This window comes from Lactuca saligna, chromosome 9 (assembly GCF_052625555.1).
Source record: "Lactuca saligna cultivar CGN05327 chromosome 9, ASM5262555v1, whole genome shotgun sequence".
NCBI lineage: Eukaryota > Viridiplantae > Streptophyta > Magnoliopsida > Asterales > Asteraceae > Lactuca > Lactuca saligna.
Genome location: NC_136425.1, coordinates 34,207,473 through 34,279,561, shown reverse-complemented (window position 1 = coordinate 34,279,561; position 72,089 = coordinate 34,207,473). Strand labels below are relative to the sequence as shown.

General features: G+C 33.8%; 2 protein-coding genes across 2 annotated transcripts; one reads left to right on the top strand and one right to left on the bottom strand.

The window, feature by feature from the left end:
* Positions 1-13,144: 13,144 nt before the first annotated feature.
* LOC145015835 (protein S-acyltransferase 8-like) lies at positions 13,145-16,801 on the top strand. Its single transcript, XM_078974308.1, has 5 exons — positions 13,145-13,566; positions 14,625-14,810; positions 14,915-15,220; positions 15,660-15,893; positions 16,081-16,801. The coding sequence occupies exons 1-5, from the start codon at positions 13,528-13,530 to the stop codon at positions 16,579-16,581; spliced, it is 1,266 nt and encodes a 421-aa protein (XP_078830434.1). The 5' UTR covers positions 13,145-13,527; the 3' UTR covers positions 16,582-16,801.
* Positions 16,802-50,615: 33,814 nt separating this feature from the next.
* On the bottom strand, positions 50,616-52,340 carry LOC145015546 (uncharacterized). The gene is made up of 2 exons (XM_078974023.1): positions 51,575-52,340; positions 50,616-51,499 (listed from the first exon to the last, which is right to left on the bottom strand). The coding sequence occupies exons 1-2, from the start codon at positions 52,110-52,112 to the stop codon at positions 50,772-50,774; spliced, it is 1,266 nt and encodes a 421-aa protein (XP_078830149.1). The 5' UTR covers positions 52,113-52,340; the 3' UTR covers positions 50,616-50,771.
* Positions 52,341-72,089: the final 19,749 nt, after the last annotated feature.

Genomic DNA, 72,089 nt, shown 5'->3' with positions numbered 1-72,089 from the left:
GGGTATAACATGGGTAGGTGAAATAAGTTGATGTGTGATAAAATGATGAGATAAATGATGAGCGATGATATGTGATTGGTAAAATATGGTGAGAAAAGTTGAACCAAATGATGAGCCAAGTGATGACCCAAGCGATGGCCCCGTTATCTAGCAAATAAGTGATGACAACCATGGACTATTCTAGACGGTCCATGGAACACTGGCAGGTTCGCAACCTGTAGGTGTGTGAACTATATGTTCATCAGATGTACTCTAAAAACCCACTAACATGTTTTGTAGGTAGATTCCTATGAATAATATTGTAGATAAATGAGAGCTATGGATTTATCACATGTTGTAATAACCCTGGAAGCTATGGACTTAGTGTCTGTTGTATAAACCCTCGCGACGACGTAACTTTGTGCCTATTCCTTAGGATAATCCTTAGGAATGAATGAGTGAAGGATAAATGACTATTAAGATTTTTAGGAATAGAGAAGATAATGGGGATGGGTAATTGGATTGATTGTTCGATGAATGAATATAATAATTGTATTACTATGGTTTGAAAACCCTATATGCTCACCAGGCTCCCAAGCCTGACCCACTCAGTTTTCTTTGTATTATAGGCTGTGGCACAAGAGCATTAGTTGGCTGACATAATGAGAGATTTTGGATTATAGGCCAATAGTTATACATAACTGTTGTAAGGTCAATTTTGTATGGTTTATGCTTTTGGTCTGTATCAGAACATCACATCCCGATATTTTGTTACATAATGCAAAATACATTTCTTTAAGAAAAGCTTTGATAAATTATTATCATATTTTGTTTTGGGAAAAACATTCCGCAACAGTTTTATTTAAACGATTACTCTGATTTTAAAAACAAAGCATAAACAAATCGATCGTTTCTGGCCGTGAAATTGGGGATGTAACAGCAGGTCCGGAGTCTGCAAAATGGAAAGTGGTGATGAACAACAAGATTCAGTCCATGTATGACAATCAAGTTTGAACTTGGTTGACAATGTACTAGGTCGTAAGACGGTCCGGTGCAAGTGGATCGAAGAAGATCGATATGTATGTGAAAGTGCATATGTTCAAGGCACGATTGGTTGCGAAGGGTTTTACTCAAACCCCTGGGGTTGACTATGATGAGAACTTCTCACCGGTGGTCAAGATCAAGTCTATAAGGGTTATGCTTTCCATAGTTACGTTTCATGATACTGAAATATGGTGGATGGATGTCAAAACCGCTTTCCTTAATGGAAAGATGGCTGAGGATGTTTACATGAATCAGCCAGAGGGTTTTGTGGATGCAAAGTACCCGAATAGAGTGTGAAAGCTTGAGAAATCCATCTATTGATTGAAACAAGCATCTCACAGATGGAATCTTTGTTTCAATGAGAAAGTCAAAGATTTTGGTTTTTCGAGAAGCGAGGATGAGTCCTGCGTATATGTCAAAGCTAGTGGGAGTATAGTTAGCTTCTTGGTATTATATGTGGATGACATACTACTCATAGGAAACGACGTACCAACCTTGCAGGAGGTTAAATCCTGGCTTGGGAAGTGTTTCGCAATGAAGGACCTCGGAGAGGCTGCTTACATTCTAGGGATAAGGATATTGAGAAATAGGGGTAAGAGACTAATAGGACTTAGTCAAAGTACTTACTTGGATAAAATGTTGAAATGTTTTAGCATGGAGAATTCCAAGAAAGGGGAGTTACCGATCTAGAGCATTACCAAATTGAGTAAGACTAAAAGCTCGAGTATCAATGCTGAGATAGCATAAATGAGTCGAATTGCACATGCTTCCGTCGTTGGCTTGATCATGTACGCTATGACATGTACTCGCCCTGATGTGGCTTTTGTTTTGAGCATGGTCAACCAATATCAAGGGAACCCTAGTAGAACTCACTCGATAGAGGTAAAGAACATTCTTAAGTATCTACGAAGGATGAAGGACTGGTTCCTTGTACTTGGTGGAAGTGAAGACTTGATAGTGACAAGTTATAGTGATGCTAGTTTTTAGACCGATAGAGATAACTTCCGCTCTCAGTCGGGCTGGGTATTTACCCTGAATAGAGGAGAAGTGACTTGGAAAAGTTCCAAGCAGGAAACTGTAGTTGATTTAACGTGTGAATCAGAGTACATAGCAGCGAGCAAAGCATCAAAGGAGGCAATATGGTTGAAGAAATTCATCGGAGACCTTGGGGTTGTACCAACCATAAAGGAGCCTATGGAGATTTTCTGCGATAACGAAGGAGTGGTTTCCTTGACTAAGGAACCAAGGGATCATGGGAGATCCAGGTACATCGACATAAAATATTACTTCATCAGACATCAGGTAGAAGAGGGTCTCCTCGTAGTAGAGAGGGTATCATCATAGGAGAACCAAGAAGATCCACTCACAAAGGGTTTGAGTAAGGTTAAGCACTTACAGGATGCGAGGAGCATTGGTATGAAGGATGATATTAGTTTTAGTGATTAGATAGTTACTCAGAAACTTGTAATAGATAAATTATAATTGACATTTGATTGAATAAATGAGTTTTATTTATGAGTAAAGTTACTATCTTGTTTCAATTGTTTACTATTGTTTCACTTTTGCATTTTTTTGACTTCCGGAATAATAGGATTATTCGAATTATCCACAGTCGATCATACTTTGGAAGTAGGCTATGAGGTTAGACTGTCATGAATTGGTTTGTAGATTGTCTAAGTGTTTTGACATAGCAAAAGTTTGCTGCAACGTTCACGAGTGCTCTTGAAATAAGATTTGAATATTGGATTAAACCCACGATCATATGAACCACTTCATGGAATTTATCACAAGTGATTGTGAAACGATAATATCGTATAGTCTTTAAACCGAGATATATGAGTTGTTGTTTACACGTTGGTTGTGCATTGATAATGTGTAAACGCATCAATAACGTGATGTTATAAAACATATTGTTGTGTACGATTTAATAAGTAAATAGCACAGACATATAAGTCAAAGTTTAGCTGTTCCTTTTATCCTAAGAGTATTAAAAGTGATATCTTGGGCCCCTCGATGATTTTGTGTTGAGTTATGTGCCAGGCACGGTCAGGACTGAATTGATGTGTTTATTTAAGTTCTATGTCAAACAAATTAGAAATCGGGAAATAAACTATTGGACAATGAGTATGACTTTATTCCATGTCTTTGTCTACACGATATCTTGAGAACGGAGGACTACATGATCTCTTATCTAAAGGACGCGTTATTGACTAGGTCGGAGTTCGACAACAGCTTTTGAGAGCTATAATTGCTAATCAGATTTTAAAGTCATACTAGCAATAATAATTATTAGACTTATCCAAGTGGGAGACTGTTGTATTAGGTGTCTAAGTTCATAACTATAATTGGTATGTACTTGACCCGATAGTAGCATGCTCCTTTTGGTTTGCCTTCACCATAGCAACTTGACTGGATGAATGACGGAGAAAGGGGTTAATTGTGATTTATTAATATATTATAAGGATAATATATTAATTAAGAAATCATATTATTTAATTAGTATTGATCAGAAATTAATTTGGTGATCAAAGGAGACTAATTGAATTAAGGGGACTGGTATTGCAATTATCTAATAGTTGCAAAGTTAGGCTTGTGGATCCTTAAGAATGGATGGATGGAATCTATGTGTAGCCCACATAGAATTCATCCTTTAGGGGATTCTGGAAAGATCTAATGGGTTGCTTAAGGCCTAAGCAGAGAATTAGAGTTCCAGTTAGAAACCTTAGCAACTAAGCTATATAAGAACCCTTGGACTCCCAAAATTGGCCACTTGCTTCCAAGAGAATATCCTAGCCGATTTTGAGCCTTTTAACCTCTCTCATAATCCTCCATTGCTACTTGGTGTTTGTGATCCATTTGAGGTGCAACATTTGAGGCACTGAGCTGTTGAAGGTCAAGATTAATCAAGCTACAAGAAAAGGTATTCATCTAACTTTATATTAGTTCTCAATTTCGAAAATTGTATGCCAGTCAGGGTTCATGCTTTGGATGATTAGTATTACATGTACAATTTGAGAAAAACCTAGATCTAAAGCGTTAGGGTTGCATGCAAACCATAGGATTGTTGTAGTGCTCAAAACCCATCACTTTCCTAGCATAAAGGTGCAAAGTTTATGGCTATTGAAGCACCATGTAAGCTTTAGGATGTCATTTTGTCCATTTAAGCTCCAAAAGGCCATGCCTGGAGAGAAATCCAGAGACTTTACATGTTCATGTAGTGTCTACGGTCTAGATCTCAGTTTGTACGCCTTATCTTGAAGAATTAATGGCTTTTGGATCAAGATCTAGGTCTTAAAGAGTTAGGGTTTGATCTAAACCCATTCGAGAATGGTATTTACGGGTAAAGTTGGAAAATTTACCATTAAAATGACATTTTTAGTATGTATATGAAGTATGGAGCTTAGATCTGAAGGATATGAGCTTAATCTATTAAGATAGCTTATCATATTGAAGAAATCAACAAGTTCATAAAGGAGCTCGACGAGTTGGGTTGAAATGCCCCGACCCCGTAGAAGGAAAAAATCGACGAGTTCAGGACATACTCAATGAGTGGAGTTGGAAAGTCTTAAATATTCTGATAGGAGAAACTCGATGAGTTGGATTGTGGTTTCAGGGTTTTTGATTTATGGAACTCGGCGAGTTAAGTCAACCTAGAATATTAACTTTGACCAGAATGTTGACTTTGACTAGGGGTAAAATGGTCATTTTACCCTAAGAAGGATTATTGGATTTTGACTAAGTGTTATTGTTATAATGATAGTCGAGGTGTCAGTGGAGTAACCGTTAGAGATTCCTTACCGCGAGATTTCACCGTCAGCTTTACGAGGTGAGTTTCCTCCTGGTTTGAACGGGTTGAAGGCACCAAGGTCGGCCTGTATATATTATATGTATTGATTAGTAGCTGAGTGTGGGCGAGGACCGTATCTCATAGATAGTTGAGTATGGGAGAGGCCCATATCTCATAAGCATTATTTGAGTATGGATATAGGACTGATTGATAGATTTGATTATACTTATTGTTTGTGCGTTACTTGTATGTATGCTTAATAGTCGAGTGTGGGCGGGGGAAGTATCTCATAGTTAGCTGAGTGTGGGTGGGGGTCGTGTCTCGCAGTCAGCAGAGTGTGGGCTAGACACGTATCTCCATGAGTGTGGGCGGGGCCCGTATCTCCTAGTATCATGATTATGTGTATGGTATGTGGTAGTTTGGAGAGACTCACTAAGCTTTATGCTTATAATTTTTCAGTTTTGGTTTCATGTACTTCTGGTAGCAAGGGGAAGAGCTCGGGATGACTGCAGTGCATACACCATGATTTCAGCCTGGGATGTTTTTACTCTGATGTGTTTTGACAGATGTTTATGATGTTTTGAGAAACGATAACTTATGATTTTCATGTGATGTTTGATATCAATGGTTTTATTAATAATTAAAAATAAAATTTTTGGACTGTATTTTTGGGATGTTTCAGAGGACAACCAACCTTAACATGGCATGGTTGACTGCAAAAGAGACATACCTTTGGTGACACCCTCTGACTACAGTGTTGGCTGTAGTGTCCCTCCTGATCACAGTTGAAACATCTAGAAACTAGCGTACAACAGCTACCCCAATGAGTCCGACTACACTTGTTGTAAAAATTGCGAGTCCCTTGATCTCCTGACTGATAATAAATCGTCTTGGAGTTTTTGCCTACTACTGATGATGCGTGAACCCGAACTTGCTTCCTCTTCTATTGTTAGGTCTCCAATGCCATCTCTCTCTCCTCGGTTGCCTCCACCAAATTGAATAGAATCTTATGACCCGAGATACTTATGCAGTCCCAAATTTCTGTCCTCAACATGTCATGGTAGTGAGTCATCTTCATCCTTTCAAAGACGCATACTAAGGGCAAACAAATGCTCTCTCTCTCTCTCTCTCTAAACTAGACAATGATCTCATCCACCGTCTCTGTAGTCTGCTCATGTGCCAGATATTCCTGAATCAACTGCTGAACTTCAATTGTTGGTACAAACTCTCTCTTGAATCTAGTGACAAAATCCTCCGATGACATGGAATCGACCGCGTATGGTTCGAGGCCTTAAACAATCTCGCACCATTAATCTCTAACTTCGTCGTGTAGATACATGTCGCAAATCTGACCTTGCCCTCCACCAGACAGAAGTTGACAAGAAAGGAACTCTCCACATCGGCAACCCAACACATACTGATGATTGGCTCCTTACTCCCAAATAAATAAGGGGGTCCATAAGAATCAAACTCCTGAAGGAAACCTAGATCTGAGAAGACCGGCCTCCAAATCAACCCAAAGAACCCTAAGTTGCTCATCCATCACTGAAATCAACTTATCCTTGAGTGAGCTGATCAAACCAAGCAAATATTCCCTCATGAATCTCGAAATATCCACATCTATGATGTTGAAAACAACCTCCTCACTCACCTCTGAATCACCAACACAAAAGATCTCCATCTGAATTTGAAAGATAACAGAAGAACATCAAATCAATCCGTAGTGAAAAAACACACTATGCATGCCCACATACAAGTTTCTTAATAATCCTGAAACACTCCCTGACCCAAGTACGAATCATGTGATTTTAGTAGTACGGGTCCAATACTACCTTCCACGCTTATCCATACCTGTTCCAAGGATGATTCCAAGAATCCTAAGTCACTTCACACCCCTATGCTATACCCATGACACACATGTATACAACTAAAAAAATGCATAATACTTCACTTCTTAGATTCTCTTGCTAGGATCCTACCATTCCCAATTACTCATGCATTTCTAGAAATATCTAGATTGGCGGTTGCCTCGTGCATGCAAGTTATACACAATACAAGATCAAATAGACTATTGAATAAGTGATTCTACCCTAAGCTTACAACCAAAAAAGGAGCATTTAGATTGGTATATACAAACCCACAAAGAATATGTTATGTTATTCCTATAAATGTTGAGTTAGTAAAAAGCGAGATTCTAATGACAAGCAAGTAGGAGGCACATGGAACTGGAAGAAGCTCAAGAACCATAGCCCTATGTATCAATTATTGGCACTAATTTCAATAAGGAATTGTTGAACTTGAATACTAGCTATTCACAAACACAAATTGTTCACATTAATGGTATAAATCATTATTGACTTGAGAAATGTGGAATCTCTCATTGATAAGTTCTTATTGATGGTTTCTAGAAATTCCATAAACTACCTAAATGCTATATCAAATATTGAATTTGATAAATGACTTAAAGTCATGAACATTGAGATGTAATTCATGTATAATAATCAAGTATGGGCTTGATTAATATTATTGTCTACAACAAGGCTACAAGGAGTAAGATATGATTTTATAAATACTACATACATGGATATCATTCACATTTAACAAGGCTTGTTATAGAAGTATTTTATCATACTCATGTCATTGACTATAGTCCTTATCATACTCATGCCATTGACTATGATCAAACCTTTTTCACAAGTAGCTATGATTATATCAACATGGATATTATTTTCTATAACTTCATATTCTTAAATGTGAGATATAACAAATAGATTTCAAGAAAGACCACCTTTCTTATTTGACATCTATATAGCTTAGTTTGGAGGTCTAACAAAATGCATAATGCTTAAGATCCACTTGTGGATATAATGCAAACATCTCAAGGTTGTAATCGTCACTTTAATATATAAATACAAGGTGTAATTTTATATCAAAATAAAGATGACATGTAACATCCCGAGATTCGGTTACTTCTAAATTCATACTTATGGTTTTAACATATGGCATTTTAGTTCTTAAGTCTGTGAGAATGAGCCTTGAAGCCCTAGTGGCAATATGATAACTATGGGGTAGTAGGAGTACGCTAAGCGTACTAGGGAGCACCCTAGTACGCTAGGCGTACATATATGTATGCTGGGCGTACTCATGTTCGAGAGAATCCCTAAGTTTTAGGGTTTGAGGGGTATTTAAGCACCTTTATGGCTCATTTACCCCCATCTTTTCAGCTTCTAAAGCCCTTGAGTTGTTTTTGGCAAACTTTATTCTTTTAAGAGTGTTTTTGAGCTAAAAGTGTGTTCTTGGTGTGCTTAAGGAAGAAGGAGTTGCATCAAGGAGCTTAGAAGTTGAAGCAAGCTTGTGGATATTAGGTCATTACCTTCTTGGGAAGCTCTAGAAGGTAAAAAGTCTTCACCTTGATGCTTTGTTTGCTTGGATCTCATTTTGGTAGCTTTATGTTATTCTTCTTGTCTCAAAAGTCCTTTTTCTATGCATGTTTGGTTTTGGACGTTTTGGGGATGTCCTTTTAGACCCTAGAAAGGTTCCTAAGCCATAAAAATGAGGCCCGTTAGTTGGTTTGGCTCCATGCTTCTTGTATAAGGTCTTAATGGGTTAAGACCTTGCATTAAGGACTTTATGACCCTAGTATGCCTCTGGACCTTGGATATAAAGTATGAGCTTAAATGCTAAAGCCATTAAGAATTTAACAAAGAAGTTGGATCTATGAGGGTACGCCCCGCGTAGCTTGGTGTATGCCCCGCATACCCAGTTAGCCACCCCGATGGTGGTTCTCTATGAAGCCTCATGTACGCTGATCGTACCCCCGAACTACGCCCCGCGTACTAGCTTAGGTCAACCCATGTTGAGTTAACTCGGCTGGGTTGACTCAGTGGATTTATTGACATTGACCAGTTAACTTTAAGTTTGACCATGTTTGACTTTGAGGGTATTTTGGGATTTTGATGGAAATTGGTCACTTTGTGGATGTAGACATTGAGTAGAGAGCTGAGATTTACAGTCGGGCCTTATCGGTTCTGTGCAGCTTGTGATATGAATTTTCCTCATTGTACTTTTGGGTCGAAGGCACCAAGGACGAACCATTGGTTTAATAACCGGATATTATTGTTATGATGAGTGTGGAATAGATATGCATGCTAGTCTTAATATGCTAGTCTGGTAGATCTGTAGGATTACCTATGATACTGTCTGTTTATTTATATATGATATTATTTGTTATATATCGACATATTGTGTAGGTTGGGTTGAGGTTGTACTACTCTGTGATGTAGCCAACAAACCGTGGAGCAAACCAGATATGAGCTGAGGGTTGGGAAGGGCACACCAGACTCATACTAAGGGCTCACGAGCATTTCATATACGAGCTGAGGTTCGGGAAGGGCATGCCAGACTCGTACTAAGGGCTTAGTGATATTCAGTTCGAGGACTGATCAGGCTGGGGAGCAAACCATACATAATTTGTGGGCCCTGAGGGCAAGCCAAACTTATGATGTGGGCTCATGGGTAATCTAGTCTGTTAGCTATGGACCCATTACATGTTGTTATTGTATATGTGCTATTTATATGTGTATTGGTATTTTGGGGGAACCCACTAATCTTTGGGCTTACAGTTTTGGATTATGTTTCAGGTACCTCAAAGGATCGCGGAAAGGCGAAGGCGTGATCATGCACCTCCTCAAGTTTTGATTTTATGATTTTGAGGAAACTTTGATGTTAAACCCGTTTTGAAAACTATTTGTAAACAATGATAAGTTATGGGTTGTTTTAAAAATTTTAATTTTTCATGAATTTTATGGTCGTTACATGACATTTGTGTTTACTAAGACCTAGTGGGAGCATAGTGATATTCCTAATCTTGTATTCTATTTAATTGGCAAATGAATCCATAATTTATGTCATATTATGCACAAGATTGGGTAAATGATTATGCTATGAACATATCATAAGATACTAATTGAATACATGGTTAAGTCACTAGATGACTATATGAATGTTCTAGGAGTACTTAAGAAGAACTAAGAGAATGTACACGAGATAATCATTTTAGAAGAATATCTTTATGTAAAGAGCTACATAAAATGTTGACTTCAAAAGGATATGCATAATTATTAATTATAATACGATTATGACTTAATTATGGAATGAAGAGTAAGTTTTGTTTGAATAAGGATATGTATAATTATTAATTACAAGTATCAACAAGAAAATATGAGTTGTAAAAAACTACAAGTTTTAGTAATTCTTTTTGCTAAAAATAGCTTTTCTAGTAAAAGTGGTCATATTTTTAGTCATCACTGTTTTGGTGGGTTAAAACCCAAGAATATTATGTTTTAACAACATATATTATGACTAGACCAAGATTTAAACTCGATATTTATATAAAGTTTATATATATAGTTTACACAAAACGACATACAAGGCTAACTATAAATGGTATTAGTTTGAGTGTCATATAACACATGTCATAAATTTCCAATAAAGTAACTAATCTATTATACAAGAAAAAAAGGAGTCGTAGTTCACGTAAATCCGTCAATGCTCTAGTGAGATATTATCTTCACCGTACCTACCTAGCATACACTCTAAGTCCTGCATTATAACCAGAGTCTCATGGAGGGAGAGTAAGATAGTTGTGTATAGATCTATATGAGATTGACAACCCCACACCTGAGCTGTTCTCTACAGCTAGACGGGTCAGTCTAGGGTGACAAATATCTTACCTATTCCGACGCCTGAAGAACGTCGTACAGGCAGGACAGTCACATCAAGCATGGTTATAATATCTCATTTAGGGCTTAACAATGCTATCTTGGTTTATGCGAAGCTCACACTTCACCAGTTTTATAGAAAATAAAACTACATACTATTTTCAGTACATTATCGCTACACTTCTGGTCTTAGGGTTTTAAGACTATAGTTTTCATACATAAGAAAATATCAGATTTTATGGGAACACACATTTTCATACTTACAAGAGAAAGATACAAAGGACACACATACATTTTCTTTTTAGTCTTGGTTATTAGATTAACAAACTATTTCATAGAAAATATTGGATTTTCTGGAACATACAAAATCATTTTAAACAAAGTAGTTACAAACCTTTTTCATACAAAAATGTTTAAGAACTCACCAACATTATTGTTGACGCTTTTCACATTCACTTGTATTCTTAGGAAACCAGTAACAGGTATTCAACTCTTTTTGAGATCAAGTGATGCTGCACTATGGAATTTTACTTTTCTGTCACTTTTGTATAACTTATGAACAAATACAATGTGTAAACTATGTAAGTTTGTATTCTCAATGTATGCTGTTTGGTTGCTATGTTTCATTTATATTCAACTGTTATGATACTATACAGTGACGTCATCTACTCCCGGACGTTTCCGCCGTCTTGGTTCGGGGGTGTGCCATGTGTTCTAGGGAACTCACTAAGCATTATCTTACATTTTGTTGATTTGTTTTAGGTACTTCAAAGCCTAAGGGCAATGGCAATGTTTGATGGCGCGACATGCACTCTCCAACATTTTATATGGGGACACTTTAATATTTGAAATAAAATATTGATGTTATGGGTTTTGAAAATAGTTGTTATTGAGATTTCATATTTTATAGGAATGTTTTGATTAATTAAAAATGAAAAATTTTATTTGGAAATTTGGGTCATTACAATTAACATGAAGAAAGGGAGGCTTCAAATTCATGGTTAGGACATGGAAGGATCAAAGATGCATATTATGGTTTCTTACATACACTTGGTAATAATCTTACCTTCCCTTTCTTGTATACTTGAATGTTTTATAGAAAGTCTTTCAAGCCATTAATAAAGTAACTCCAAACCAATTTAACTAAATATTACTAATTACAATTTTTCGTTGCATTTATAAAAATTTAGATTTAAAGTATAAAACTTTTCAAATCGATTGAAATTATGGAATATATTTGCTAGAATTACTAGGTTATTACAAGTTGCAGATGTATGAAATTAAAGTATATCCACACCTATAATGAGTTGATGCTATTACAAACGTTGTTTGAACCTATTGGATTACATATAATGGGTCAATGTTACTACCAACGTTACATGAACCCAAGAACCAAAAATCATTATAGGATGAGACTAGACCAAGTTGATAAGTAATGTGGTCCATACCCTTATGAATGGAAATCTAACACAATATGTGTCAGACCTAGCCAATCTCGCCCTCTTACACCCTAAAGATTGGTATTTAATCATATCGTTGTACCATTCATACTCTATTTCTCTTACATGAAATTTAAAGCAAACCTAGGGTTTTAGAGAGCTTTCGAGGCACTTTACTCTGTCTTGTGAGACATATAAGATCTCTGAACTAAAATAACATTACATGATGACTATTTTGGCTTCTTGATTTTCATGTTATTGAACCTGAAAGTGTTATCGAATATAAGTAATTCATATGGTGGGATATCTAGCTTATTTTGGTTCAATCGTTAATATGTTGGATGGCCGGTCTGATTTACTAATCATTATGATTGTCCAAAACCATACACTACACAGTGGCGGAGCTAGACGAGTCGTTGGGGGTACAACTGTACCATCAAAATAAATTTTTTATATATTAAACTATAAATATTAATTTTCTATATGTAAGTAAGATTAACTACCTTGCACCCCTACATAGAAACATTAAATTTTGCTACCTTTTTTTTTTTTTTGGTCATGAATCGAAGTGATTGCTATCGAGAGCTTAGAGACAATAGCAAGATCGATATTCCACCATTCATTCATAAACTTTTGTTAAAAAATACAATTTCAAGAGTCTTCATGTTTTCACCATTATTCAAATGTTATTTTAAATTTTGATTATGTTTGTACCCCGTATTAAAATTACTGACTCCGCCGCTAACACTATATTCCACCACAGCATATTAACAACTACAATGAACTTCTTTCCACAAAATACATTGCACTAATGTCATTAATATGTAGCTCCTAAGCCCAAAGATTAAACCATAATTTCGTAAATTCAAAATATTTCATAAAGTGTTTTGAGAAACTGAACTATAATGAAAACTTATCGGAATGATCACAAACCAACATCGTAAATTAAACTAATTACCAAAATAAATGACTTATCATATGACACTTCTTCATGTCGATGATTTAATAAATAATCGGATGAGAAAAAGACAATTAATTGATTAAGCAAAACATTGAAAAGGACAAAATTGTCATTTAAACCATTACAAAGGACAAATTAGACATTTTGAAGCCGTCCTTGATTTGTTTTGATTTGCAGATTGAATGCGACGTATGAGAGATGGATTTTCTTTGTAAAAAGGTTAAGCTTCTGTAAGCTTTGACACAGACTGTTGTTGATGTGCACACAAAACAAACAAACAGCTTCCTTCCTTTATTTCTTTTCTTTCCCCAATACAATACATTCCCCAATTTAAAAACCGCCATCTCTCTCTCTCTCTCTCTCTCTCTCTCTCAGATCCTAAACGACGACCTCCAAAAACCCTTTTGGTTTTTACCCTCTAATTCCATCTCTAGCCTCTTCAATCTACTTTCTTAATTTCTTTAATATATTTACACAGATTTGTCTCCTTGTGAGTCCTTCGGGAAATAGGATATTATGAGCTGTAATAAGCTCCTGATATTCGACTGTATACCCGCTTAATTGTCTTCTTCTGCCAATTGGGGTTTCCATTCTTACATGGCGAAGAGGGTCTACGAAGTCTGGAAAGGAAGAAATGTAAGATGTCTAACTTCTACTTCCCTTGCCTTGTATCATCTGGGTAAACTTTAGATTTGCAGCATATAATTACTCTCATACACTTGTTTCGTTGATTCATTTACTTAGCCTCTTTCGTTTATTGTCATATTCCCTTAATTTGACCCTCTCTGTAGCATTGTCATGCTACTTCCCATGTGTTATTGATTGTAGCACCTTGTTTAACTCAATTGTCTTTCAGTTGGACATATTAGGATGAAATGCTGATGAATATGTTAGTTTGTAAGAAAACTCATTGGAGATATAGTTGGAGCATGGAGGTAGCAAGACCTAATTTCTTGATAATAAAGAACTTGCACATTAAAACCTACTAATAATGGCTTGTAATAATCATAGCCCAATCCATGTATTCTTATGTTCTTGCCATAATCTAAAGCCTAGGAAGCCATTACACCTCTTTGTCTTCCTGTAACCATAAGCCAGGGTTTCTACTATAAACAGTCAGATGATGATGTCACTAGGCCCACAACTAAAACTTGCCTTTTATAACTTCCTTCATTAAGACACGTAGAATTAGAAATACCATTGCCAATGTCAACATACTGATTACCAATTTACCACTAAATGCATGTTATAAGTCTTTTTCTGATACTTGGTTGACCAAATTACCCTTCATGCTGTCACATCAAACACATTCTTAACATACTCACTATCTGCAAATTACTCTTCATCTTAATCTGCAAAAGATCTTTCTTTATGCACATATGATTGGTCCACACTCTGTCTGTATGATCATTCTAGAATCAGTTGGAGTAAGAAACACAAACACTCAGTCCTTAATAGAGCATATTAGTAGTAACTTGAAACATACTAAAGCAGTAAAGCTGCCTTTTAAGTAGTCATAGGCAAACCCATGGTTTTCTAAGTTCATGACATAACATGATGATCAGGAAAATCATGGTGTAGCCCTAAAATATAATAACAAAATGTGTAGCTCTACTTACTTCTTGAATTATAATTAATGATAAAAACCTATATCACAAATCAATTAACCTTTATTGAAACCAAACTTTTTTCAGAAATTCTTTCTTGGAGGGAGGTTGATATTTGGTCCAGATGCCAGGTCACTACCTGCTACAGTATTGCTGATTATTGTTCCAGTTATAACATTTTGTATATTTGTTGGAAGACATCTTCGCCATCAGTTTCCATCATACAATGCAGGATCCACAATCATTGTTGCAGCAATCCTTTTCACCATCTTTGTAATTACTCCCCTCCCCTTTACTCTTTACTCTTTACCCTTCACAATTACATATTTACATTTACATCAAAAACATTTTAAAAAAAAAAAAATATATTTCTTTAGGTATTGGCCCTTCTCCTTCTTACATCAGCCCGGGACCCGGGAATCGTCCCCCGCAACTCACATCCACCAGAAGAAGAATTACGCTATGACAACTCAGCAGCACACGAAATTGGTGGAAGACAAACACCCAGTTTACAATTCCCTCGAACCAAAGAAGTTATGGTCAACGGGATTTCTGTTAGGGTCAAATACTGTGACACTTGCATGCTTTACCGGCCCCCACGCTGCTCTCACTGTTCCGTTTGTAACAATTGCGTCGAACGCTTTGACCATCACTGCCCTTGGGTCGGTCAATGCATCGGAATGGTAAAATCTCAAAAACCCAAATACGTATTTTATGTCATTTCTTAGCAACCAACTATTTCATATGTCATCATTTAGCCATTTTAGTCAATTTAATGTCTGTTAGGGCAACTGACTATTAATGTCATTTGAAATCCACCGTTATGACCTGTTATAGTAGGTTTTAGTTTTACAGGTTCTGAGTGATGATTTAATGTTGTCCACGTGGACAAAGTATATGCCAAATCATCACCCAAAACCGGTAAAACTAAAACCTACTATAACAGGTCATAATGGTGGATTTCAAATAACATTAATAGTTGGTTGCCCTAACAGACATTAAATTGACTAAAATGACTAAATGAGAACATATGAAATAGTTGGTTGCTAAGTTATGACATAAGCACTTTCTCATTTTAAAGATGTTTTGAAGTGTTGACAACTGTACTTTTTTTTTTTGCAGAGGAATTATCGGTTCTTTTTTTTGTTTGTGTTGTCTGCAACGATTCTTTGCGTATACGTATTCGCCATGTCAGCGTATTACATGAAGGTTTTAATGGATGATTACCAGAGTTCGGTTTGGAGGGCAATGAAAGAGTCTCCCGCATCTGTGGCTCTCATGGCGTATTGTTTTATTTCACTGTGGTTTGTTGGTGGGCTCACGGGGTTCCATCTTTACCTTATAAGTTCAAATCAGGTAACAATTGAATTTTGGTTCTTGTAATGATTTTGGTCCCTATACCAAGTAAAATGACTACTTTTGGTATCTGAGAAGTTTTTGGGACCAAAATTGCAAAAGTTAACTATACTCAGGGACCAAAAGTGTAATTTACTCAATTTTAAATCTAATTATTTGTAAAAAGTTGTAGTTTTCTTGTTTTCAGACGACATATGAAAACTTCCGGTATAGGGCGGACAACAGGTACAACGTTTATAACCGGGGATGTGTAAACAACTTTCTAGAAGTTTTCTGCACGAAAATAAAACCCTCCCGGAATAAGTTCCGGGCGGTGGTGCAAGAGGAAGTGCAGCGGCCGCCGCCTCCGGCCACCACCCGGGAGGTCACCGGAGAGGAGCCAGGGCCGGAGGAGCGGCGGATGAAAGTGGAGGATGATCTTGATATTGGAGGAGATTTATTAAAGATTTCTCAACGCCATAACATTGAAGATATTGAATCAGCAGATATAAGAAGTAGAGGAAGCGATAATAATATTAATAGTAATAATAACAATAATAATAACGATAATAATAATAATAATTGTTCAGAAGTTGAAATGGGGAGGCGTGGGCATGCTTCTTCTTCGCCACCTGGAACTGGAAGACATTCGAGTTGGGATTTATCACCGGAAGTTGTTGCCATGAATTCAAAGGAACGCCACCAATGATGATTGATGACGATGACTCTCACACATTAGTAGGGCTACTTTAGGATTTTATTTTTTTGGTGGATTTGGATGAATTTGTGTGATGATGATTACGTGATTGGATGATTTGGTTGGCTCCATTCTTTGTGTAAATAAGTACTTTTCAAGACTGTTTTTGATACTTTTGGGTTATGGTGTGTTATTATTGTTGAAGGCTTATTTGAATTTCTTTACAACCAAATCAGCTTTTTATGTGGTGTGTATGTTGGTTGCAATGTGTAGCCTGTAGGGCGTGGGCGTGTAGGCAACAATTAACATTAGAAATTCAGCAGACCATGAGATGATTGTTTCTAGTTGCCAGCCCATTAAAGTGAATTCAAAGTGGCCCAATAGTAGACCTGTCAATTTGTGAATTCGTGTTATGAAAATATGTAAGTCACGAATTTGATACAATATGGTTACACGATGAGAAATAAGCTTTATTTTAATTTTCAAGATGTATTTATGTCGTGTATTCGTGTCATATCGTGTCTCTCACAGATTCGTATATTAATGTTTTGAATTGCGTGTATTCATGTTTTGAATTGCTGAGTCTATCCAAGAGGTGGTTACTTTTAAGTTTTAATATTAAGGAGGAATCAAGAAACTTTTGTTATCTCTTTTTTGTAAATTTTTTCTTTTCGTGTAGTTAATCTCTTTAATCATAATATCGTATTTTATAATTTATATCAATTTTTTTGGTTTGAATGTGAGGTGATTTGTATGGTTTTAGAATTATTTTGTGTTTGTGCAATCCTTGAATTTAAAGATTTTAATGTTTTATGTATTTGTTATGATTGATCATCTTTACAATGTTTAGGGATTTGTATATGGTAGTAAATAGCTTGTTGAGTCCCTTTTGATTTCATTCTAAGCTAGTATGATCCTATGATCCAAACCACATGATTTATATGTATGAGTTTGTGGATTAGAATCGAAAATTCATTTGTTTTTAATGCTAGTTGTAAATTGGTTCTAAGAGCTTCTTTAGAATCATTTGCGATTAAGATGTAATTCAAGACCTTATTAGATTTATATATAATTAAGAATGATTAGGTTATTAGAGCTTGTTAATATAACACCTAATTCAGGTAATCAATTCCTTTATACTTTTGGTTCGATTATAAATGTAAAACCATAAATTTTAAGATGATCACGACGTGAGGAAGGAAGCCTCACGACGTGACCATCGATGGAGAAACGCATATCCAACTTTATGAGTCACGACGTGAGAGTATGTAGTCATGACGTGACGGACATATGGGGGTTAACCCTAATTCTATGTTTTGTGCCCTATAAAAGGGAAGTGAGGGGTTAGAGTTTGCACATCGTCAGCCTTCATCACCTCCATCTCCGCCCTAAACGAACCTAGCCTCCATTGTTGATCTTGAGAGTTCTTTTGGTGGTTTTCAGCTCTTTGTTGAAGAAGAAGGTTCCTTTGGTGCACTGTTTCAGCAATCAAGCCTCCTCACAACCTTGTGTTATTTCTGACCTTTGTAAGTCATCGAGTCCTAGCCTTTCTCATTTAAGCAAGATCTAGGTTTTACTCACTTTTTTCCATGAATTGGTTGAGTTGAATGCACAAAATCCATAAAATTGGCAACTTTATGGATCTTTGAGGTCCTTTGGTGGTGGATTGGACTCCATGCATGATTTTTGGTCTCATTTCCCCTTTATTTTGACCTAGTTGGTGTTCAAGACATGCATACCTAAAAAGCTACAATTTTTATGGTCCTTTAAGTTGGAGAAAGCCTTCAGGAAGGTTTAGCTTGAAGGATTAAGAGCTTAATGCTTTTAGCTGTCCAGATCAGGTCTCATGACGTGACGAGTTACGTGTTACGTTGTGACGATGAGCGTTTCCACGACTGTTTTGTCCTAACTCCGTCATGACATGACCCATGGGTGGCCACGTTGTGATAACCGACTGGGGCTGACTTTATCATTGACTCTTGACCATGGTTGACTTTTGGTCAAACTAGGGATTTAGGGCGTAGACTGAGAGGGTACTTTTTTTTTTTTTTTTAATTTTTTAATTTTTTTATTGTTGTTAGGTGTCACATTGTGTCTGTCTACCCTGTGTGTGAGCTGTTGTGTTTTAGCTGCTATTCGTGAGGTGAGTTTTCTCACAATATTTACTTGTGTGGTAGTTATATGTGCTGATCTGCTAGGTCCTAATTGTTGATTGTTATTATATGTGAAATTAAATTGCTGATAGCTTCTAGATTACCGTGAATCCACGGGATTGCTGAAAATCCCCATGTTTGCTGATAACCCCTGAAACGTGTTGTTAATCCACAGGGCATGCTGTCGGCTTACTGGGATTGATGATAATCTCCAAGGTTGTTGATAACCCATAGTTGTTTATTATGTTGTGATGAGTGTGATATTTTGGAAAACTCACTAAGCTTCGTGCTTACAGTTGTGAATTAAATATGTTTCATGTACTTTTGATGATCACGGGTAGACGAAGGCTTGACGGTACACTCTGACTTGTAGATTTTTATGCTTTCCACATTTTGATACTATGATTTGGGATGATTGTATTTAATACACCTGAGATTTTATTCACATGATTTTTATAATACTTGAGGTTTTTCCTATATTAAAAAATGAAACATTTTGTGGTAAAAATGAAGATGTTAAAGTTAATGACTGTAGTCAGTTTGGAAAATGATTTATAAACTATTGCACGACAAATATTGATGATCATGGAACCAAATTAAATCTAAGAAAAAACTTAATATTAGAACTTTCTATTTCACACTTTACATCTTTGCACTTTAGTTGTTTATGATAAATTAGTTTTTATTTATTTTTAGCATTGTCGCATTCAAACCTATTTATAATTTTTTTTGGTTTGTATAAATAAATGCATATAGTTGATACTACAATTCATTTTTGTTTTGCATTCTTTTTAGTTTGGTGGTTTCCGCCACCATGTTAAAAAAGCTTTAACCTATTGGAGGCTATGAAACCCTAACTAATTAGGGTTTTAATCAAGAAAAGGATAATACTGTGTAAGTTATTTCTTTTGGTTCAAGAGTTTCCAATAAAGGGCAGTCCCTTTTATAAGCACATAAACCCTAATTTAGACCCTTATAAGACCCCATACTTGTCTCTCCCACCATCTTCCTCCTCATCCTCCTCTTTCTGAATCCTTTAAGATTTCAGTCCATTTAAACTTGGAACATTGTAGTATACAAGCGTACTTAATTCCATGGTTAACCAGTCCCTTGTCTTATATCACTGAGATCCTTTAGGTTCATGTCGTAAGGCTATAAAATTTAATTACTTGTTATAAGTAGTTAGTATAATGTATGTTTGAATTACGGTTGTAAGGTGCTTATTAGTTTATTATAAATTGAAACCACTAAGTGTTTTGGAGTGCACAACATAGCTTTTGCTTATTGAATTAAACAAACAGATATAACAAAATCTTTTATTTTAACTTAATAATTTATCGCAGTTTAGTATCAATAGTAATAAGTATGTTAGTTACATGTTTGGGGTTGGGGGAGATACATGTTTTCCAAATTAAAACCCTAAATTACATAGTAATCAAATATATGGATTATAGGTAATTTCTCATTACAATAACGTAAAATTTGAACAATTAGAAGACATGAATAGATTGATGATGATAAAAAGTGAAGAACATACTTATATAAGAAGATTTGTAACCCTTCTTGCAACACATAAAATATTTCGAACATGGATTACCTGGTTTTAGAAGAAGAAGTATGTCAATATATACATGTTTGGATGTGATTCATGGATTGGTGGATGATTCAATTCTCTACACAAGGTGAATTAGGTTGTTTATTGCTCGAGCCACATTATTGAATAACATTTAATTATTTTGGTAGTTTTTGTTCTTTTCATCTGGAGAATAAGAAAAGAATAACCAAATGCTCATTTAACATAAAAGAAATAAATCATTAATCTTTAACTTTAAACTTTACAATGCATGCATCAAGAATATCGTTTGATATTATGAATTGAATGGGTGTTTGTCATAAAGGAGGCGCTCACAATGGTTTCCAATGAATGTGTTATTTTTTTAAGTTTTAAATGAGGCAGACATGATGGATGGATTTTATGTGGTTTTGTTTTTGTGTGCTTTAGGGTACCATGTGCATCTAGTCGATGTGGAAATTACCTTTGTTTCACGACTTATGCAACCATTTACACATAAGAGGCACAAGTAATTCATGACAATCTTAAAAGTTTTTGAAATTAAATCATGTGAGTGCAAATGTAATTCTTATCATTTCATTCATTATTATTTTGTATCATGGACAATCTATGAATTTCAATGTCTTATTGTCTCATGACATTTAGACAATTGTATATATAACTTGTTCTCGATTTTGGAGCAGTAATGATCAATATACGAATGTTGATATCAATGAGGTTTGTGAACATTGAGACTATATTGTCAAAACTTTATTTATTGGTGAAATTTTGTATTTGAAAAATAATATTTTTTTGTAATTTTGAAATTTGTACTTTGTATTATGACATTGAATGTATCATTTAATTTAAATAAAATAAAAAAATTGACATACAATGTTCAGTGATAAATGTATAACAAAAAATGTCATCATTTTATTTATGATGTGATTTTTAATAAAAAAAACTTGGGCTTTGCCCCGAGTTGGTATTTTTTAAACCTTTTTCCAATTATGGCATTGTACTTTGAAATGTTTATTTTTACCTATAGTAGCAACGTTCTTACATATTGCTGCATACTTTATTTGAAATCAATTACTATCATTGGTCATTAAATATATGTGTTGTTATTTGAGGAAAATAAGACCATATAGTAGAATACCGAAGGTTAGTGGACCAAAAGCGGCAACTCCACAAACTAATGTGAGGAAAACTTAAGGTGTCACATTTGGTATATGTCAGGGACCAAAAGTGGGTAACTCTTGAACCCTTTGTGGCTAGGAGTAGAGAATATCGAAGCTGGGGGACCAAAATTGTCAACTCCACAAACTAATGTAGAGGGACCAAAAGTGGCAAAATGTTGAAATTTTATGAAAAAAAACTTTTTATATGTGTTGTTGTTTGAGGAAAATAAGACCCTATAGTAGAATATTAAAGGTAGAGGGATCAATAATGACAACCCCACTAACTAATGTGACAAAAACTTGAGGTGTCACATTTGGTAAATGCTAGGGACCAAAAGTAGGAAGCTCTTGAACCCTTTATGGCTAGCAGTAGAGAATATCTAAGCTGGTGGACCAAATGTAACACTGTATGAATCTAAATTGCAAATGTTTAATGCTTTTTGGGTAGCCACGACGTGGTGGAGTTCCACCACGACGTGACAATTCTTTTTGGGCCGCGGGTTTTTGATGGACCACTATAGCGTGGTAGCCGCTATTGGAGAAAAATACTAAATTTTAGGGTTTTCACCCTATTTAAACATCATTAACCCCAATACCTTTTACCCTCATCAGCCTCCATTGTCCACTCCATTCCTTTCAAACCCTAATCTCCATTGGTGGTGTTTTGAGTCCATTTTGGTGATTGGTGTCCATTTTAGAGGGGAAGGAAGCCATTGGAAAGCAATAAGAGAGCTCCAAGCTTGGTAGATTTGACTTGTACACTTCGTAAACAACCCCCACGAGGTATAAAGTTTTGAACTTGATGATTAACTCTCTAGATCTTGCTAATGTTAGAAGTTATGTGTTTTTGGTCCCATAATTTTGGTCTATATGAGTATAGACTACTCAAGACCAAATGAGTTTCCTTTTTGGACGTTTTGGGGTGTTTAGAGTTATAAAAATATAATCCTGACCCTTTACTTTCCTCCATGCATGCATTTGGTGGCTTGTAGTCGTGACAACCCGATACTTTTTAGTCAACACAAGTCAATTCCATTAAATAAAATTTCAAATTTTATTTATTCCATTAAGTTCGTAAGGGTTAGATATGCGTTCAGTCAACGAAGGTTTATTCCGTTAAACAAAAGTCACTGGAAAAATCAGGTTTCCCCTCGAAAAACAGCAAAAACTCATTCAACTATGCGTTTTTGGCCGAAAACCCTCAAGCTGAAAACCGATTTCGGCCGAGAACCCATCTTCGGCCGAAAACCCAACCGTATATATTCGTTTCATTCGAAAACATAGTTATTTTCCCACTATTTCACTCAAAACACTCCCAGATCTCTCCCAAGGATAATCCAAGAACACTTAGATCTTCAAGTGGAAACCTTCAAATCTTCATATTTTTCCTCAAGAACACCAAGAACAACCTTCATATCTTCAAAGGGCCGAAAACACCAGCAGGACTGAACAACTGATTTCGGCCGAAAACCAGTTCTCGACCGAAAACCAGTTCCGACCGAAAACTCACCAGACCGGGAATCTAGTTTTCAGATTTAAATTTGAACGAAAACCCACCCTTTCACTTTAAACACTCTCGGTAATTATTCCTAACACAAAACAAGTGTTTCTAACACTTCAAAATAATGATTCCGCTAATCTTAAATACAATTATGTGTTTAATTATCATTAGGAATCCATTAATTCTGTACACATTAACTCGAGGGTCATCTTTCCAGTCTCGCTAACCAACACGTGCACAAATAACTGTGAGTTTATACCACTACATTTGTACTGTTTTTAATGTTTTCATGTGCGCGTGCGAGGGGGGGGGGGGGGGGGGAGGGGGGAATACAAGTAAAACACATGGATTTTTGTGTTTTTATGCAAACGATTTCAAACAGATTTAAAACTTTTCCAATTGATACAAACCGAGAAACCACTACAATTTATGAAAATGTTTAGATATTTTTAATCTCTTTTGTAACATCCTGAGCATAAGAGTAGTTTTCAACATACAACTATAATTGCAAAGTTTTCAGGTTCCTCCCCCTTCCGCTGATATAGCCAATGTGGCTGCAGCGACAGCCGTCTCCGCAAGGGATGTGTATCTCTCATCGAAGTACTCCATCATACCGGTCTTGATAGACCCAAACAACTCAGGAATCTAACCCCGGATAATCTCAACCACCTCTTCATGGATGATCTCCCTAACTCGATCCTTTGTCAACACAGGCCCCTCCTGATTGATAACCTCAAGCGCTACTGGGCCCTCCTGATCGCCCTGACCTGATCCCAATCCGGATCCAGACAAAAAACACCTCGTAACCACCATACTGAAAATATAACAAGAAGATATCAGATAATCCGCATAAATAACTGGGGACCAACTTTCAGCTAAACCCTAGGGGTTGTGACTTCCTTGCTACACGTATGGGTCCTGTGCTTTCAGTAGTACACGCCCATACTACCTTCCACACCCACTCATATTTATCTTAAGTATCATCACAACACCCTAACACTATACATGCTAACATGCATATGGTGGTCGGTCGACCTCACTCATTCATGAGACCTTTGACTAGTGTATGCTAACCATACATAACGTTGGACCCTATAGACTTTTGAATATCGGATCCTACCCTAAGCCCTAATCAATAAGAACAGAACATAAGGCCAAATCAAACATTCTCAGGCTATAAGATCTTAATTATGTACAACCGTAATACATACACAAGCAACTACAGTAATGATGTCAATCCCATCTAAGGAAAACCCTAGGCTAGCAGACATCATATAATCAGACGATTCTATCATGCAATTCCTGAGAATCCCTAGCCTAGTACTAGCATGTTGTTCTAAAATATCGCATAATCAAATAACTGTATGGTATTTTGGGGTTTACTTACTGGCTTCGGCTGATCGTACACCCTGCATCCTCCTTTACTTATTTTGAAAACCATTTAAAAATCATTTTGAAAATCTTTACTCGATTTGAGACTGGATTCACAAGAATGTTCCTCCAATTCACTCAAACAAAGGCTTTGATACCAACTTGTAACTCCCATAAAATCATGCCAAAATTAAAACATTTTCGACACACTTAAAAACCATTTAACCATTACATAATTTGTTTTCAAAATAATAATTATCAGAGTATCCTAGTTTCCAATCATAAAACATAGCAGCATGAGGAGCGGTATGATCAGGCCTTCGCCTTCCCTCGATCAACAGAAGTACCTGAAACAACAAACTGAAACTGTAAGCTGAAAGCTTGTGAGCTACCCCAAAATACCAACGCCATACAAATATAACCATATCATATAATAAATACAGAACACATGCATAATGAGCCTTCAACCTGAATGGACCGCCTCGCAGGGCCTACAACCTATCTGGACCACTCCCGAGCCTTCGGCATGACTGGACCGCCTCGCAGGGCCTATAGCCTATCCGGACCACTCACCGGGTATGTTGGCCTACAACACAAAGCAGGACCCTCGACCCCCAATCAAACAAACATGTGAACATAAATATCATACGCTAGCTCATATCATATAACAGTCAAACCGATCTAATAGATCACCAATCATAGCAACATCCCAAAATCTGGGATACAGACCTAACCGGTCACTAACATAGCATCATTCTATAATCAGGACATTGACCCAACCATGTCACTAACATAAGTATATCACCATCCTAACTACCAAGATGTAAGCCAATACACATATCATGCCATAATCTGGATACAATCATAAAGGGCCGACCTTGGTGCCTTAAACACTACTGATATAGTGAGGGTAACTCACCTCGCAACTGTCGACTCGTTAGATAAGCTCAAACTCTCAGAACTCCACCACGTATATTCATTGTAAAACCATACTTGTAAATTTCCAACCTCCCAAAACGTCCCAAGAAGCCCACTGGTCAACTCTTAGTCAAAGTCAAAGTCAACTGCCAAGGTCAATAGTCCAAGTCGACCTCAACTCGGCGCGTACCCTTAGCTACTCGCTGAGTTCCATGCATAACTCACCAACTCGCCGAGTCACTAGAGTGACTCATCGAGTTCCTAAGGTTTGCGGCCGTAAACTCCTTGTCCGACTCACCGAGTTTCCCTTGCAACTCGCCAAGTTCATATATGTCCAAAAGTTGGGAAAACCGCATCCGACTCGCCGAGTCACTCATCTGAATCACCGAGCCCATGGCAATCTTCATCGGACTCGCCGAGTTGACCATGCCACTCGCCGATTCCCTTTAGTCCTTCATCCATACAGATGATTTTTAAGCCATGCAAAGGCTCCATATTACAAATCCAGCTTCCCAAGGCATTCTTATCATGTAAACTTGCAAACTTTATGTGCATGCAAAGCTCTAAAGCCTTAAAATGACAAAACTAAGCTTGCAAAGAAGTCTTACACTTGAGGGGAGGTTCATACTTGCCAAAGCTAGCCAATTTCTGGACTAAGAGACCAAAAAGAGTTGATCTAAAGTTGCAACTTTAGATCTTATCTCAAACAAAGAAAAGCTTTCTAAAAACCATCCAAAAGAGATCTAGGAAGAAATGTGCCAAGGTAACAACTTAATACCTTCAAAAAGGGTGCCAAATGAAGTAGATCTCCTAGAGTTAGAATAGGCCTACCATGGTTGTGGCGAAACCGGGCATTACAAGAGGAATTTGCCTAAGGTAACAGCTGCTGGCAAAGTACTAGCAATGGGCCAAGAAGAGGCAGTTGCTGATCCCATCGTAGTCACGGGTACGTTCCTCCTCGGCAACTCTTATGCATGGATTCTATTTGATAGTGGTGCGGAGAGGAGTTTTTTCAGTCATGCATTTAAACATCTACTTAAACACAAATCCCAACCTCTAACTGAAACATTCACCATCGATATGGCTAATGGAAAGAAAGAGAGCACTAACGATGTATTCATAGGATGCACTCTCACACTAAACGATTATTCCTTTCCAATCGACCTTATGTTGGTCTCCACAAAAAGCTTCAATGTCATCATTGGCATGGATTGGTTGAGACCCAATCTATCTGATATTCTTTGTTACCAAAAATCCATTCACCTCAATCTTCCAAACGGCGAAGCCCTCATTATCTATGGTGACAGACTCAACACGAACCTTTGCATCATTTCGTGCATCAAAGATCAAAAATATTTGTGAAAGGAGTGTCACGCATTCATGGAGCATGTAGTCAATGAAAAGCAAGAAGTTAAAGACCTCGAGAGCATCCCTGAAGTTTGCAACTTTCCTGATATCGTCCCCGAAGATCTTCCAGGAGTTCCTCCTGAACGTCAAGTCGAAGATCTTGCAGGAATTATCAAACCAGCTGAACGATATGGTCAACAAGGGATTCATTAGACCAAGCTTCTCACCCTGGGGAGCAACGATCTTGTTCGTGAAGAAGAAGGATGGATATTTCCGGATGTGCATAGACTATCGTGAGCTCAACAAACTCACCATTAAGAATCGCTACCCTCTACCCAGAATCGACGACCTCTTCGATCAACTTCAAGGATCCAACCACTTTTTAAACATAAACCTGTGATCATGGTACCATCAACTACAATTCCAGGAGAGTGATGTTCCTAAGACAACATTTCGGACTCGGTATGGTCACTACAAGTTTGTAGTGATGCCCTTTGGTCGAACCAACACACCCGCCGTATTCATGGACTTCATGAATCTGGTGTTCCGTCCCTTCCTAGAAAAATTCGTGATATTGTTCATAGATTATATACTCGTGTATTCACGAAGTGAGGAAGAACATAGACATCACTTGAGACAAGTGCTAGGAACATTGAGGACAAAGAAACTATACGTGAAATTCTCTAAGTGCGAGTTTTGGATCAGGAAGGTAAATTTCCTAGGTCACATGGTCAGCGTAGAAGGCATACACGTGGACCCATCCAAGATAAAGACAATTGAGAATTGGTCAACATCGAGAACACCCACAAAAATACATCAATTCTTGGATCTTGCTGGCTACTATCATAGATTTATACATAATTTCTCCAGAATTGCTAAACCGCTTACCACCCGGACTCAAAATGGTGTGAATTTCAGTTGGGTAGAAAGACAAGAAATTGTGTTCCGTACACTAAAACAGGCCCTTGCAGTTCACCCATCTTAAAGTATACGAAGTCAGCTATACAACTCACGATCTTGAGTTGGGAGCAATGGTCTTTGCCCTTAAAAATCTAGAGACATTACCTCTATGGTACCAAGTGCACTATCTTCACCGACCATAAAAGCCTTCAACACATCTTTGATAAGAAGGAGCTCAACATGAGGCAACAACGATAAGTGGAGCTTCTAAATGATTACGAGTGCGAAATTCGCTATCATCCGGGTAAAGTGAATGTAGTAGCTGATGCCCTCAGCCGGAAAGAGTACTCAGGTCGTAGAGTGAAGGCACTAACCATGACGATCCATTCCCACCTGTTCACCCAGATCAAAGAAGATCAACTGGAATATTTAAATCCTGAAAATGTGGCAAGTGAAACTCTACGAGGAATGGAGAAGAACTTTGAGATCAAGGGAGACAGAGTTCGTTATTTCATGAACCATATCTGGACCACAAAGTTCGGTGGTTACAGGGAGATTGTCATGAATGATGCCCACAAAACTCGATACTCCGTTCACCCAGGTTCAGACAAGATGTATCTAGATCTCAAGAAACTTTATTAGTGGCCAAACATGAAAGCTGAGATTGCTCCCTATGTGGGCAAGTGCCTAACTTGCACCAAGGTCAAGGTAGAATATCAGAAGCCCTTAGGTTTACTACAACAACCAGAAATGCCTGAGTGGAAGTGGGAAAGAATAACAATGAACTTCATCACCAAATTACCTAAGGCCCCGAGTGGACACGACACTATTTTGGTAATCGTTGACAGACTGACTAAGTTCGCCCACTTCCTGCCAATCAAAGAAACATACAAAATGGAGAGACTGACTAGAACCTACATCCAAGAGATAGTAAGACTGCATAGTGTGCTCGTATCTATTATCTCGGAGAGAGATAGTAGATTCACCTCACGATTTTAGCAGTCACTTCAGAAGGCTCTTAGAACTAAGCTGGACATGAGTACAACTTATCATCCAACTAATTTAAAGAAAAATATTTTCCCTAGCATTTTTAGATAACTTGATTTCTCTCTCTCTCTCTCTATATATATATATATATATATATATATATATATATATATATATATATATATATAAAGAGAAAAAAACACTTTAATCTTTATAATTCAATTTTTTTTCTTACTTTTCTTATAAATTCAAACTTCTCAAATATTTTGAATTTTATATTTAATTTTTTTTAAATGAACCCATGTAATACATGAGTCTCACACCTAGTTGGAATAATATATAACCTCTTTTTTATTCTTTAAACTATGATTAATCAGAAGCAAGACTATAAGTGTGTAGTAATTAGTTGGTCAATGACAATAATCAATTATAAATCATATATAATTTGTGTGAATTGACTTAATATTTTAGTCATTAACTGGAAGCAAAATTATAAGTTTGTAGTGATTCACATATAAATCATATATGAATTATATGTGATCATATATGAATTACATGCGATTCACATGTGAATCACATGTAATTCACATATGAATGACATGTAATTCACGTAAATCACAAGTGCATCGCATATGAATTGCATATGATTCACATATGAATCACATGTAAATCACAATTAATTCACATATGAATCACGTGTAAATCACATTTAATTCATATATAAATAAAAAATGTATCACATATGAATTACATGTGATTCACATGTAAATCACATATGAATCACATGTAATCCACATGAAAATAAGAAATTAGTCACATATGAATTACATGTGGTTCACATGTAAATCACAAGCGAATCACATATGAATTACGTATATATGCACACATTTATTTTATACGACTTTTCTTTGTTAATTATTTTTTTTAAATTTTTTCTTGTAAATTTCGCATTTGAATCTTAAAAGATACAATCACATGTGAATATTACATTATATAATCGCATGTGAATTTTATATGATATAATCACATATGAATCTTACATGATATATACACATAAGTTTTGTGTATGTTCTTGTAGATTTTGAAGAATTTGTGGAAATATTGAAACTGTGAAAAGTGATAAATTGAAGAAAACATGAAAATCTTGACACGAAGACATGAAAACACTTTAAAATTTTATAGCATTTTTTGTTTTTTTATATTTTATTTTATATCGAATAAAACTTTTACTATTGTGTTTATAGATTAGTAAATAAAAATGAGTTTTTTATGATTACTTACAGTTATTATGGTATAACAAATATGCATATATACACCTAAAACATTGTTTTTTTTTGTTATAAAAGTTATAGTTTTTATTGTTATTATTATTATTATTATTTTTTATTTTTTTATTTTTAAATATTCCATTTTTTTTCTAAGGTTTATTGGTTTTTAAATTAAAAAATTGCAGTTTTTTAAAAAATATATTTTTTAAATTCTTTTAAAAAAAGTTCATGTTTTCTAAAAAAAGTTTAAAATTTTGCATTTAATAAAACAAAAAATATTATTAAAAAAATCCAAAATTTTGATTTATTATGTTAATTTTTAGACATTTCTATTCATATTTTCAATAACACAAAAAAATTAAACATTAAAATGAGATTGATAAGATGATGATTATACCCTTAATGAGTTAATTTTGATCTAACGTTCCACCTTTAATACTCGGATGTTGAGAAACTATGATATATATATATATATATATATATATATATATATATATATATATATATATATATATATATATATATATATATATATATATATATATATATATATATATAGGGTTAGGTTCATTTGAGACCACCTATATTTTGTGAGACCGTGAGACACATTTTTTTATTTTTTTTTTAATGTTTTTTAGTTAATTCATGTTCAGAAAATAATATTTAAAAAAAGAATTTTTTGATTTTTCCATTTATTTTGCATTTTAAAATTATTTTTAGAATATGTACAGTGTAATATTCTATTTAGAATATTTCACGTATTTTTCAAAAAAAAAATAGAATTTTTTTTATTTTTTAAAATTTTTTTTTAGTTAATTCAAGTTCCGAAAATAATATTTAAAAAAAGAATTTTTAGTTTTTTCCATTTATTTTGCATTTTAAAATTATTTTTTAGAATATGTCAGTGTAATATTCTATTTAGAATATTTCACGTATTTAAAAAAAACGGAATTTTTTTAATTAAAATTTTTTTTTTATATTTTTTTATATATTCTTTTAGTTAATTCAAGTTCCGAAAATAATATTTAAAAAAAGAATTTTTGGATCTTTCCATTTATTTTGCATTTTAAAATTATTTTTAGATTTGGTCTCACGGTGTCACAAATTTAGAATGGTCTCAAATGAACCTGAATTAAAAACCATTTGACATTAAAAGCCATTTTTAGTACTATTTCGTGAATTAAAGGGCGTGTTCGATAAAAATAGCTGGTAATGGGTAGCTTGTAGCATATAACAGGTACTAGCTTCTAGTTGGTAGTGTTTTGTTAACCGCTACGTGAAGTAACATTTGGATTTAGAGCATTTTGTTTAAACTAAACGCTAGATGCTTGTAGTGTAAAACGATACTTTCTGTTCAAAACAAAGTATTTTGTCAAACGCTCCGTGTCGAATAGGCCTAAAATATAAAAAACAAATCATAAAAAGGATGCGATATACTTGACATAAAATCATAGTATTTATTAAATCTAAATTCATAGTATAAAGCATTGATTGTATAAAATAATAATATTTTGTTATGAATTGTTTTATTGTAACTTCACAATATATAATTTGATTAGTAGCTAGTGATCAGTTGTAAATTTAACATCAATCGCTATAATTTGTATGTATATACTATATTCATAAGACTTTAGTTAATAAATTTAAACCACTTTTCTAGTTATTTAAAATAAGATCGTTTATCGTTGTCGACATTTATATTATATTGATGTTTAGATAATATTTTAGTTTAATAAAATGTGTGCTACACACCCAGGATTGGTGTCCACCTCCTTAAAACGTACAACCTTAATCCACCAATATTTTTGTATTAAATATAAAAATGCTTCTTAAGAAAACATTATATTAAAGTAAAATATTATCTAAACATCAATATAATATAAACGTCGACAATGATAAACAATCTTATTTTAAATAATTAGAAAGGTGGTTTAAATTTAATAACTAAAGTCTTATGAATACAATATATAAAGTTGTATATACTGTATTCATAAGACATTAATTATTCTAATTATTTAAAATAAGATATATTGATGCTTAGATCACATTTTACTTTAATAAAATGGGGCACTACACACCTAGGATTGATGTTTACCTCCTTAAAAGGTACAACTTTAATCCACTAATATTAATGCTTCTTAAGAAAACATTATCATATATAGAAAAAACTTAGGAAAGGCATTAAAGTATTTTGGAATAATTGTTAATACAAAATTCTTAAGAAAACATTATCATATATAGAAAAAACTTAGGAAAGGCATTAAAGTATTTTGGAATAATTGTTAATACAAAAGTAAATATATTTTATTTTATTTTTTAAGCCAACTAGATTCAGTTACTTTTTTGGGAGATAAAAATATCTTTGTGCATAATTATGGATTCTCAAGTTGGAAAGAAAATTATTAAATATATAGTGATATTATGTGAAATTTTATAAAACTCTTTGATTCCAAATTTCCATTTATATGTTAAATCTTTTATAATTTCTACATTTAATTAAGATAGAGAAAAATCATTTAACATTTTTCAATTGGTAAAAAAAAAACTTAGGAACAAGAATTAATTTTCTTCTTCTTTATTTTCTTCTAAACCACTTGCTCTCCATATATTCCGTCAAGAAAGCAACTTAAAATCTTTTACAACGGATCCTTAAAACACAAACGATATAAAATAAAACAAAATTAAATGCATCTCCTCGATCCAAGTTTAATTATGCATAAACATATAAATATCTAAAACTTTAGTGAATGCTTACACATAAGGTTGGCTAATGATTCACAAAGCCAACAAACATTCTCAACGATCGTATTGCTACTAGTAATAAACGAACCATGAGCCCCATTGGAATCCGCAATATCTTGACAACGTTTAACCTCGTCCCCAGCAGAATGAATATCGTAACTAGTCAAAGAACAGTTACCTTCTGACATGCAAATCTTCAAACTTGTGATCGTATTATTATACGCATCCACGCAATCACCGAGAGATTTCATCACACCAGGAGGACCAGCTGTCACTCCACGGAAGTAATCTCGTGTCATGGTTGCATTTTTTACTGCGAAATCAACAGCGATCTGTGTAACGATGGTTATATTTTGTGCAAACTCGCTCCTGCTATCAGATTTTAGGACCTCTAAGCAGAGATTAGGATTGTCTTGTTTGCTACAAACTTCATTAACGAACTCGTATGGTGGAGAAGAGTACACATTTGATATCGAGAAAAGCAAAGTAATCAAGAAAAAGAAAAAAAAATTTGTGAAGGACAAAGAAGTCATCGTTACAAGTATGATGTTTGCTCTTATCTCACAAATGTAGACAAGGTTGTATGGCTTTAGCTATAAGTGAACAAGAAAACATGCAATATATAAGACTAATTTGGACTATTTATGATAATTAAACATTTTTTCAAACAAAGAAATAGTTAAAATAAGCTAATTTGACATCAATTCACTTAACTTCCTTACCCTTTCTGTCTCTCTCTCTCCCCTCTATCTCTCTCTAAAAATATATATATATATACACACACACACACACACACACACACATATATATATATATATATATATATATATATATATATATATATATATGAGAAAACAGAATATACCCTTAAGGATATATATGCTTAGATATCTAAATTCACCAAACTATGTCGTTTTGTGTCATATATACATTGCAATTGTCCAATGTACTTATAACTTAACTTCTAACTTGATTTATTTTTAAGATTCTTATAAATTTCACATTTATCTTCCTCATACATAATTTTCATTTTCAACTATAATATATATGACTTAGTAGGTGTTCGACAAAAATATGTGATGTAAGAGAAAAATACTAGTTAACTTTTGAAAATCTTGAAAATAAATCCAGTTAGAGGTTGAAGTTTAAGAACATTATAATGAATATATCAAACAAACTAAGTATTATGGTGGGTTTAAGTACCTAAGCTTATATACCGTTAAAGGTATATTCACTTTTCCTTATATATATATATATATATATATATATATATATATATATATATATATATATATATATATATATATATATATATATATATATATATATATAAAGTAAATATTTTTCCTTTCACCATATTCATTTGAAACTGTCATGACTTTTCAATTTCTTTCTTAGTTAATTAGGTTAAATAATTATCAAACCTAAAGTGTAATCATATATAAACTAAATTTCAATATATAATATATTTATTTCTACTTATAAAGTTATGTTTTTTAAATTTTAAAATAGTATACTTAAATTTATTAATTTTAATATATTGTTGGATGTAAACTATTATCATTTTAAAGATACAACTTTGGAACAATTTATATAAAGTACTTCAATTATTAATTTAAATATATCATTACAGGGTCAACTTAAATATAAATTTTAGTTTAACTTAAACAATCCAAAGAATATTTTGTAAATAGTTAAAAATGATAAATTGTAGTGTCTTTCTAATAATGACTATAAATTGGTTTATAAGCTTAAATAAATATCAAACCTAAAGTGTAGTCATAAATAAACCAAATTTTAATTTTAAAATAATATATTTACTTCTACTTATAACTTTATGTCTTTAACTTTTAACATACTATACTTAATTTACTAGATTTAATATATTGTTATATCTAAAGCATTGTCAATTTAACGCTACAACTTTAGAACAGTTTGGACAAAATACTTAAATTGTTAACTTAAATATAACATTATAATGTCAACTTAAATATAAATTTTAGTTCCACTTAAAAAGCCAAAGAATATGTTGTAAATAGTTATAATTGATAAATTGTAGTGATAAACGCAAAAACTAAATTGTACTCTCAATTTAACTAAAATAATTCGTAAATATATTTTTATAATCGTTAAAAGTTTTTAAATAAGTTGCTTAAAATAACTTATAATAACAATAGTTAAAAATATCTCAATATAAATGATTATATTGTTACCATTAAAATCAAAAAATAATGTTTGATGTTTTAAATAATTATAATGATAGAAATTAAAACATTAAGCAAATAAATTTTAAAAACTTAATTAACTACAACAACTATGGGTAACATTAAACCATATATTATATTTAATTTTATTTATGTGTAATTCGCGGGTAAAAGTCGTTCAAACGATTGAGATTATAAAGTTATAATAGATGTATATATTATCACATAATTCAAAATAATCAATATATTATATCAATTTAGTATACGAATTATTATATCAGATTTAACAACGACATTATTGTTACATTTAAAAAAACATATATTTGTAAAGACCTCAACTATATAGGTGTTTTTGTGCATTACAATGTCAACTTAAATATAAATTTCAGTTCCACTTAAAAAACCAAAAAATATTTTGTAAATAGTTAAAAGTGATCAATGCAAAAATTAAACTGTAATCTCAAATTAACTAAAATATTTCCTAAAGAATTTTTATAATCCTTAGAAGTTTCCAACTAAGTAGCTTAAAATAACTTATAATAACAATAGTTAAAAATAACTTTATATAAATGATTATATTGTTACCATTAAAATTAAAAAGTAATGTTTGATGTTTTAAATAATTATAATGATAGAAATTAAAACATTAAACAAATTTAAAAAATTAATTAGCAATAACAACAACTATAAATAACATTAAACCATATAATATATTTAATTTTATTCATATGTAACTCGCACGTAGAAGTTATTCAAACGATTGGGATTATGAAATTATAATAGATGTACATATTATCATATAATTCAAAATAATCAATATATTTTAGTGTACAAATTATTATATCAAATTTAACAATAGTGTTATTTTTATATTTAAAAAAAACATATATTTGTAAAGACTCCAATCATATAAATGTTTCTGCGCAATGTGCGAGTATTCGTCTAGTGTGTGTGTGTGTGTGTGTGTGTATATATATATATATATATATATATATATATATATATACCTATGTGCCACATGATATTTTTTCAGAATTTATATTTAATTTTTAGGTTTATTTTTAAGGTGATACATGACACCTTAACATATTCTTTACTAGCTGTAAGATTTCATTTATTATATAAATTAATTAAAAAAATAATATGAAGGTTAAATATTTGAAAACTTTGGATTTTTAAGAAAAAATAATGAGTTATAAAAATTAAAATGTTTTTTTATCTTTTAATTTTAAAAAAAATTTAAATAAATAAAAAATAAACTAATGAAATTTAATTTGAGAATTTTGAAATTAAAAGGTAAGTGCATCAATGAAACTGATACCAATTTATTACTATATTTATTTTAATTATTATAATAAAATATTATGTATAATTTAATAGTAAAATACAAAAACTCATAAAATAATATATAAAAAAATAAATTCAAAATAATTAAAAAATAAGATTTAACAAATTAAATGAAAATGCTACATGTTGCAACAAAGTCTTCAAAGTAGATTATTCTTAGAAATTTTGAATTAAATTTAATAGATAATTTAGTCATGATTTTACACGATTAAAAATTTAATTGATATCGCTTTTATACAATATGAATATATCATATCCTACTATAATAATAAAAACAAATAGTCATTTGAGACACGTGTCATCATTGCGTGCATTCTCAACTTTTTTTCCCACTCATTTACTCTTCCTCTATATCACGCACAATTATTCTATAAACTAGGCGAATTTCCGCGCGTTGCGCGAGAATAAAATTATATAGTTAAAATAATAACTTTTACCAAATTATAATTTAATATTTTTACTTTGAAATAAAATATTAGTAGTAAAGCAAACATATAGTTAAAATATTAGTTTTATTAAACATTATAGTTTATTTTTAAGTCGTTGTGATATATACAATTATTTGATAATTATATAAACCGTTTAAAAATTGTCTAAATTATATATCAAATGAATGAAAATATAACGGGTAACAAAACATATGAACAAAAATATGAACTGCAACTTTTAGTAACATAAAAATAGAAAAATATTTATTATAACATTTGTATTAAAAACGATATATATATATATATATATATATATATATATATATATATATATATATATATATATATATATATACACAATGAATAATAAAAAATATGAAAAATAAACACTATAGCTTTTAATAACATAAAAACACTAAAACATCTATTATAACATTTATATTAACTCTTCATATTTAAATCACAAATCTCTTCAAATACAATAATGTTTTTAGAGAGCAAAACTTTATTACCTTATAAAAGAAAGGAAAATAAAAAATTATTAGTGATTATTAATTAATAATCATAAGTTAAAAACTCTTGAGTTGTAACTAATAAATATACATAAATTAGAAAACTCTTGAGTTATAGCGTGAGTTTCAAATGAATACGGTACTTGAAAATGTATATTTATTATTATTATTATTATTATTATTATTATTATTATTATTATTATTATTATTATATTCGTCTAAATAATTGGTTTTGATGCATCATTTTAATTTCTTCAATTATTAAACATAAATATATTTAATTATAAATTTATAACATACATAGGTGCATATACATGTTAAACAAATCACATAATATATATATATATATATATATATATATATATATATATATATATATATATATATATATATATATATTCGTAAATGTGATATGTAATTCTTGTCGTAGTAATTTGGATAAGTTACGTTTATATAAAGAACATATCATGATAAGTCTATCATAATTACATATCAACTGTTCAAAATTATGATATCTTTTAAATATTATATTTTAAATATGTTGTGTATGATAAAACAACAAAAAAAATAGAAAATGAACATAATCAAAATAGAAAAGGTACAATCAAATAAGTAAGAGCATTAAGTGGTTGAACATAAAGATGTTATATATGCATACATTTAAATCGAAAGAAAAAACTAACATTCGTCAACTTTGCTCAAACATAAAAAACCTATATCCATTTTTTGAATCTTCTTTCTTCATTTAACACCATTCAACCATAGATACTTGATGACAATTCTTCACTAACTTGCAATCAAAATATTTTCTTTGAAAAAGAAGAATCGGAAAGATATTCCAAGAAAAACATTCAAGATTGAGTAATACACACAAATGACATATAAAAATTAAATGAGAAACTGAATATAAAGAAAGAATATAAAAGATTCATTTGTTTTGGTTGAAAAAAAAATCATATTACAATTATCATCGATGCGACATAACCTATTTCTTCAAATCATCAGATTTGGATCATGAATGCTTCAATTATATGAAAACTTTTGAATCACAATATCTTCAAATCCTTCATACATGTAAGATTTTATATAACACAAATGACATAAAAGATTGGTCTTTTTATAGTAAACTTTTCACTAAATGTTAATTAAACATTATATAAGTTATAAAACTTTTAAGTGTTAAATCATAATTAAGAAAACTTTGTTAAAAAGGAGAGTTTCAAATGAATGTGGTTTGAGGAAGTTAAAAAATGGGGTTTCAAATACATTAGATTAAAGAAAAAATGCTAGCTTTATAAGTATGTATGATTAAGAATCCCAGCACTATCCAAATTTAAAAATAAAAAAAATATATCACGAAATCCCATTAAATCAGCAAATGATTTGAGTTGGAGGATTATCATTAGGCAATATAAATAAAGAACAATGATCTTATCAAAAATTATAAATGATTGTTATACCTCTATTACTCAAATTTTATATGCCCCATCGTCGCATCAACTTGATTACATTCGGTTTGTGGAAGTTTTTTTGAAGATTTTTCTACACATTTCAGGCAAGTAATGTAACGCCTGTGTTTCTGGGCTTGCCATTTTTATCAATGTAATAGTCTAGGTTAACCTTTGTAACCCCAATTTGAAATAATAAGAACGTATTATTTGAGTATTATATGTTTTGTGCTTAATTGCTTAATTATGTGGTTTGATTAATTAAGAATAAAAATAAGCATCAAAATTTAAGTATAAAATAAACTTGATATATTTGAATAATGTTGAAGTAGTTGAAACGAGGTTTCCGAATATATATAGAACGCCAAAATCTGACTTCGTATGAGGAAGTTATGATTTTCTGAAGTTTGGACGTGGCAGTATGCAACCCGAATACTCGATTTGAGATCGAGCGGTTTTTAGCCGAAGCAATCTAAACGAGAATTAAAGATCTCGCTGTTGGTATCGAAGAGATAAAAAGTTAGGCTAGAACGGACGTCAAACGAAGAAGTTATGAACTTATAACGAAATTTTCTGTCCCGGCCTATTAAAAATAAATAATAAAAATAAATTCAAAATTAGCCGACGGAGTCTAAACGAAAGTTGTAGAGCATAGTCTCACCTTCGCGTGGATATAAAGAACGTCGAAAACGGAGTTCATATGAAGAAGATATGAATTTTCGAAGTTTATTAAATAATTAATAATTAAATTTAATTATTAAATCTCGGTATTATCCGAAGGCGAGTCATCGGACTCATCCGAAGTACGCCCGGCATACTAGCGTACGCCCCGCGTATAGCGAGGGGTGACGAAGCAACACTCGAGTACCTGTGATGACGCATGCGCTTACGAACCGAGGCGTACGCCCCGCGTACCCTCGTACGCTCCACGTAACCCCGAGATCCAGCCTCTATAAATAGGATCCGAAGGCAGCCTTAGTTCCTTTACAAATTCCATCCTTCTCTCTAGTCTTTTGCCTCGTTTTGCGTGCCGTTTGTACCCCGAAGTAAGATCCGAAGCCCCGAGGATCCCGAAGAGCGTTATTCCCGAGCCGAAGCGTTGCCCGCGAGGAGCCGGTTTTTGTGAAGATCTTCCAAATCTACGGAGAAACACCTCTTCTGCAAACTGTAGTGCTGCCCGATCATCTTCTGATCATGTGAGTGTGTAGTTACTTTCTTCTAACGCATAATTATGAAGTATTTTATACGAAATACGTGTTAGCTCTATAATTTTGTTGTTATGTACGTGAATGTATATTCACTCTCTTCAATCTCATAGATCTGATTTGTTTTATATAAAATACGTGTTATGTGGGTATGCCTCATCTGTTATGTGAAATATGTATTGGATGAAAATGTTATACAGGTTTTAAACCATGTATAAAAATATATATTTTTATCTACTAAAATGTTGGGTAGAACATGGGTAGATAGTTGGTGTGTAATAAACAGATGAGAGGCCTCGATGTTGTTGTTGTTGACCTAGTTATTCAGCGGAGTATGGATAACGACCACAGACTCCTTCTAGATAGTCTCGTGGAACGTTAGCAGGTTCATAACCTGTAGGTGTTGTGAACGATGTGTTCACCGGTGTACTCTATCCCCCTCATGGTTGCCTTTAGGATATCTATTGTTGAGGAAACCCCTTAGCAGTAATGTCCATCCCGATGAAAATCCTAGATTAGGTCCCTTGAGATAGATGTTGTTTTAGGGACGTAAAGTGAGGATAACGGGAATGGGTAATCGGGATAGTGATTGGTTGGTGAAATCAAATATAATTTATTTATTGTGTGTTGAAAACCCTATATGCTCACCAGGCTCCGAAGCCTGACCCACTCAGTTTTATTTGTATTACAGGAAGTGGCGCAAGGGCGTAAGATGGATGAGTCATCGAGTTGTTTTGTTTACAAGTCTGTATATGTGTATATTTGTTGAATGACTTGTAATGTTATCGTTTATGCTTTATGGTCTGTATCGGAACATGACACCCCGATTTTTAATTATATAATGAAAATGCATCTCTTGATGAAATGCTTTGATAAATATTATTTTATCATGTTTTGTTTTGGGAACAAATTCCGCAACACTTTTAAATCAAAAGAATTTACTCTGAAATTATTTTAAAAAGCATAAATGAAATCGGTCTTTTTTGGCCGTGATTTTAGGGATGTCACAGTTGGTATCAGAGCATTAGTTTAAGCGAACTAGGAATTTGTAGGATTTCTAAACTTAAACTTAGAATCCTAAGTGGAGATTGCGAGGTGTGTGTCTGTTAAATTTTAGACACAAGCACTAGTTTATTTTAGGAAAGTTGCCTAAAATGTTTTTATGTACTAAATGTTATATGTTGCCATATATGATATTATTTGTTCGGATCTACGATTTGTTGCCAACCAAATGTTTGGGTGTCAAACCAACAAATGATGGGATAAAATAATATTAATATAACTCAAATCACTGCTATTTATAATACTAAAGATAGTATAGAGTAAGCAGGGCCGGTCCACAGAGATACGGGACTTCTTATTTTGCCATATTTTTACACATAATACAAGTAATATTGAAGTGGGGGTTTGTGTTTGAACTTGAATTAAACTTCATAAATAAGAAAGATTGAAAACAAACGCAGTAAAAGAAGTACATTTCCGATTCTAACTCTTATATATGTATTATGTTGAAAGATGTAATATGATTATAACTCATGTTCAATCTAGGTTGGTAAGTTAGATATTAATAAACTCTAATATCCAAATTGGCAAAAGTATTTTATTCAAAACAAGCTCTTCAAATAAAACTTCATTTAATTGATTCAATCCAAATAAGCTCTTGCATTAAATCATTAAATGACATTAGGTTCTTGCACTAATTACCAACAATGTTTAACAATCCTCCTAAGCTTGGGAATATAAACATTTAATCTTTGATTGCACTAATTTTGATCTAATTACAACCAAGTAAGTGAGTGTTACTAACATCAAATCATAAAACATATACGAATTTCATGATTTGATTAACTATATTGACTAGAACCCTAGTTCATTGATTAAGTGAAAAAGAGAACTAATCAAACGCATGATTAAGATCAAATCAAAGATTACTAGATGTTAAACACAAGTCAAATTCAAGTTACAATCTAACAACACATACTTAAGAATTCAGATTCGGAAATGATAATAAAATTAACCACACATATCTAGATTGAACTACAAATCAAACAAGTTTAAACTTCAAATTGACTTACAAAAAGAATTTAAAGTGTTTTCCAAGTGTTAATCTACTTGCAAAAGCTCTGAAAACCGTCTCTTCTCCTCCTAAAATCCGACCTAACTCCCATAAAAACTGATTGTCTGAATTATAAGAAGACAAAACCACTTTAAAACTGCCGAGACGTTTACACGGCCCGTGTAAATTAAAGGGTGCCATTTACACGGCCGTGTAAACAAGAAAAGTAGAATGCTTAATTCTTCCAGGTCTTTGAAGTGGAATGCCCTTGCATATACGTTTACACGGCCCGTGTAAATTATAGGTATACGTTTACACGGCCGTGTAAACTCCTGTGAAGCCAAATTCTTCATTTCTTCATTCTCTCTCTTCAAAGCTCCAAAACTTCTACAACTTTGTCTCCAACTCTTCCCAACTTCCTCCATCAAGATCCAACCTTCATAAGTCCCTGAAATATCCTAAAAGCGTGTGAATGGAATTGCATCATGAAAAAACCCCGAAAATATGCAAAATGCATGAGTTTAAACCTAAATGTAATGCACTTTTATGAACTAAAACTATAAAATGAATGCATGAAATGCACCTAACAAATCTCCCCAAGATTGAACCTTTCTTGTCCTCAAGAAAGAACAAGAAGATTTAAACTGGAAAAAATAAAATAGAATAGAAGAAAAAAAAATCAAAGTTAAAACTATTTGAAACTTAATGCATGAAATCAAAACAAACATGAAAAGATCCAACCCAATTACCCTGTTTTGTACTATAGTTGAGAATTTACCTGTCATGCCTTGAGTTAACTTTGCTTTAGTCTCAAAATATTACATGATAATAGAAATAAGACTTTGGCCACTCCCTAGTACAACTCAACAAAATTAAAGATCACAACACTTATTCCTTTTCAATATCATCAAGTCAATTCTTGGAACAAATTATGGTCTTACTCTCGTGAAATTATATGTGACAAAACATGCTCAACCATCTTTGTTTCATAAAATATAACAATGTTCGATTCCAGCTATTTGTTGATCAACAACAATCTTTTTCTAAAAAATTCTCTAATATTTATCCAGATTGGTTACAAACTTCAAACCACTTACACCAGTCGAAGTAATTAACATTCAGTCCAATGTCATAAATTCAAATCCAAGTCCAAGGGAATCTTTTGACAGCCAAGTATTTTTCCTAAACACAACATCTAATTAAACTATACACACAACTATGTACAAACTTTCTAATTACATTTTGTTTACAAAATAAAGCTCATGGCTTTCTTTGAAATCCGTGTAACAGGCTTTCAACCAACACATCCAAATCAAATGACCTTAGTATGCTAGATTTAAAGAGATTCCTGGGTTTACTTGCCCGAACCTGAAAGGCCACAGATTAGCTTTATTTGCTATTATTAAGTTCATGACTTTCTATGGAACCCGTATAGCGAACTTTCAACTCAATCAGTCCCAAACAATTTAGCTTTAGGCGATTAGGTGTAAAACACCCCTCAGAGCTTACTTGTTCGAATCCCAAAGGTCACAGATTAACTTAATAATAGTGTTTTTTTTTAAGATCTATTGTTATTATTATTTAAACACAAATAACTAAGTTAACACATACCACTTAATTTATTTATTTATTTGGCCGATTTCTTTATATTTTCGTCCTTGACTTTTCTGTTATGGGACATCTCACGGTCTATTACCGTGAGTGACTTCTAGACATTTTTCGGGGGACTAAATGTTAACATGCAAAAACCTGTAAGTATAGTTAAAAGTTATGTCCTCAAGCAGGGTATATAAAAGGGAATGAGTAGAAAGGACTTTTAAGAGTGCTGGAAAGCGGAACATTGAGATTTTGCATTCTTTTTATGAACTTTTGAATTTGACATTTTAAGTTTAATTGAGCATTACTACTCATAAGACCGGTCATATGTCCCAAAGAATCAACTCATACCTGTTGTTATGCTCCAGTGTTGACAATCTTCTCATTTTCTGTTTTACACAAGTAGCTTCGGGAGATGTGCTCGTGTGTGATTAACTTTCTTTTAGATTTTTCAATAAAAAGAGCAAGCCAATTTCAAGGCACATGACTCATTTACCTGCTCAACTGTTTTGAAAAGATTCGGTTGCTTGGGATTGGATCGGTTTTTTTTTTTTTTTTTTTTTTTTTTTTTTTTTTTTTAATATGCAATGAATGCAATGCAAAAATTTAGATGCAAAGAAAAATAATAAAAATTAGAATAGAAAGAAAATCTTTTTGGGTTTTTTTTTATAAATAATTTTCCATGCAGAAAAAGAAAATGAAATGAAAATTAATGCGATATGTACAAAACTACATGCAACCTACAAATGAAATGAAAATTAATGCGATATGTACAAAACTACATGCAACCTACATGCAACGGGATAATGCATGGATGGATGCCCCTCCCCAAGCTTAAAATATAGCATCATCCTCGATGCTTGGAGAGAGGCATAGCCGTCCTATTGAGGACCGGGCGGAGGATATGGAGGGAACTGTGAAGGGTAATCTATAGGATAATAGAGAGGCCATTGGGTTTGGGATGTTGATAGCTGCTGCGACTGTGTGGGGAGCACAAGAACTCTATGGATATCACTCAGCAGATAGTGAATGTTGCGGTTGTGCTGCTCTTGAGTAGCCCATCTTTGATCCTGTTCAGCCCACCGCAACTCTTGTTGGGCCCAATGCTCTTCTTGCAAGTTACGGTAGTCCTGAAAATCAAAAGTGATTTCAGCGACACCCGTATAAATGTCCCCGAATTCCTGTTGTAGACTGGTGTAACAATGATTCAAACGTGCAAACTCGCCCATATAAAGATTGTGTTCAGAAAAAGGAATAGGGCGAGATGAGCTAGAAGCACCAGCAGTAGGAGCAGGAGGAGGAGAGGGTGGAGGACTATGGTCTACTGTAACACCTAAGTTGGATCTGAGTTTCCAATTAGTTGATGAAATATCATTGGCTAAATTGAGTATCTTCTTATTTCTACTGTCTATACGTAGATACTCTTTCCCATCTACTGTCCAATGAATATCCCCAGTGGGAAGGTAGTGGAAGAGATGCATTGTTTCCATAACATCAATTGATAGACGAGTACAGCCCATGATGATGTTTGTTGGGTTATTGGGTAGGTGGAGGCCAAGATGCTCTGCAATAATAGAAACCATGCCTCCACAATGTAGCTGTCCACCATTGCTCGTAGCACTTCTGAGCATTTTTTGAATAACCCAACAACCAAAATGAGGGACTTCTGCAGGCTTGTTAATCATACACCACAAGACTTCTAGCTCTTTCTTGTTAGCCTTGCTAATCTCTTCTTGATGGAATAAGAGAGAAGCAATGATCCGGTGAGCGACTTTCAAGACCGGATGGATAATGCTAGAAGCTTTGGCAGTGCCTGATAGATACTCATACTCACAAGAGATGTTTCTCCAAAAATTTGCACAGTCTTGCTCAAAAACAACATTTTTTCTACCCTTAGCTGTGTATATATCCCTTCTTGCTTTAGGAGCACCAATCATATCGCAAAGGATATCAGCATGAAATTAATGGGTTTGGTTGAGCAAACGGAAAGTTAGGAGATGGGTTTGATAGTCAAAGGTAATGGAAGACAAAAGTTCCAACATCGGTGTTTGGTAACTAACTGCATGAAGATTCAAAAGACCCTCCCATCCTATGTTTTTAAAAAGCTTGTGAACACCCTTGTATATGTGTAAATATTTGAGGCTTGGATGTCCACAAATTTTTGAGCACCCATTGTTCTTGTAACAAGATTTCCTGTCGATTAGTCTAAAAAATAAGACCAAATTCATAGGGGTTGTTTATGGCATGTGGGTCTTGTTCATCATGTGAAGTGCCAACTCTATGTCTTTTACCCCGGGAAGCCATAACCCAAATGAATCAACAAAATATTGCACACAATTAAGACAATTGAAGCACAAGAACTAGCAAGTTTCACCAAAAAGCACCCAAAAAAGGAATGTGGTTCTATCTAAATGCACAATGTAAGAGTTTGGAACAATTATACCAATTTGTGCTTGATAATGGTGGTAAGATGATATCCAATGCTTCCCCTAGCTATCCCCAAGATTATCTTACAAGAAATTTGAAGCATTAGGTTGAGATTTGAAGTTCAAAAATTCTAGGGTTTTGTTAAAAAAAACCCCCCCAAAATCGGCCATGGGAGAAGGAAATAGAGGTGGGAGATAAAGAAGATGAAGAAAAGGGAGGAATTTCATACCTTGGAGCTTGATTTTTGATGCAAAATTGAGGAAGATTGAGTATTTGGAAGGGTTTTTTCGAAGGGGGCAGTAGGGAGAGAGGGAATCGCAGTTTATTGAGTGAAGAATGAGTTAGAAAAATCGAGATTTGACATTAAAATCGTTCAGCCCTGTTTTTGCGTTTACACGGCCCATGTAAATCAAAGGGGAGGATTTACACGGCCGTGTAAATCCCTGAATCATATATACCGTGTTTAATCGTTTACACGGCCCGTGTAAATGAAAGGCATAATTTTACACGGTCGTGTAAACTTCTGAGAAGGCCAAAAAATTTGATTTTTTTCACTTTTTGAAATTGTAACCCGCTAAACCTCTACTGCCCGAAAAATGATTTTTAACCCTCTTTTAGTATGAAAAACTACTTGGAAGTTTGAAAACAAAGAAAATACAATGAAAATATACAAAATGACAAAAATACCCCCGGGTTGCCTCCCGGTTAGCCGCCCCTTTTTAATGTCGTTGGCTCGACTTGGACCCCAACTATTTGTCAATTTTCATACTTTGGATCCATTACTTCCTCCACCTCTTCATTCTTGACTTGAAATCCTTCATAATAAGGCTTCAAACGGTGACCATTTACCTTAAAAATCTTCCCGGTTTTTTCACTTGTGATTTTTATTGCACCATGCTAAAAAACATTAGTGACAACAAATGGTCCCACCCAACGGGACCTTAATTTACCAGGAATCAATTTAAAACGTGAATGGTAAAGTAGTACCTTTTGACCTTTGTGAAATACCTTGCGTGTAATCATCTTGTCATGGAATGCTCTGGTCTTTTCCTTATAAAGAACCTCATTCTCATACGCTTCATTGCGGATTTCTTCCAATTCTTATATGTCCAACTTCCTCTTCTTTCCCGATTCACTTAAATCCATGTTGAACTGCTTGATCGCCCAATAGGCCCTATGTTCCAACTCAACGGGTAATCGACACGGCTTTCCAAAAACAATACGGTATGACGACATTCCAATTGGAGTTTTGTATGCAGTGCGGTACGCCCACAAAGCATCATCAAGGCGTGTACTCTAATCTTTCCTTGTTGTATTCACGGTTTTCTCCAAAATGCTATTGATTTGTCGATTGCTCACCTCAGCTTGTCCATTTGTTTGTGGGTGGTATGCTGTGGAAACTTTTTGAGTGACACCATATTTCTTCAAAACACTCCCGAGTATACGATTACAAAAATGTGTACCACGATCACTGATCAAGGCCTTTGGAACACCAAATCTGGAAAAAATGTTAGCCTTCAAGAAATCTATCACAACTTTTGAATCGTTAGTACGGGTAGCCTTTGCTTCCACCCACTTGGAAACATAGTCCACAGCCAAAAGAATATAAATAAAACCCAAAGATGATGGAAAAGGTCCCATAAAATCAATGCCCCAAACATCAAAAATTTCACAAACTAATATGGGGTTTAGGGGCATTTGATTCTTTGAGCTTAAAGAGCCCATTTGTTGACATTTATCACAGCTTGAACAAAAAACATAAGAGTCATGGAAAATACCTGGCCAGTAAAATCCATTCTTTAAAACTTTTCTTGCAGTCCTTTGAGGACCAAAATGTCCTCCACAAGCATAAGAGTGACAAAATGTTAAGATAAAAGATACCTCATATTGATCCACACATCGTCTAATCATTTGGTCAGCACAATATTTCCACAAATATGGCTCATCCCAAACATACCTCTTGGCTTCTTTCTTGATCTTATCTCTTTGCCATCGAGTCAAATCTGGTGGAAATTGATTTGTGACAATGTAGTTCACAATATCGGCATACCACAGGGCAACTTTTGCTGAAAACAGGTTTTCATCGGGAAATGCATCATGAATGGGAGTTGAGTCATCGGGAGAAACAATCCTGCTAAGATGATCAGCTACAAGATTTGACTTTCCACTCTTGTCTTTGATTTCAATCTCAAACTCTTGCAAGAGTAATACTCATCGAATGAGTCTAGGCTTCGAATCCTTCTTTGCAAGTAAATACCTAATAGCTGCATGATTAGAATAAACAATGACTTTAGAACCTAGCAGATATTGACGAAATTTGTCTAAAGCAAAGACAATAGATAACAATTCTTTTTCAGTTGTTGAATAGTTGGCTTGTGCACTATCAAGTGTTTTTGAGGCATAATAAATGACATTAGGAACACAGTCTTTTCTTTGCCCTAACACTGCACCAACTGCATGATTACTGGCATCACACATTCTTTCAAAAGGCAAACTCCAATCTGGTGATTGAAGTATTGGTGTTGTGATCAACAACTCTTTCAACTGATCAAAAGCTTGCTTGCACTATTTGGAAAACTCGAATTCTGCATCTTTTTGTAGGAGCTCACACATGGGATGAGATATCTTGGAAAAATCTTTAATAAACCTTCTATAAAATCCTGCATGACCAAGAAATGAGCGCACGTCACGAACACAAGTGGGATAAGGTAAAGATTTTATGACATCCATTTTTGCTTTGTCCACTTCTAGACCCTTAGAAGACACAAAAGCAGAAGCAATTCGAGCTTTCAGTTCCTGATCACATACGTATTAACTCCATCATTTGGTGATGTTAATATACTTATCATATTCAGTTACATGTATATAACTACATTTTATAAATCTCAAGCTCTCAACTGCTTATTTATTTATTTTATTGTTTTATCTCCGTATTTTAGATAATCCTATCTCAAGAGAAACAAATTCAAAATCTTAAAGCAGTGGTACAATCTCTTCAAGGACAGTTGTTAGTATGCAGGGGAAAATATGACATTATGAATGACACTACAGGATCTTTAACTGGACTACTAAACGAACTAAATCAACACCAAATCATAGAGTAATAATTAACTTATTAACATCACCAAATTTATTATATTACTTAGCATAATCAATGATGAAAATTTTCATTCAGTGAACACTATGGATGTTAATTGTATAGTGCAATCGAAGAGGGGAAACTAACGCACCTCTATCGGCATTGTAAGGTCCAATTCACTACGAGACTATAATTTTTCAAGAAGATAAAATCAATTCACTACGAGAGAGATGTAGAGAGACTAACTTGTTCCTCACACCGTTGTAGGGCTTATGAACACCATCAATAAAGAATAAGCAGTAGGATACCTCATGAGGATTTAGATCAGTATACCTGATTCACGATGGACATGGAAGTAGTTGTTGATTGTTTGATTGGAAAATCATTCGGAAACAAGAAGAATAACTTCATAGTCGACAATTATTGTTTCTGTTGAAGTTAATGACGGATTTTCGAGCATAAATTAGATATGTTAATCCATGGAACGACATCAATTTGTTGATTCGTCGATTATCTTCCAATGATTTAGAAATTAGGCATTGTGGATTGCAAAGCACTGTAAATTAGAACCTGTAAAAATCTCGGTACTCTCGAACAAACTCCGCCATCACAACCATTGGAGTTGCTTTTTCTTCATCTCCTGTTACATGTCTAATCGGAAAATCGGCAATAATGGTGGTTGACTCGAGACAACAGTGAGAATGTGGAGGCGATTGTAGACAACCACTTTTATTCGCGATCTATGACGGTGGCTAAGATCCGACGCTTTAAGGAAAATCAAAATCAACAAAATAGCGGTGTCAGTGTAGAGGAGTAGAGGCGGAGGCGGTACTCTCCGGGGATTGATGACGAGTGAGAACGTGGCATCAATGAAAGTCGTACACGAGATAGAGAAACACAGAGAAATAAACGTCGATAAAGTAATTTTGCAATTTTGCAGATATTTCATATGACTAATTTGCCTTAAAGGTTTATTTTTAAACCCTAAGATACCACTAAAGTTCCTAATAATTACAAAAATGTCACATTTAATCCAAGCCATCTATTTTTTCAATCTAACAGTTCATATTTAGTTCTCGGGTTTTCAGAAACTATGTGTTCTCAAATGATCCTTCATATATATATATATATATATATATATATATATATATATATATATATATATATATATATATTAGTTTAAAAACCGTGGGAATCAAGGTTACAAAAGTAATGAAACTTTTATAATAAAAACTTAAAATTATTAATGAATTTGTTTAAATAAATTATTAATTAAGAAATATTTTTTTAGTTATATAAAATTTAAATTGTTGATTGAAATAAATACGTGAAATTATATCACTTTATAATTTGTATTAATTTTATTTTATTTTTTATTCTCATGTTATTAATTTAATTTAATTAAAGTGCGAAATTTAAAATCTAAAACTTGAAATTTGAAATGAAAAATTAATATGTTGAGAAGTAACATGATATTAATTAGAATGTCTAACATGATATTAATTAGAATGTCTAATATGGTAATGCATATCAAAATAAATACTCTTTTATTAGTATAGACTATAGAGATATATATTAAAAAGGTGGTCCTATACCTTCACGTAATCATGTTGGCATAAGGTAGATACGCCTCTCTTTGTCCGTGTTTGTTTTGGTTTGTAAAAAACATTTGGTTTATGGGAAAATTAATAAAAAATATATTTTTTTTTGTTTTTAAGCAATTCACCAAAAATTAAATTATAAATAAATAAACAAAAGTACAAACGACAAGAGAAAGGTGGGGAAATGAAGGTCGAAGGCGGAGATGGCCATGTTTCAATTTGTAAGATAAACATCAAAACTCTCATAGTCTCATGCTTTGTTTAAATCATCTCTCATTAATTTCCATTTACAAGTATTAAAAAAAAAAATCCAAATTGTGATATACAATTTGAATGGTACTTGCATGAGCAAAAGCTGTCGTCACCATGACATTGGAATTTAAGGATTAGGAGGTGCGAATTGACCAGAACAAGGCCATGATGGCGGCGGCGCCGCTTGAAAATCTGTACTGCTGTCCATATTCTGCTGGTAATCATAGTGCAACCGCTGGTTTGGGAAAAACTGGGGATCAATATCTGCCGATGAAGACGAAGAGATGAATGGTTGTGAATTTAAAGACGACACTGTTGAAGCATTAAACATGATTTGCTGTAACAAATTTGTTTCATATGGTTGCTGGAGATGAGAATTCATTGGGTTTTGTAGAAGTTGCGAGTATTGCCAGTAATCTGCACCAGGTAGTTGATACTGTTGAGGTTGGGGTCGGAAGTACAGCGGCTGCAACGGTGGTGGTGATGGCGGTAGTTGGCGGATGGTGGTGGTGGTGGTTGTTGGCTGGAACTGTTGAGGCGGTAGCTGCGTGACGTTTTCAGGAAAATTGAGTTTTGCTTTATTTCCTCGGAATCTAAGTGCAGCCTCATCGTAGGCTCTGGCGGCCGCCTCCGCCGTATCAAATGTACCTAACCACACCCTTGCTGCCTTTTGTGGATCCCTTATCTCCGCCGCCCATTTTCCCCACGGCCGTTGCCGGACACCTCTATACTTCCTCCTCCTCTCTCCGGTGTCTTCGTTTTGAGTTGCTTGAGTTGTCGGGTTATGTTGTATTCCGGTGTTCACGACCGTAGTGGTGGTGGTGGTGATGGCAGATGGAATTTCTTCTTCTCTACCTGCACAATGACTCAATGAGTAAATCCAAAATATTAGATATCATCGATCTATGAATTTTCAGAATGTAACAGAACCTTCATAAAATCTTCGATGATGTTGCTCTGAAATTTGATTGACAGTACTTTCGTCTTGTTCACGAACTCTCTTAATCCCAGCAAACGAACCGGAACTTGAAGAGGAATAAGCCGACGACGGTGAATCCGTAGAGAAAACACCAGCAGCCAAACCAGCAGCACCGCCATGAAACGACATCGGAGAAACACCAACACCGACACCGACACCAGTGCCAGACGTCTGTCCAGAAACGACATGAGTTAAAGCCGCCACCATAGCAGACATCTCCTGTGAATGACTAAACTCCGATGTGAGCATCCCCGGTAGAAACTGCAAACGCGGTGACGGTGGTGGTGGAGCTCCTCCTCCTCCTTCTTCTTCATCGTTCTTTTTCTCAGGATGAGAACTGAAATAATCACCGGAATCTCCTGGGTTCGCCACCTTTATAACCAACATGAAACCACACAAGAAAATAAAAAGAATTGGAGATGGGTATAGGACAAAAATCAAGATCGAATTAATCTGAGACGATTGAAAGAAACTTTTTGGGGTTAACATCAAAGAAATGACTTTATAAGAAATTTTGCAGAGCCGTCATTGCTACAGTAACCAAATCTCTGGGCTCGTGAATCAGATGAAGAATATTTGTTCACACCGTACGACATTTGACTTGGTATATCATTAGATTTAAGAAAAATATGGCCGGTTTGTGGAGTTCATCTCTGAATTGGGTTCTCCCTCGTGGGGTTTTATACTCCAGGTATTATTTTATCTTCTACCGACATTAAAGGCTCTTTATTGTGATAGTTCCTTTGTTCGGAAGAGTTCCTAAGATTTTATAATCATTTACAATAATGAATTACAGTTTTGGTCCATATAGTATACATGAATATGCACATTTAGTCTTAGATATGTAAATTTGACACCACTAAGCCTTATGGTTGGCCAAAGACAAATCCATGAACAATGATCCCTCCTTTCTTTCTAAAATTCCATTAAATGCATATAAAGTAATGTAAATGATATTATCTAGAGGGACTTACATCTTTTAATTGTTCCAAAAACTAAACAAAAAACATACAACTCATCCCCCCCCCCCCCCTCCCCCTTGGGCATCTTCGGTCTCCTACAATGTCATCGTCGGTGTTTCACTCCTCTCTTGTAGCGTCGGCCTCGCCCACAACTCCACTTTCAGATACCACCACATCATTACTCTGCCCACCTCACCATATATGCTTCGTCCTTGCCAATCTACATGATAACGACAAATCCACCAACCATTGTATCCTCTTCTTTTCCGATCAGTGGCCACATCACCACCAGATCTCAATTTTTCATGCATTGTTGGAACCCACTAGATCTACTATATTTCTCATGCCTACACGCAAGAACTATAAGCAATTATGGGTGGTGGGTTTGGCCGGAAACTGATGGTCGACGATAAGGTTGGACAGATATGTTGGTGGGTAGTATGGTTGGTAAGATATGATGACTATGGTGGTAATGGTGTCAATTGGGAAAAGGAAAATGATGGTGGTGATGGTACGTGGTGGTTGTATTTGGTGGTTTATGGTGGTGGTTATATATGTTGGCATCGTTGTAAAACTCGTTACTCGGTATCTATTCGGCTGACTACCGAGTACCGAGTATTCAGGGAGTACTCGGATTCGGTAATTCATGTAGAAATATTTATAGGAAAATTATATATGTCAAAACCATAAGTTAAAATAAAAGGTTAATTGAAATATATAACAACATTAGATATATGTGAATATACAAAAACAAACAAACGTATAATTGAATATTTGTTGAAAATATAAGATAGATTTATATATATATATATATATATATATATATATATATATATATATATATATATGTAGTAATAATCAAGTATGTGTGTTAAATAATAAATCATTAAGCATATTATACATATTAATTACTGAGTTGACTGAGTTTTATAACACCGCTCAGTTTTTAGGAAATGGCTGATCGGGGAATACTCGAAATTCTATAACTCACATCGGTAAGGAGCCGAGTAACGAGTACTCGGAGGAGTAATCGGACAACTCGACGAGTTTTACAACATTGTATGTTGGTACCTATTAAATAATTTAATAATAACAAAAAATCTGAAAAAAAAAATCAAAAAAACAAAATAGCGCATTTTATTTATTAATACATACTTAACAACATGGTATAAGCTGGTAACGTGATAGTTAAGAAAGCTGATAGATTTGCCAACAATGAAGATGTGATCGTTAACAAAACGGATGGATTTGTCAACAATGAAGATTGCGGTGTCAAGTTTCAAACATCAAGACTAACCATGCAGATTTGTGTATAATATGGGGACCGAAAGTGTAATTTACATTAAATATTAAATATTCATTTATTTTGTTATATTTTTTATTTGGTCAAACATCACATTTATTTTGTAGTAACAAATTTATAATATTTGACTTGACTGTGGTTGAACATTTAAAGTTTTATAACATATATATATATATATATATATATATATATATATATATATATATATATATATATATATATATATATATATATATATATGTTCATGTGAAAACATAAATAAATTGTGAAAACGGGAAAACATATTTTATCTTATAAAAATCAAACATAAAATTATAAAAATTAAATTTATTAGCAAAAATCATGTTTTGCTAATATGAAACAATTTCTCATGTATCAATGATTATTATCATGTAGTTAAAAGTTTGGATAGATTATTGTTCAAAATATAAGTTTGAGGTGGCACAATCTCATAGTTTTCTCTTGTTTTCGTGTTTTTACAAATTATTTGCATTTTAGCATGAACCTTTCCTATATATATATATATATATATATATATATATATATATATATATATATATATATATATATATATATATATATATATATATATATATATATATATATATATATAGGGATAATGACTTGAAAGGGTAACGAACTTTCGATATTTTTCACATTTAGTCACTAAACTTTTTTTCGTTATCTATTTGCCATTGAACTATTGAAACTGTTCATATTTTACCCTTATGACCGGTTGTTGCCGGTCATAAGGGTAAAATGTGAACAGTTTCAATAGTTCAATGGCAAATAGATAACGAAAAAAAGTTTAGTGACTAAATGTGAACAAAATCGAAAGTTCGTTTCCCTCTAAAAAGTTCAGTGACTAAATGTGAACAAACTTAATCTTATATTATGTTTTAGCAAATTATTTATTTTTGTTAAATTGTAGCAATATTTGTTGATGAAGAAATCTATGAAATAAAAAAAACAAAACGATGAAAATATATTTAAAAAAAAACAAAAAACCGAAATCGAAATAAAAAACCAATGGTTTGACATTTTCCAAAATAAAAAATCAAAATTTCCAATCTGATTTTGGTTTTACAAAAAAAAAATGAATCATTCTCACTGATGTGAATTATGATCATTGGTCTGGCATGCAGAATTTGTGACATCCCATGAATACGTAGTTATGACATCGTCTAAACTCGTAATTCATAGTAAGGGGTTAGAGTATCATCGCATAAATACATAGTTACAACATCGTCTGAACTCGTAATTCATCACCTACAGGTTATGGGCCTGCTGGTGTTTTCACTAGGTTGTCTAGAATAGTCTGTAGTCGCCATCTATACTCTGGTAGATGACTACATCACCACATTGCCGGTTAAGGTTATGATATCTCCTTTCATCCTACATCACCTATTCATCATCATCTATTTACCTAATTATCATCACCTTTCTATCATCACCTATCTCTCATCATTTTATTTCATCACACGCCAACTATTTCATCTGCCCATGTTTCATGCGCAACATATTTGTAGATATAAAATAAATATATCGTTTAAATCTTTTAAAACATGTATAAAATCGTTCATCCAACATAGACAACAAGTATTCAAATAATATGCACACATAGCACATAATTTATATAAAATACTTCATATCAATGTGTAAGATGAAAGTAACTATATGTTGAATAAAAAAACTGACCCTCTTGAACTTTGCTACCGCAGCGTCCAAGCCACCGCAGTCAAGCAACATCCTCAAACTATGATATCCGAAGTCATCATGCACCGTAGTCTATGTCATTACTTAGTTTATTTTGTCTTTTCTGTAATACACTCTATTGTCCAGTATGCCTTGCATGGCTACTCTTAGAGTTGTAAACTTCTCTATAAATAGAGATGCTTGCTTATGTATTCAGTACCCCAACCGATGCGTGAATCTCTTATCAATTTCTAATACACATTTTCTTGTTCTCATTCTCTCTTACTTAAGCTTCTTCTATTATTATCTATCCTCGTAGAGCAAGTCACTTGTGACTTAATCACTAAGCTAGATCTAACTTACTAACTTGGTTTGAATGCATTCCATGTTATGAATCTGCTTTTGTGTATACTTGATATAACAGTTGTTGTCATTTACGTTTCTTTACATTTCCGCATCTAACTTACTAACTTCTAATTCTTAATATTATTGTTGAGCTAACAGATCCTTAGAGATTAACAATTCCGCTATTTACTTGTTCTAATATTTTGTTCAAGTGTGTCTCAAAGTTTCTCTTATCACTATATATACCATAAAAATCCCATAAATGATTCCTAACTTCAAACCCTAAGGTTTACTCTACTAAAGCTTCATATTCTCGGTTCTCTGGACCTAGAAGGGTCCAGATTCCTAACTTCAAACCCCAAGGTTTACTCCTCTAAAGCTTCATATTCTCGGCTCTCTGGACCTGGAAGGGTCCGGATCTATAACACAAACTTGCAAGAGGGGTTTGAGGCATTCAAAACCCCAAAGATGAAGTGATTCAAGCCCTACCCCCAAAATAAAATCTACACAATAAGGAAGGAAAGGGGTTCATTTTTGTACCTCAAAATGAAGCTCCTTGCTTGAATAACTCAGAACAATAACCTTCCTTGGTCCCTCTTGCTGGAACTCTTCTCCTTTCTTGCAAAATCACACCAAAAAGCTCAAGATAGCTCTTCCTCTCACTCTAGACACTCAAGCTCGCTAGGGTTCTCACTTATGGGAAATGTAGTCGCATTTGAAGGCTATAAGTGCCTTTAAATATGGCTCAGGCCTAAAGATTTAGGGATTCTGCCAACAACGCGGACTCGTCGAGTCGCCTCACCAACTCGTCAAGTCCATTCATTAATCTGAGTCAGCAGTCGCGACCTTACTCGATGAGTTGAGGCGTCAACTCGTCGAGTCTCTCTTCTTAACTCAAAAGGAAAATACTTAAAATTATGATACATGGAAATCCGGATGTTACATTTTGTTTTTTTATTTATAGATTTCTTCATCAACAAATGTTGCTACAATTAAACAAAAATAAATAATTGTTAAAACATAATACAATAGGAAGTTTGTTCACATTTAGCCATTGAACCTTTTAGAGGGAAACGAACTTTCGATTTTGTTCACATTTAGTCACTAAACTTTTTTTCGTTATCTATTTGCCATTGAACTATTGAAACTGTTCACATTTTACCCTTATGACCGGCTGTTACCGGTCATAAGGGTAAAATGTGAACAGTTTCAATAGTTTAGTGGCAAATAGATAACGAAAAAAAGTTTAGTGACTAAATGTGAACAAAATCGAAAGTTTGTTACCCTTTCAAGTCATTAAATTGATTTTACATTCAAATCGTTAGTAGGAAATTGTTGAGCGATAAAATTATGAGAGTGTTGGGAAACCACAAATGCAAGCCTCCACAATTAATTGCGAAAATTGTTGCCACATACGTCGAACTATATGAAAAGCAATTTATTTATTTATATATGTATTTTTTAATTGGTAAGATTTTATAAAAAGCTTTAGATCGTTTTTGGTCATTGAATTTTTCTCACTCAGAAAAGTTTAATGACTAATTATAATCTTGACGAAGTTGTTACATGTTATAAACTGACTATCACTATTTTAAGTAACTAAAATGAAAAATAAATAAATAAACAAGTTCGGTGACCGATGTAGCTTAAACAACATATGATAAGTAAAATAAAACACTTATAAAATTTTGGTGCCTAAAAATGATCTGAACCTTTTATTAAAAATACAACCTAACAAGATGCAAAGTAGAAAAAATGAAAAGAAAATCAATATATATATATATATATATATATATATATATATATATATATATATATATATATATATCAAATTGATTGCAACACCAACTAGCCATCTAGCCCGGTTATAGTTACCAAAATTGCTTGTATGTTTTGTCCACCAGAAAACCAAAGTAATTACAATATCTACAACATTTGTAGGGCTAAAAGAAACTTTAATAAACACCTTGCCGTTTCTCGCCTTCCAAAGACACCAAAGAGCCCCATAGAAAATCGTAACTAAAAAAATCTTTTCTTTGGGCAATGATCCCAACAAGACGCAAAGTTGATGAATTCCATCATCGTAGAGAATATGTGATGAACAATATCACACCACTTGAATAACCATTTCAAAGTTTCTTGAGGGAAGGAACATCCAACTAAAAGATGGTCAGTTGACCCCACAACATCGTTGCAGACTACAAATTGTTGAATCGACATTTACACCTCTTTGTTACAAAACTGAGAAAGTGGGGATATGGTCCATACAGGCACTCTAAATGAACACCAAAACTTTTTGAGGGACAATCTTCACCTATACCATAATTTTATGTCACACCCCCGAACCAGGACAACGGAAACGTTTGGGGGTGGGGGGGGATGACGTCATATAATAGTGTCACAACAAGTGAATATAAATTAACATAGCAACCCACACAACATACATTAAGAAATACAAACTTACATTGTTACATAGTATATTTGTTCAAAGTTTACACAACATTAACCGAAAAGTAGCAATTTCAAAGTGCAACAAAAATCTAGTTCCTGATGGCTTAAGTTTCTGCTTACTAGTTCCCTGAGAATACAAGTCATTTTGAAAATCATCAATAATGAATGTTGGTGAGTTCATAAGCATTTTGTATGAAAATCGGTTTGTATCTGTTTTGCTTGTAAAGTGTTGTATGTTTCCAGAAAATTTGATATTTTCTATAATAGTGAAATGCATGTCTTATACCAAAGACAAAAAATGTATGTATGCATGTTTCTTTGTATTTTCCCAGAAAATTCAATATTTTGTGATGTATGAAAATTTGTAGTCTTAATCCCTAAGATCGGAATAACAATAAGAGTGTATAGAAAAATAGTATGTAGTTTTATGATTTATAAAACCAGTGGGGTGTAAGCTTCCCATAAACCAATATAGTATTGTTAATTCCTATGTTAATCAATATTATAACCATGCTTGATATGACTGTATGCCTGTTACGACGTTCTTCAGGCATCGACAATTAGGTATGATATTTGTCACCCTAGACTGGCCTCATCTAGCTGTAGCGAACAACTCATGTGTGGGGGCGTCAATCCCTATATAGATCTATACACAATTACCTCCCTCTCCCTCCAGGAGAGTCTAGTTATAATTAAATGGACATAGAGTGTACGCTAGGTGGTACAGTGAAGATAGTGTCTCACTAGAGCATTAATGGATTTACGCGAACTTCGACTCCCTTTTAGTATATAATAGAATGACTTTACTAGTGTAAAATTCATGACATGTGTTTTATGACACGCGTTTTACAAGTTTCATAACATGCAGTTTATGACACGCGTTTTTTACAGTTTCATATTACACGTTTTATGACATTTTTCTGTGACACACAAAATTTCTGTCAACAGTTTGACTTATAATCTCTTTTGCGAAAACTAGTTATAAAACTTTATATATGTAGTTAATAATAATTATGTCTAGTAGTAAACATAACAACTTCTTGGGTTTTAACCATCCAAAAATAGTGATGAAAAGTTTGCGACAATTTTACTAATAAATTTATTTTTAGTAAAAATATCAAACTTTGTAGTTTGTTTAACACCTTTGTACTGCTTTGAAAGGTTTTTGAAACACAAAATATTTTATTTTGGTTCGACTTTAAAAAGTCACAATTTTTATAACACCACAATTGATAACCTTAATATTTTATTCAAACATTTGTGTAAATTTCAAAAGGTGAACATTTTTCAACACATAACTATGATGCATGCAAATATCCAATGGATAAACTTATTCTAGCATATATGAAGCTTTTAAATCACAATTTTATGGTGTGTTAGCATGAGGTATTCAACATCATAAGCACAAATCTTTACATAAACATGTTGGTGCATGCAAATACCCAATGGTTAAACGAAGCTTGACTTGTATCCCCCCCCCCCCCCCCCCCCCGGAAAAGCATGAAAAACATGAGGGTATGAAGCTCACCTTGCTGATTTCGTGAGTTGTAGGAAGGAAATGAGGGATATGTCGAGCCTAGACTTGTACACACTTGAAGAGCTTCTCGAAAACCAAGTGTTCCAAAGAAGTATACATGAAAATGTGTAAGCATGGTGGTGCTATTTCTTGGGCAAGCAAGAAACAGACATGTATAGCTCATTCAACGATGAAAGCAGAGCTAATTACCTTAGCAGTAGTGGGCAAAGAGGCAGAGTGGATTTGAGATCTACTTATGGATATTCGTCTGTGGGATATTCAAGTGACTACAATACCCATGTACTATGACAGTAAGGCCACACTGTTTGAAGTATATAATGCGGTATATAATGGGAAGTCGAGACATGTAGGTCTGAGACACAATTTTGTGAGACAACTAATTGAAAGTGGTACCATAAAGGTTGTCTATGTCAAGACAACTATGCACTTGGCAGATCCATTTACCAAACCTTTGACGAAAGATTTGGTTACAACTACCACGAGAGTCGTGGGTCACTACTAGAAAAACAGCCTTTTATGATGTGCAATGCGTGTCATAAAACGCTCAGACGACGCGTAAATACGTGTCAAGGAAGGCCCTGTCATAACGAGAGGCGACACGCTTTTGTGCATCGTCTATTTATGACGACCATTTATGACACGCATTTACGACGCGCAGCTGTGACACGCAATGCGTATCAAGGAAGGCCCTGTCATAAAGGAAGACGACACGCATTTGCGTGTCGTAACCTTACGACGCACGTGTTTATGACACGCAATGCGTATCAAGTAAACCCTTGTCATAAATGAAGATGACACGCATTTGCGTGTTATAAACTTCAGTAACCATTTACGATATGCATTTACAACATATCTTTATGATACTCATTTACGCATAATACACAAATATATAAACAAATATATACCAAAACAATCAATTTCATTCAATAACATCATGTCAAAAAATTGTAATACATTGATATTAAGAGGATCTAATTGTATATTGTTATTAAGAGGTTTTCCCTAACTATATAACCTAATACTACATTGCTATTAAGGGAATCCTTCTGCAATGTAATGCCAGACAAACTAAAAAGATATACACAAATATGATAAACATCAAATTCTAACTAAATAGAGTTGCATCTTGCCTTTCATAATTCTTTAAGACTAATGAACCTCTGCTCCGATAATTCTCATGATCTGATCAAATAAAAGTCAAAAAATTAATATGCTAATATAATTATTAGAAGAATCAAACATGAAATGTTAGTTGTAAAAGATAAAATAACCCTTTTCTCCTTCCAAAGAATGTGATACCGCGCTTGAGATATGAAATTTGATCCATGTGGTGTTCCGGGATCCACTAAAACCTGCTCTACATTGAAAATATTTGCATAAGTGTGTATCGATAGCAGATAACTTTGTAATATTCAACCATTAAATGTAACGAAGTTAATGTTTTTTACTATACTATATAGCTCGTTATCTAAACAAGTACAGAAAAAAGTACAGAAAACATGAGAATTTAATAATAACAGATGGCAAACGATCCCAAACAAGGCGATCATCAATTGGTTTGAGATGATAATAAGAGGATCCATCATGTTGGTCTATGGTTTAATTAGCCATCGTACCTATTAACATCAGTATTTAGAAATATCCAAAATACACACAGCCAAAAAAAAGGAAAATGGCATAAATTTAATGTTAGTTCTGATAAGTTTATCCGAACAACAGAATGTCCGAAGAATTTTAAACACAGTAAATTAAAATTCAAAAAGATACAATGCATAATAAGATACAAACAAGTAAGAACATTCATATTCAAACATTTTGGCATGAATGATTTGAACTAGGTTGACACAAATGTGGGGCGTATAGCTGTAAGACTCGGATGGGTACCCCTGCAACCGCTTCCCGAGTCTCTCCAATTGCATCTTTTAGAATTGTAAGCACTAACTAAACATTTTGTAAAACTATTAATTAAAATTCAAAAAACTTTCTCATTTTTTTAAAACTAATACTTAGATTTCTACACAGGTATCCAGTTTTGGAGACGATTCAGCAGTACCTATAGCTACGACTTTGCAAGCTTGACTAAAGAACTTTGTATACCAACTGTTTTCATGCATTAACATTTAATAACTAATACTATGCATATAAACATTAAAAAATTAATTAATTAAAAGTCTCCATTTATTCACAGGTATGAACTACATTACCAGATGATTACATTTAGAAAGGGCATTTATGTCTTTTCCTCCACAATCAAAGTTTTAATTATAATTTTGAACTATAGTGCAAGGCTAAGGTTACCAGCGCCAGAGGGGAGTGTAGCAAGTATAACAGAAAAAAAAAAACTTGGCAAAAACTAATTGGAACGTCAGATCAACCTAATGAACAACAACAACAACTATCTGAAGTCCAAAATTGCAGCCCTGTTATTGATCAACCTAATGAAAAATGAGTATTGTGAGAATAGTTTGTTAGAAAGTAAGGGTAAAATGGTCATTTAGTCTCATTCAAATGGTTTATTCAGTCTAGAAAAGAAACATGCATCATTATTCATTCAACCACTTTACACATACAGGACTTAATGGGGAAAAACATGAAACAACCCCTAAGTGTCGCAAGCAAGAAGATTTAGAAAGTGGAAGAGGAATCAGATAGATACAAACACGGATATTTCTTGCATATATAACATGTTATTAAAGTTGAAAGCCAATATAGGAATAATATAACATACCCCTTCCCTAAATGCAATTCAAACTTCTCTTGTCGTTTGTTTTTCATTTGGAGTAAGAAGCACCAGATACCTGACCTAAGATTCCCAAAAAAAATAATAATAATAAAAACATTAAAAAGAAGCAAAGAATATGACTTTGCTCCATGTCCATCTATCACTTACTTCTTTGCCATCTGGATTTCTCATAACTACACCATCAACAATAGGAGACTTCCTTGCCTCAACATGTGCATATTCTGGACCAACAGTATACACATATACCACAAATACAATCCATATGTCCAGAACAATTACACAGGAAAATAAAAATAAAATAAATGTTCAATCAAGAATTTAAGCAACCTTAACATCTGTTCCACCAGTTGGCATAAATTCCATATATATATATATATATATATATATATATATATATATATATATATATATATATATATATATATATATATATATATATATATATATATATATATAAGAGCCCTCATGTCTCACTCTTCTAACCTCTGGATGAAACTCACTTGATCTATTGCAACCTGAAAGACACCTCTTGACAATTTAGTTGATAGTAATTATAAATTAAATACTTAATACACATAGCAATTATAAAAAACTCACCTTTCTAAACAATTCTTTCGTACCACCCCCTGCTGCACTTGGGTAATATATCATTATGTTGTGAACATCACCTTTAAACAAGGAAAAACAGAAAATAAATAAAGGATAGTTAGATATGCATACCATGAACAAGCTTCTCTACAAAAGGCTTCCAAAATCGCTGCCCATGAACCTCAACAAAATCTTCTTCCTCAACAAAATACTCCAAATCTTGATATGGTTTGTCCCTATTTACTAATGCATATCTTGGAACTGGAATTCCATACATTTCCAGGTACTTGCTGATGTTTAAAATGAAACCAGAAGAGAGAGAGAGAGAGAGAGAGAGAGAGAGAGAGAGAGAGAGAGAGAGAGAGAGAGAGAGAGAATCATCATTAGTAATTGGGAAAGTTTTGTTGTTTCTTGCCCATGGGCTAACCTGCTAATGAGAGCAGTTTTGCCTGCGTCAGCTAGACCATAAAGAAGAACATACCACCTCTGATATATAGCTCATTAAGTGAAAAAAAATGACACCATCATAAAATCAGTAGTTACTAGAGGTGAAAAGATAATTTGAAATCATATTGTAATTTTTTATCCCCTGTCCATTAATCGCGTAATTCACCCAATTTTATTTATTATAATAAGCATATAAATGAAAGTGCATTGTTGTCTCTTGAATTTAACCCTTTTTGAAATATAGAATCTGAAAGATTACATACCACACTTTGGGCATAACGGTCATTTCGTAGAACAATTGCAGGGTGTAGAAGAAACTCTTCGTTTGAATCAGGCACTTTCACCTTGATTGCCTTAATAGACTTTTCATACATCACAACAATTGATACTGTGAAAAAAGATGATTATTCCATGTCACCATTCAGGGAAATAAATTAAAAAACATTTTGGAATAAAATAAATCCAACATACCTTGTTGACGTATCTGGCCTAGAATTTTGTGGGTTTCCTGCACTAAGGTTCTTAAGTTGGAAAATGTTGAGTTATTTGACAATGATTTAGTGAAATATTTTTTTTCAGGAAAGTTGCTTGTTGCTGGAGGATTTGATGTTGAATGAATGTGTGGTAAGACAAAGCTGATCTTCTTTGTATTTCATGTCCAAACCTTAAGCAACTGACAATTCTTAACTGTTGTAATTACTACTTGTGTGGTTGTCTTAAGCTTTCTTTCCCAAAACTGTTGTATCTAGAGTTATTAGGTGAAGCAGCTTCAAGTTATATCTTTGAATGTCTATACTCATTGAAGGAAGCTACACTTTATCCCAAGTGCAACGCCATATTTAATAAGTTGTTTCATGAAGTTTTTCATTTGGAATCATTTGCTACTAACCTTGACTTCTTGCCCGAGGTAATTGTTTATTCTCTTCATGAACAAATTGTTATTCCAGCTAATACAGAAACAACGACTTAATAGAGGAAATAAAAAAAAATTACCTTTGCATATGAAGAGTAATGGCCACCACCAAGTCCCCCATAATGATTGTTGATAGCATACAATTAACATTAGACCCACCAGAAGCAGACGTTTCTTCAGTTTTCACATATTTGCTTAAATCCAGATTGTGAATTGGAAAATTCACAAACGTGTCTAGTTTGTTCTTCAAGAATCTGTTGTATGAAAATCTTTTCAAATCGAATACTATGATATCAGGCAACCTCCATAAATCCAATTTCTTTGTTGCTTGTCTGTGCTCCTTGCAATCAGGGCAATACCTAATAGAGAATCAATAAAAACAAAATTCAACAACCATAAACAATTTCTAAAAAATTAAATAATCAAAGAATTGAATTAGCATAAAAGATAGAAAATGAATAAACATGATGCATTTTTACTTTTGCATAAAAAAATAGACTATATAACAAAGCACATTTATATGAAACAAGCATTCTTCTGCAACCTACTACACAAACCAACCAAAAAGAGAAGCCTAAAAAAATTGTAAATGCTAGAGTAATAATTGTGGAGGGGAAGGGTGGGAAAAAAGAAACAGGCAGTACAGCCAACTATTGTGGGTTACCAATGTATTATATATGACAAAAGGTCAAAGGTTTGACCTCTGTTAGTTTCTATTTAAGAAGATATTCTAATTATACAATCCATTTGGAAAAGAGAATAGAGTAGTAGTATACATTTTTCAACACTAGTAGTAGTAGTTTACATACAGCTTGACCAATTAAAGAATGACACCCACTAAGCAACACAAAATATAACCAGGCAGCAGGTGAGGTTGAGGTTGTGGTTGAAGTGAATATTATCACAAATTTGCATAAAAGAAACCATATAAATATTAGACAAATGAAATGATATCAATACCATAAACAAAAAGCAAGGCTTGGTTTTGGTACATATAAATAATAACTTGGAGGGAGGGGAGGGGGTAAAATGCAAATATAATCTAACTTCTCTTTTCTTCTCTTTAATCACCACCACTATTGTCGCCCATAAAAGTTACCCCCACCACCACCCCGTCTTGATTGAACTGAACCCCTCTCTTTGTACCTCTGGCCCGTTGCATTACCATACCCATTAGTAAGCCTCTCTATTATTACCTCGGCTTCATCATGATGATTTTTTGCTGCTACTGGCATTGCCTATATGCTCTTACTCTGACTCTTGTTATATGCTATTGGTGGTTTCTTTCCTTTATTACCACCACCACCTTCATCTTTCACAACACTTGGTGGTGGAGGAGGAGGATATTCAGGCATAAACCACCTATCAGACGGGTCCCAATCATGCATCACATTCGTTTCATATGTAACTTCACTGTTCTGGAAATATAACAGAAGATGTACTTGCCTTAGAGTTGGATAAAAATCAACACCGGAAGACAAAATAAGCACTGGAAGATGCTTCACTGGCAAGGATTTTGCAAGCGATAGCGATAACCTCGAAAGAAACCCTAAAAAATTTCAAACTTGATAGATTTCACCAAGCTAGGGTTTCAAATTTGACAGATTTCACCAGGCTAGGATTGAGATGAAAGGTGACTGGAGTTTTGAGGCAAGAGGATTCGTCTCCAGAAGTTCATAATCAATGGAGCTAGACACCACGAGGATGTGAAAGCAGTCGCGCTGGATTTCGCAATTCTGAAGAAGGTTCGCGATGATTCAGTGTTTGTAACGATGGATAGTGTTCATGTCACTGACCTATCATGGCGATGGTAGTGGTGGCTACAATTTCTCGGTAGTGGATGGCGCAGAAGTTCATAATCAGTGGAGCTAGACACCAGGAGGATGTGAAAGCGGTCACGCTGGATTTCGCAATTCTGAAGAGGGTTCGCGATGATTCAGTGTTTGTAACGATGGATAGTGTTCATGTCACCGACCTATCATGGCGATGGTAGTGGTGGCTACAATTTCTCGGTAGTGGATGGCGGTGAAGGTTTGAGAATCGAGAGAGAAGAAAGGGAGAAAGGTGGGTTTTCGGAGGGGATAAGGGTTTTCAGTCAGTGGAAACAAAGCGGGGATTTTAATTTTTGGGATTTCATTTCCCCCTTGGGATGGAACGCACGTTTCATTAAAATTTATAAAACGACATGGTTAGATGATGCACATTTTATTTAGTGTGCCCTTTGTGTTTTTTTATTATATTAGACACAAACTTTAGGGCACGCAAAAATGTGTCCTAAATCCTTTAAATTTTAGGAGAGATGACATTATCTTTACGTCACATGATTTTGTGTATCGTAAATCTGTGCGTGTCATAAATTGCATGTCATTAAAGACAATTTTTCTAGAAGTCGGTCTAAAACCACAATAGAATCACTTAGTGAGTGAAACCCAACCTGGTATTAGTGATCCTAATTCTCAAGTTTAAAGGGTAACAACGAAGTCACTAACGATAGAAGGTACTATCATTAATGATAGACCCATGTAAGGTAGGATAGTACTTCGTTTCTAGGAACGAGGTTGAGTTACGACTCTTAACAAAGTTTTGGAGACATCTAAGCAACGAAGATGCTGTAAAACTTTGCCTATATGATCTAGAGTTGGTGCCGCCTGTAACACGGTAAATTTTCAAACAAATTTTTCATTTTAAAATCACAAAAATCTCATCAACACATTTCACAAAGATCCCCAAATGTGAAATTATCAAAAACACATGTTCATAATTATTTGAATAAAATCCAGGATCCTCAAAAACATAACTCTATCTCATGTGTACAATCAAGCCGATGCTTTCCCATGATCCTGAGGAGTACCTGAAACACATAACACATAACAAGGTAAGCACGAAGCTTAGTGAGTTCCCCAAAATACCACACATCTCATGAGTCTCTCATGTTTATATCTCAAATAAGACCCTCTGGTCAATGTGTCTCAGTGCAACCCTCCGGTCCCACAACTCGGGTGGACCCTCCGGTCCTAACTAAGTAAATATGCATGTAGCATGTTTGGCTTTATGGTAATTTTATTGTTGGGGTCTTTCACATGGTCTCCATAATCACTGTCTTGACCAAACCCTAAAGTCAACATAAGTCAACACTCGAGTCAACAGTCCTTGTTGACCCGACTCGTCGAGTGCATCCATATGAATCGTCAAGTTCCCTCGTTCTTTCAGCAATGTCGCAAAAATCTGAATTAACTCGTCGAGTTGTCTCATCAACTCGCCGAGTTACTCATGTCCATACTCATCGGGGAAAACCCTAGCTGACTCGTCGATTCAGCTCTCTGACTCGTCGAGTCCCTTCAGTCTATTTTCTCATTCAAACGTTTTAAGGTAGAGTTACAACCCCAAACTCTAGATCTGGCCTCCCAATGCTGAGATACCACGTAAAGCTGCAAGTTTTACGTCCATGTATGGAACTTAGGGCTTGAAATGCCAAAACAAGTTCGATTTAGGGTCCTAAGCAAAAAATCTATACTCTAGCTTGATAAATCTTGGACTTTTAGGCTTAAGGGACCTCATAAGGTCCAGATCTGAAGTCTCAATCTCTTGGCAAGCTCAAAATACTCAAAGTCTCGAGGAAAGATGGAAAAAGCCCTAAAACTTCCTAAAAATGAGATCTAATCAAAATAATGAGCAAGATGGTGAGTTTTACCTTCAAACTGAAGCTAAGGATGGATAAACACTGGATCCAACAGTCCCTTCTCGTTTCATGCCTTGATACTCTTCTCTTCTCTTCCAAAAGTGCACTAGAATGCCCAAAGTTAGCTCTTCTTTCTCTCTTAAATCAATCTAAATGTTTAGGGTTTCACACAGGGGAGTAAGATGACATGGGATGTCGAAATGAGGGCTTAAGGTCCTTTAAATAGGACATAACCCAAGAAAATTAGGGTTTCCTCTCACAACGCCAACTCGTCGAGTTGGTCGTAAAACCCATGCGGCCAAATCCTTCTCTACTTGACGAGTTGCTCAATCAAAATCATGGAAATTATATAAATATTATACATAGGAGTCTGGATGTTACACCGCCTCAAGTGAAGATTGGTGGTTTATGTTCTAAAGGGTCATGAAAATGATTTATAGCTCATGGTTATATTAGCGAAGACGACATGTGATGTGTGGGGGTAAACCGGAGAGGTCACAAGGTTCATGGTTTAAACCTATAAGGATACGATTGAATTGGTCTCTTCTTGTTTGTGCTCATTAAAATAGGGTTTAATCTTCGTGACACCCAAGTGACATCATGTGTCTGAGTGAAAGGAAACTTTCCAACTTATAGCGGTAATCTTGGCAAGTTTCCTATATTAGTGGGGGAAGATATAGCAACATAATATTCTATCATTTCGTAGATATGGCAACAAAATATTCTACCACCTTGTAGATATGGTAACAAAATATTCTGGAAGGGTTAGAAAACGGCTAGCTTTGAGAGTAAGTCATTACCCTAGGGTTTCCAATGGATGGCCCATGTTGGCTCCTTTTTGGCCTTCTAGGGTTTCAATGCCTATAAATATAGCTCCCTAGGAGCCGTATTGGAGGCTCACGAAATTTGAAGCTCTCTTCTTCTCTCTGCGATTTTCTTCCAGTTTTCGAGTATTCACTTTGTGTTTATCGTTTTTCAGTGTTGTTGGAAAATTGATAGATCTACATTAAATTCTAGTGTTTTACATTGTTGCTTACAGCCAATAGAAGCGAAGTAAAAACATTTAAGGATAGGAATCCTATCCGTACAGTTATTCCAAATCCAAGATCAACCGTCAACAGATCGGTTTTACAGTCATTTAAGATCAAGAAAATGCATGCATCCAATCAGTTTATCACATAATCAACCTATTATACATGCGTATTAGGGTTAACCAGTGTATTTCTTTTTGTCAACCTATGTTTAATCGTTTTTATGTTATAATAAACAAGGAGGGACAATAATAAGTTTTTAGTATACATATCCATACATTTGTTCGATTTAACTTAAACAAACAAATATATAATATATAATATATTTTTGTTCATGGTCTTTTAAGTCATTTATCCCGGTCATGAACTTATTTTGTAAATTAAAAAGTATTTTGTAAAACTATATGCAAAATATATAGTTAGTTTGTAGTATAAATTTCAAAGACAAATTCCTATTCCATTTTGGATAATTTTGCTTTGTATATAAGTCTAAAATAGAAGCATATACTTTTCTTTAAAAATGAAAATCGAGTTAGAACTTAGAAAAGAGACGTAACCAATTTGTGTGTTGGTGGACCTTGGGAAGCAACTGACCGCCACCATATCAATTCCTTTGGATTTATTTTAATTTGCCCATGTCAATTGCCAAATCCGTACGGTCAACGCACGGCAACTTAGCTTTATGGCGTATATTTTATACATACTTTTCCTAGATATAACGCACGAGCAGGTCAACCCAATATCAAATTAATGTTGTCGCTGTTTATTGTGAATGATATTAATTTCAAGAGTTATTGTTATTCTACTATATATAATATTATATATAGGGTTAACATATAATATGATGATATATATTGTATGGATGTAAGATCAAATGTCAGCTAATAGTTTTAGTTATTATTAGAAAATGCGTTATTTATTTGAACAAATTAAAATAATAATAATAAGCCGCTACTTTCAAGAAACGGATTCTAAAGGCTAAGAAGGTAATTTTACATCAACAATAAATAAGGGAACAACGGATATTTTGGTTAAATGATCACATTTCCCCTTAAACTCGCATACGGTAACAAAGAACAACGATTATTTGAAGCATGAAATTAAAAGCGATCTGTCAAGAATCGGTGGATCATGAAGAAATGATTAACGTAGTAGAATATAAACAAGTATTCGACTTGTGAGAATACAAAAGGCCGATAATTACAAACAAGTGGGTTACAAATTTCAAATGAATGGATTGCATTCTAGTACAATCGTTATTTCAGAATGTATTTTTTATGTTTTTTGATAGAATTAGGTGGTTAATTGAAGGATTAAAGTTTTTGTTACAAAGTAATCGGTGTTATCGATTTAGGGTTAAATTTGTATTGTAATTTGTGTTAATAGTTTAGTAATTCTAATAATATTCTGGTAGAATAGGTTGAGTTCCGTAAAGGATGATAATTTATTCTTATTTATTATCGATCTGGAATATGCATTCGTTCAAATGATCCTAAATATGTAGTAGCAGTTGATGATAGTGAAAGAATTCAAGCAGAATTTCGTTTATTATTGATATGAAAGGTCCATTTCCGATTTCACAAACATACTATGTGTTCCCAGTTCCTTTTCTTTTCTAATATTCTTTAGTATTAGATGATTTTGGGACAATTTTTATGGGAATGTAACACAAATTCTACAATATCATGTGCTCCGAAATCATTCCTTGCACAGACATCAAATTCACAGAATCTATGGTTCTTAATTCTAATTTTTTTTATAACTTCAAATATTATAGATGACAGTTTAATACTTTTTGGTTTCAATCATGAATAAGATTAAATGTTACATGAAATAGTTTTTATTTAGGCTCGAGCATTGTCATTTGTGTGGTGTAATGCATCGAGACATTATTGGGGAAATCTTTTGGTAAATAATGAAGGAATTATAAAAATTTGCTATTATGTGTTGGCCAATTTTTGTAATTCCGCCAGTGACAAAAAAACAACCATTGATGAGCAGAGTTGTGACTTTATAATACAGGCCACAAAAACTTTTGTTGGGTTCAACGAATTATGAAGCTTTTATGGATGTATGGAGTATTGGGTATGTATTTGCAGAGCTTCTTCTTAGTTCACCTACTCTTCAAGGAAGAAAAGAGATATTTTCACTTTCTTTTACTTTCCAAAGCCAAGCCAATTAATTTTCAGCTTCCAGTTTATGATTTTTAAGGAGGAATGGATAATATTAATTTGATGAATACATAGATGTTAATTTGGTATTTGAATAGTGTAACCCTAATCCGGATTAATATTACTTGCTTCCTAAGCAAGTAATGACGGTCCAACACTAATGAAATCCTAATTGTGTTTAGTATATAAACAACTCTTCGTTTCCAGAAGACGGACGTTTTTAGCTTTCGTTTTTCATCACACATTCACAGAACCTTTTAGCATAATAGCTTACGTTTTATGTGCGTAGAAACGTAGATGTCCGCTTGGATTATCCTAGGCTGAATTTTTGTAACTCATGCATAGGGTAGAAATATCAGTTCGGAAAGTGATATCACGATCCAAGCTGGTATCCAGATCTCCACCGCAAACCTTAATTTTCCCAACAGATTTTTGAATATATATATATATATATATATATATATATATATATATATATATATATATTATTACCTTGTTTCTTTTTATTAAAATTCAAAAAATATTATTATATATAATACTAGGAGATAATAACATTAAAAAAGTGTTATATTAAATTTTTTTGGTTTAATAGATATAAAAA

Coding starts and splice junctions, on each gene's coding strand:
- LOC145015546 (XM_078974023.1), bottom strand. CDS start 52,112: ATGTTAACCCCAAAAAGTTTCTTTCAATCGTCTCAGATTAATTCGATC. Junction 51,500..51,574: donor TCATCGAAGATTTTATGAAG/GTTCTGTTACAT, acceptor GTCATTGTGCAG/GTAGAGAAGAAGAAATTCCA.
- LOC145015835 (XM_078974308.1), top strand. CDS start 13,528: ATGGCGAAGAGGGTCTACGAAGTCTGGAAAGGAAGAAAT. Junction 13,567..14,624: donor AAGTCTGGAAAGGAAGAAAT/GTAAGATGTCTA, acceptor AACTTTTTTCAG/AAATTCTTTCTTGGAGGGAG. Junction 15,221..15,659: donor TCGGTCAATGCATCGGAATG/GTAAAATCTCAA, acceptor TTTTTTTTGCAG/AGGAATTATCGGTTCTTTTT.